The 60,948-nt window shown below is 44.1% G+C and overlaps 1 protein-coding gene and 2 pseudogenes across 2 annotated transcripts; 1 reads left to right on the top strand and 2 right to left on the bottom strand.

The window, feature by feature from the left end:
* Nucleotides 1-9,171: 9,171 nt before the first annotated feature.
* LOC109778934 (receptor kinase-like protein Xa21) lies at nucleotides 9,172-13,406 on the bottom strand. Of its 2 annotated transcripts, none has more exons than XM_073500749.1 (2): nucleotides 10,259-13,406; nucleotides 9,172-9,973 (listed from the first exon to the last, which is right to left on the bottom strand). In XM_073500749.1, the coding sequence occupies exons 1-2, from the start codon at nucleotides 13,299-13,301 to the stop codon at nucleotides 9,969-9,971; spliced, it is 3,048 nt and encodes a 1,015-aa protein (XP_073356850.1). In that variant the 5' UTR covers nucleotides 13,302-13,406; the 3' UTR covers nucleotides 9,172-9,968. The 2 variants fall into 2 exon arrangements, with proteins under 2 accessions (XP_073356850.1, XP_020193103.1); XM_020337514.4 differs by having other exon boundaries at nucleotides 9,172-10,005.
* A 3,634-nt stretch (nucleotides 13,407-17,040) lies between these two features.
* LOC109778930 (wall-associated receptor kinase 2-like) lies at nucleotides 17,041-27,387 on the bottom strand (annotated as a pseudogene).
* Nucleotides 27,388-41,413: 14,026 nt separating this feature from the next.
* Nucleotides 41,414-46,805, top strand: LOC109778933 (wall-associated receptor kinase 1-like; annotated as a pseudogene).
* The last annotated feature ends 14,143 nt before the right edge of the window (nucleotides 46,806-60,948 follow it).

The raw sequence follows: 60,948 nt of genomic DNA on the forward strand, positions 1-60,948 counted from the left end.
AACACACTGCTAGCTTCTCAACCTTGTAGAAATCCCTCCAACAACGCAACACCACCGTGCGTGGGCTCCACGGTGTGCGCCAACTATCGCGGTTTTGTCACGGCAGATGTCCTAGTGTGAGGACTTATTCGTGAGGCCAATGCATCTACGTGGTATCTTGAACGGGGTTGATCGGAATCGAGAGACGGGAGGTTTTTTACCCAGGTTCGGCCCCTCGCGGTGGAGGAAAAAGCCTACGTCCTGCTTGATTGATATTGATGATGATGATCTCGGTAACAAGGGCGGGTTTCTCTACCTCTATCTCGAGAGCATCTACTTTGATCTTGTACAGACTTGGTCATCTGTCTCCGAAAAAACTTCTCTCTCTAGGGGTGCCTTGCCCCTCCTTATATAAGTTGAAGGTGCGGGTTACATGTCCGAGACTAGTCTATCTTTTCTTACAAACCGGATACAAGTCCGGGTCTGCTTCCCTTGCCGGGTATTGCTCCCTTAGGTCCTTCTTCGTGAGCCGACCGTCCTTGCCTCTCCTTGAGTCGGCCTTATCCCAAGCCGCCTTCTGGGTCTTGGGTCTTGTCGTCTGTCCGGCTCACTAACTGGGTCACAATATAAGCCGCCAGTCCGGGCAGGTTTACCGATGAGGCGCCAAGTCTTGGCCGGGTCACCAATGAGTCGCCAATTCTAGGCCGGGTCATAGGTCCGGCCGGGTTATACTGCGGGGTATATCCCCAACATACAGCATGATAGATGATAGACTACATAGTTAGCTCAATAAACATCTATCTATTGTAGCTATCTCTATGCTTTTTTCTCCAAGATTGCAATATCCTTTAATATCTCAACTCTCCCAATTGTATGCGCATCAGGGATCGGCGGCCCTGCGTATAACATGCAACACGTCCCCTTGCACCGAGTTCAACATGCTTTCTGCCATCGCACAAGGAGAACTTTAACTCCCTAGTGTAACTACATCTGAAAGTTATTTTGGTTGACGGATATGTAGGGGCATAGGTATAGGTATTGCTAGACAGTGGCACCAGTGAGCATGTTTAGTGTGGGTATAGGAATGTAAGATTATTAAACCGATTGTATATCTGGCCAATTGACATTGTTGATTGTGATGACCAAAATTGTGACAGCAAATGTGTGCCTTTGCCATTGACATTGACATAATCTGGACGGTCCGTCTCTTTTAGGTAGGTACTTTGGAGGTACGTAAACTTGTATATGACCGATGGAGCCGCATCGAGCTCGGGTGAAGCGGTGGTTCGTCGGCACAGTCGGCTGGTCTTGCTGGTCTTGTTTTACTATTGTCGAAATGTCTTGCCAAGATTACGAGACTGATCGGGTCTTTCCGGGAGAAGTAATATCCTTCGTTGACCGTGAGAGCTTGTGATGGGCTAAGTTGGGACACAAACAAAATCTTTTGGTGGAAGTATGCTTGTGGCTAATAAGATATGTACGTGTGCATATGTTGAAACCAGTTACGACCGGACATGTTCAGCCAAGTAAACGAGCCTTGAATACTCACACGTCCTCCGTCATCTATTGAGCCATTTGATTTGGTTCTAGTATACAAGCATTGAACTGCATACACTAGCTACTAGTCTGAACATTCTTTTGGATCATCTTGGAAATGACAGGTAGGAAACTACATTTGCGTTTTCACTTGTAAAACATGGTAAGGTTAACAAAATTGGATCGACAGATTTCCATCATGGAAATAATCTACTATGTAGCAAAAATACAAAGGTGAACATGGATTCATATGCGCACCCACGTGAAGAGTAATTTGATAAAAAATACTGGTGATCTTTTAAAAAATTGTGAAATTTTGTAGTATGGAACTTAGTCGACCATCCTACTCTGTGAAGTTTCGTGATGTATTGACACTCATGGTATTCTTGGTGAAGAAAATACAATTGTTACCATACTACTCATCAAACAGTGTATTTTTTAGTATAGGTTCGGTTTCGCCGAGATTACCAAGAATGTGATTAGTTTCTGAAACTTCATACACGAGTATACAAGTCGACTATGTATATTACAAAAACAAATTTAGACATTTTTTATTTTTGTAGTTTTTTCAATTTACTTTTCAAAAAGGGTGCACGTGGCACCATGCATGTTCACGAAACCCGCATCCACTATATAGATGAATCTACAATGTTTGTTTCATATCAATTTATAGTAACACAATAATGATATAAAGATAGACAAATAAATGGGTAGATGCATGCATCTGGCTTAGGAATACAAGGACACGGATGAATGTAAATTTGGCTTAGGAATGCAACAGCTTGGAAGTGGTACGGCCGGAGTCCACTGGATGAACCTGTAGGCAATGCACATGACTGTACTGCATGGTACTGCACTCCACTCCACGAGCACAAGTGGCTGCCAAGACAGATCAATGCAAGGAAATTTCCAAGGAGCTCCTTCCTGTGTTCTTTTCGGTGTGAGCCAGCAACCAACTCGTGGTTGGACAAGGCACTTTGTAGACGATTGAGACTGTTAATTGGCAAGACACGGCCACTCGCAGTAATTAACCAACCTGGAATACTATTTTGAGGTTCTCGTCGTCCATGGAAACAAGAGGAGTCGTGTTCGAACACTATTTTCTACATGAGGTAGGTTGTCTGACGTGATGGAGGTCTTTAATTAGTCTCGGAAAGAACCAAAGTGTCGATGGCAGTCATACATGAAGGTGAGGTCATGCCATCGATGTCGGCCAGTACGTACCTGAGCAATCTGGGGCACAAACTGGTACTAGTTGAGAGCAACATCGGAACGACTTGTCCAACTGTGAAGATTTTAGGATACATACTAGTACTAGCTGATGACCGTATCTCAAATGATCTGCCTGCTCGTCACCTAGCTGAGTCACTCTCACAGGTCAAGGTGTAGGTCTTTGCTGATAACGATTACTACGTACATGCTCCGAGATGAAAACATTCTTACTTCTCAATCCAAAGAAGGAAGATCAAAGCTCTACTTACTTGTACCCGCCAGGCTTCACGTACCGCGCTCTCGCCAATTATGCAAGTCCACCGTAGCAGCTGAGAGAGTTCTCTTGCCGCGTGCTCAACATTACACCGGTACGCCAATAAGGAGGAGAGAGGGAGAAATAGTATGGGTTTCTCTGACGCTGTGCAATGGTGGGATGAGTGGCAGCCCTGCGGAGATTGTTCTTCACCAACACCGTCATCACGCCGTCGTGCTGCCGGAACTCATCTACTACATCGCCGTCTTGCTGGATCAAGAAGGCGAGGACGTCATCAAGCTGAACGTGTGCTGAACGCAGAGGTGTCGTACGTTTGGTACTTGATCGGGACGGATCGTGAAGGTGTACGACTACATCAACCGCGTTGTGAAGCGCTTTCGCTTACGGTCTACGATGGTACGTAGATACACTCTCCCCCTCGTTGCAAGGCATCTCCTAGAGAGTTCTTGCGTGAGCGTAGGAATTATTTTGAAATTACATGCTACGTTTCCCAACAGTATATGTACATACAAAAACAATTAATGCATCAATAGTCGGCAGAGGCTTAATTAATATATATATATTCCTCGCCGTACTTTGAAACAGTTAAGGCTCCCTTCTCAATTTGATCACCGGAGCCGTCATGATCTCCTTCCTCCTCCACTCGATCATCGGAGCCGTCATGATCTCCTTCCTTCTCCATTCCATCACCGGAGCGGTCATCCTCTCTTTCCTCACCATCGGTGTCGTTGAGAAACGACAAGGTGATATCACGTCCGTCGCGGATTATATCCCCCAACAACTCTTCTTTTTCTAAGTCCCTGTCCATAGTTTCGGCAAATATTGAAACATGGCAACATACAACCATGAGAGATGGATTATATATATAGTGGCAAACATAGACCTAATCACAACAAGGAATCATATGTATATATATGCGCAATGGATTAGTGGCTAACATCATGCAAAGTTGACAAGTTTTATAACAGTCAGTTTCAGACGATCGTCGAGGATTCGATCCTACCCCCTCGTGTCTGATGAGTCGTCCTATCTTTCGAGAGAGGATAATTTGCGGACCGCCTATCCATGCATGTCGTCGGGGATATGTTGTCAGGGATAATTTGTGGATTCAATCCTCCCCCTCATGTCGAATTTATCGGGGATATGTCGAGTTCCCGACAGAGTTAGGGGTGTTCTTACGCGTCACTACACGATATAGGTGAAGGGGTGTTCCCGTCGATATTGTTCTGTACATCCTATGGGTTAGTGCCTTATATCAATATTGATGACTCTCCTGTGATCTACAAGATAGTATCAATTGCATCTCTGCCAGAGTCCATTAGCTTGCTCAAAACTTTGTTTGAAAAGTGCCACTTGATATTAATTCCAGAAATTGTTATAATTTACAAACTTTGTTGGATGATCGCCATTGATCTATAGTTCTAATGGAGACACTTCAAATAAGTGTTTTACTCTACATATGAACATTTTCTATATACATCAACCAATCAATCCATATACATATATACATACATACATGGACAAAAAATTCTATGAACAAAAAAATTCATCATATCAACATTTTCTATATACATCCATCCATCCATCGATCTTGAGCAGAGTAGAGTATATGCCATAACAATACTAAATTTCATAACTTTGCCACAATTTTTTTTCTTCAATGAACATCAAAATGAACTCTAAATAAACTCTAAAGACAATATGATCACCCATACATCTAAACATATCTATGTACCCATCTAACATCTCATACATATTTGATGCAACAAACCTAGCACGGCATGGCAGAAACATAGCAAAGACAAAATCATCATAAACACGCCTTGAACACAACCAACATCGAATGATGCACCATAAGTAGGATATAACTTTGTTGCATAACTATTGACTTAATGTGCCGGCATAGGGAATCACAAACATTAACGCTAATATTCTTACTAAATAATAATTACGCACTAGCATCACTCACATATTTTTATTTTCATATCGCAAAACTATTACAAAGAATCAAGATTAGCATATCCAATGATCTTTCATGAAAGTTTTTATTGCATATTTTTTGGATATCTATCATATTGAGACAAAATTCATATCTTGTGCAAATTACCATTGACTCTTAAAAAGATATAAGCGAAATATGAGAGTTCATATATTTCTTCAAAATTTTAACATGAACATGCTCAAGAAGATACAAGTGAAACACATAGAGAAATTGCATAACTCTAAAGATATACGTAAAGCACATAGAGCTTTCTAACAAATCATGATATGCATCTGGCTCTCTCAAACAAGTGTGTTCAGCAAGGATGATTGCGACAAACTAAAAAGCAAACTAAACAAAGACTCATATAATACAAGATGCTCCAAGCAAAACTCATATCATACGACGAATGAAAATATAGCACGAAGTAAAATAACCGATGGTCATTAGAAGAAAGAGGGGATGCCACTCGGGGCATCCCCAAGCTTAGCTTCTTGGTAGTCCTTTAGATATTGACTAAGGGTGCCTTCGGCTTCCCCAAGCTTAGGCTATTGCTACTCCTTATTCCTTCATTCATTGTGATCTCACCCAAAACTTGAAAACTTCAATCACACAAAACTCGACAAGACTTTCGTGAGATTCGTTAGTATAACAAAACAAAATATTACTTTACATACTGTTCCAAACACATTCATATTTTATTTTTGCATTATATCTATTGTATTCTAACTTCAGCATGACTTATACCCCCGATACGATCCATAGATTCATCAAAATAAGCAAACAACACAATTAAAACAGAATATGTCAAAGACAGAAAAGTCTAGCAATCTGGATAACTTTGGTACTTCAGTGACTCTAAAAATTCTGAATAAATAGGAAAACGTGCAAAATTTGTATATCAATCCAGTGCAAAAAGAATCAATTAAAAAGCACGCAACGGGACTTCGTCTCTAGATTGGCCAGTGTGGATGATCAAGAAGGCTAGAAATGACCAAACAAAGCATGATGGGATGACCCTCATTGCCATTCCCCTCTTGCCCTCTTTGCTTAGTAGCCAAGTAGCAGCTGCATGTTCCAACAATTTCTACATAACTATTTATGCCCCTTCATTTTCTACCTCATGTTATCGAGTAAACTACATCTATAATACTCAAACTTGACACTAGGGTTCACTTTCATTACTGTATTCAGAAAGTGTCGGAATACGGTCACTAAGACTGTGTAAGTGTGTCACTGGAGGGCGACTCACGAAAGAGAGATTACGATAGAAGGTACGTATTTCCCCTCCTCCTCCTCTGGCGCTCCCGCGGGTGGCAGGGGAGGAACCCTAGCCGCCGGCCGCCTCTCCACCTCTCCCCTCCTCCTCCTCCTCCCGCCGCTGCCAGAGGGCGCGCCCGGGCAAAGCCCGGTCGGCGCCGGCGGCGGCGGGGCCTTCTCACCCCCTCGCGAGGCAGGGGCTGGCGCGGGCCGGTGCTGTCTCGCCGGGGCGCCGCGGGTCGCAGGACGTGGCGGCGCGGCGGAGGCTCTGCGGGCGACCGGGGCCACTCCGGCTGGTTGGGGTGGTGGCGTGGTAGCGGCGGTTCGACCTTCCTTCCCCTGATTCTTGGGGTAGTCGGAGCTGCGGATGGAGGTGCGCTCGGCAGGTGGAGCACGGCGGCTCGACTTCTCTCGTCTGTGGCTGGCCATGGTGGCAGGGGCGCTCAGGGGAGTTGGCAGGGGTGCCTCCGGGTCTTGCTGTTGCCGGAGGTGGCGACGGAGACCTGGCCCCGGTTCGTGAAATGGCGTGGTGGCTGTGGCGTGCAGGCCGGCGGCAGCGAGTTCGTTCCCTTTTTGAAGGCGTCGGCGCGGTCCTCATTGCCCATTGTGTTGCTCCAGTGGAAACCCTGATTCGCGGATTGGGCGGTGGCGGCGCTCTGGTGCCGTGACCCTCTTGAAGGCGCCGCCTTGGAGCTCACAATTCGTCGTATGCGGCTTCGTCTCTTCGCGGTGGTGTTCACGGTTGAGGACCCTGGTAGCTCTTGTAGCGATAGGGGTGGTGTAGCTGCGCTCAGCGCCTATGTATCTAGCCTTGGGTGTATGCGTGTGTTGTGGTGGCGTGTGTTTGTATCCACTTGTTGACGGTTATGGATTTATATATAAAGCGGGGCGAAAGCCTTTTTCGATAAGTGTGTCACTGGACAGTCACCGCCACTGTATTCAACATATTTGGCTGATGTGGTATACGTTGACCGGTCTTAACCATTGACTTACTTACGTGGCAAGTTCATCCTTCTCATCCCTCTCTCCACCCGATGGAATGAAGTGAACCTGAGCATCGCCTGCGGCGTATGCCGACCAACCATGAATAGTGGAGCCCGCGGCAATGTACCACATGGCTGATCAGCTCTCTTTTGTCACCAGCCTCAACTTCCCCACCGCGCCATCTCATGGAAAACCCGGTTCCTTGACGTGTACTTTGTCTGCCTAGTGCGCGAGGGAGAGCACTTTTCCGACCCGGCCGGGAACCTCCGTGAGCGCCCATGCCGCGGCCGATGCCGACGCCGTCGCCGCAATCTACATGCCCTACAGTGTTGCCAAACTCATCTATTGTGTTCAGAATACAGAGCGTTGCCACCGTGCGTTTCCCCGGCTCAATGCGAGGCACGCGACGGTTAGGTTGTAGCCTCGCCGAACCCGTGGAGCTCGACACCGTCACCCCGCGGCGGCAGAAAGAACACGTACACATGATGTTCGGCGGGGGCGAAGCTGTACGCGAGCAGGCCAACATCCTCGCAGCTCTCTGGGTCGAGTCCCCACACATGTACACCATCGCGCCCTGGGATCCCTCTTAACGAAGACCGGCCCATACTGGGATCCGGCGTGCTGACCAGTACACCAACCGCGAGTATGCCTACGAGGTGTGGGAGCGTGGCTGCACGAGAGAGATGGGGAAAGTGCAGGTCGATAGCTACGTCAGACAAGCGACGGAGGCTGAGCATATGCAGAGGAGCATGGTAGGGTGGAAGAAATCGCAAACATGGTGCCGATCAGCCACGCACGCACCCGTGCACATGAAAACATGGCGCCGGCGGTCAGCCAACGACGCTGATGAGCTTCAAGTTGGGCGTGGCGCAGGAGTCCCGGTTTGGTTACCAATAACAACAATTCATGGCCTTAGGTATAGTCTAATCTCGTACGCATGGATGCCTTGTGTTTTTTTGAAACGCCAGTGCAAGAAGTTCAACACGGTCTTCATCGTTTGGTTACTTTCAACAGCTGTCTAATGTCGACTTTTAATCCTCTTTTGGCCTGAACAAATAGCCAACATGCAGGGCTGTTGAATATCTGCCTCAGCGGACTGAAGATACCTGATGTCCCTCTTCGTGTGCATAGAAATGGCCATACCAAAGTCATGATCCCCATTAGTTCTGATGTCCCTCTTGGTCTTTGGTCTTGGTTTGGTTGACAAGTAGAAGTAGCCTGCTCCGCTCCATATTGCATATTTACGTTTGTGGTCTTGCGTGGCTGCCTTGTGCCGGTCGAAAGTGATGTGCTAGTATTCCAAGATCGTCCAAATCACTATTTATGTCCCTTCACTCTCGTTTCCCATACATAATTTAGACTTTGTCCTTTTTGACAACTTGCCATTGAACAAATCTCAATCCACAGACTTCTCCAAATGCATCGGCCATCTGTCAGCAACGGCTGCTAGATAGGAGAACGCTGATGAGCATGGGAAATATGGTTCTAGTCAGTAAGTGTAATCTTGTTTCATATGATAAGTATGGTGAGACGGTGAGTTGGTTAATCTTATATAACTTTGGGGTGTCGCAACAGGGTTGAATTTGAGTTTGTTAAGTAAATCTGAAGCAACTGGGTGCATGTGTGGTATGAGATTCAGTCAATCATTTATTGGGTTGTGATGCTTGATTCGGGGTGGCCGGTGTTGAGATTGTTGCCTTGGAGCCGCGGGCGCAAGGAGGCGTCATGTTAATCTTGGCGCAGTGGTGTCGAGATAGTGGTGCGCAATGCGGTCGATGAATCTGGTACCAAATTGTCATGGGCTCTATGGTTGGAGGCTATGGATTCGAGCAGAGAGATCATATTTGTGGGTGATCAGAAGGCGCAGCTATAGATTGCGCAAAGCTTAAACTAGAGAGAGGGAAGAGAAGGGGGGCGCCGAAGGTCACCAGAAAGGAATAGATAATAGATTGATAAATTGCTGCTTTCTTTATGGATAAAGGAGAGGTAGACTCATATAGTTCAATTACAACTTATTGTCTACCAAAAAACCCTGAATATTTGGAAGTAGCAGGAAAACCTTCTTCGGGACGAACCTTTCCACTTTCCAAAGCCTAACATCAATAATTAAAAGACACCACGCAATTCTTATCTAGGTCTTAGATCCTGTCGCAGCTATAGATATATACTTGTGTTGTGCCTTGTGGATGTGGCGTAGACCTCCTCCTGCGCTGGAGTTTAATTCTTCCTCCACATGACATGTGCACTCACTCTCATAGTTCAGGCATATATTTCAGCCACAAACTTAGCATAGCAAAATATATATATCACACTAGTGCATGACACCATGACCACATGGCATCAGGCAACTGGTTCAATGGATTCATGCATGATGTTCAATTGCTGGGCTCTCCTTCGCCGAGCAACTCCTTGTGAAATTTTTCTCTTATTTTCTGCAGCTCTTTCAGAGCATTTCCAATCTGCAAGCGATCCATTGGCATCTCTGCTGAACAGGATACTCCAATGTGCATAATCGAAGAGATGCAAGCAATGCTCATGTCTCTACTTGTCCAGTCGGACTCTGAAGTGCTTCCTTCACAATCTTCTATCTCTGGTAGTAAGTAACTATCTATGACATTAGCTGCTCTGCCTTCCAATGCCATTTGGACATACTTGCGAAGGCCAATGGCTTCTCCAAATTTGCTTTCTGTTGGCCTTTTCCCAGTGAACATCTCCAGCAATAGTATGCCATAGCTGTACACATCACCCTGGATTGAGACTTCATTGCCCAGCCCATACTCTGAGATTGACAAAAAAGTGTCTGTTAAAAAAAGAAAATCTGCACAAGTATGCACATATCTAGTCATTTTTGTTTTAGTAAAAACCATGCTAGATTATTATATCTATGATTATATCTTCTCTTATATGCTCTCCAAGAATAAAAAAGTTAACGAAAAAATTAAATACTAAGGTATCCTACATATTTCTATTGTGGACAACACAGTGGAGGAAAAATAGAAGGGAGTAAAGAGGTAGAGGAATCAGAAGCTCACCTGGAGCAGCATAGCCAAGTGTGCCTCTCATTGATGCCCAGCCAGTTGATATGTCTGAATCTTGATGCAGAAACCTTGCGAGCCCAAAATCGCCAACATGAGCAACCATTTCACCATCGAGGAGAACATTGCTAGGCTTAAGATCACAGTGAATAATTGGCACTGGCTTATGTTGGTGAAGATACTCGAGTGAATATGCTACATCAATTGCAATTTGCAGTCTCATCCGGAGATCTAGTCCCATATCTTCACCATCTTCCGTTGGTTGTTGGTGCAGCCATTTGTCCAAGTTTCCATTTGGCAGAAACTCGTAGATAAGGGCCTTGAAGTCATGACCTTGATAATCAATACTTGAGCACACTGTTAATATCTTCACAAGATTCCTGTGTCGAACACATCTCAAGGTCTCACATTCCGCAACAAAACTTTGAGATGCACCACGCTGTGCGAGGTTGAGCACCTTCACAGCGGCAACTACTTGCTGGTCATTGATCCTCATTGTTCCCATGTACACTGAGCCGAAGCTTCCTGCTCCGATGAGGTTCTCGGAAGCAAAACCATTTGTTGCGCCGACTAGTTCTGCATAAGAAACCCTCATATATTGTTCATTGATGAGTATTGTTTGCATGTTTGATTTCATTTTTCTTCTCCTATGGTAAAATGCAGATACTGCAAATACTAATGCCATAAATACAACTGCACCGCATATCGAGATTATGATGACAACTTTCTGAGATTGGATCTTGGTGGTGCTGCTGGAGCAAGGTGGCAACTTCAGTTGAGGGATTCCGTTACACAACCCAGCATTTCCCACAACTGAGGCAGAAGTTGCATTGGCAAATACGCCGCTGGTTGGAACTTCACCATCCAAGTTGTTGAATGAGAGATCCAAAGTAGCAAGCCCTTTCATGGTCCCTAAAAACTTAGGGATGCTGCCAGACAAGTTATTGTGAGAAAGATTAAGCATCAGGAGACCTGTCAGCCGGTCTAGTGACTGTGGAATTTTTCCTCCTAGGTAGTTTCCAGATGTATTGAGATACTCCAGGCTCTGGCAGTCACCAATGGAGGATGGGATCTCTCCAAAAATCTTATTATTAGATATGTCAAGGAACGCAAGGTTTTTTAGATTTCCCACTTCAGGTGATATACTGCCAGTTAAAAAGTTGTGTCCTAAATGCAGATAATCAGACAACGTAGAGATGGAAAATATTTCTTTAGGTACTGAACCAGTGAGATGGTTAGAATCGAGATCCAACTTTTCCAAAGGACAATTGCTTAGATTGGGAGGTATTGGTCCACTGAGTGCATTGCCTCCAAGACTAAGTACAGTTAGCATTTGAAGATTGCCGAAACTTAAGGGAATGGTTCCTGAAAGATTGTTGTTTGTGAGGTATAACTGATTCAGCTTCTTGAGTTTACCAAATGAGGCCGGAATTGTGCCCTCAAAAAGGTTGTTGTTCATCTCAATGAATTCCAAGTTAACTAGATTCCCTATTCCTTCAGGTATTTTTCCAGTTATGTAGTTCATATTGGTGACGAAATACTGCAGCTGTGTGGAAAGATTTCCAACAGTATTTGGTAGCTCACCTCTTAGCTTGTTGTCTCCCACATCTAATAACAACAAACTACTGCAATTTGTCAGGCTAGATATGAAGCCCCAATCATAATCATTACTTGTTTCAAGCTGATTCTCTGCAAAAGTCACAACTGTCAAGTCCTTTTGGTGAATTCCTAGACACTCTGGAATAGTTCCTGAAAAGAAGTTATTTACTCCTTGGATCCATTGAAGCATAGAGGCATTGCACAGGGATGGTGGAATTATTCCATGAAATTGATTGACACTTGTTAGAAGTTGTTGTATATTTGGAAGCTTATTGCCGATGCTATGTGGGATAGATCCACTAAGATTATTATATTGCAAGTCTAGAACCGCAAGAGTGGAAATGTTGAGTAGTGAAAGAGGAAAAGGGCCTTCCAGTTCATTGTGATCTAGATGAAGGCCTATTAAGGCACCAAGGTTTCCAAGTGATTGTGGTATGGGACCTGAAAAGTTGTTATTTGAAACGCTAAGGACATGGAGCAACGGAAGGTTACCTAATGAATATGGGATGTGTCCTGTGAGGTGGTTTCCATCAAAATTAATTAATCCAAGAGATGAGAGATTTCCCAACCAAGCCGGGATGCTTCCCTTGAGGTAGTTTTTGCTTAACTCGAGGACCTCGAGAGATGAAAGATTTTGCAGGGGTGGTATGCTTCCTGTTAGCTGAGCTGAATATAAACTAAGGAAATATAGGGATGAAAGGTTTCCAAATGAGGCAGGGATAGAGCCGGTCAGCAGATTCATACCTAGACCAACTTTAACGAGTTTAACAAGACCTCCTATCTCCTGCGGGATTTGTCCAGTAAGGTTGTTGATTTCCAAGTTGAGAAATATTAGGTTCGTGAGACCCCCAATTCCCGACAGGATACTTCCTGTAAGAGTGTTTGTACCAAGATTGAGTACCTTGAGATTACGCAGCAAGCAGAGCTCCTGCGGTATATCACCTTGAAAGCTGTTGTTGAAGAGCATAAGGCGCTCAAGACGGGTGCAGTTCGAAAGTGACGCCGGAATCCTCCCTTGGAAGGAGTTGTCGGAGAGGTTCAGGTGGCTGAGGTCTGGAAGGCGGCCGAGCTCCGGCGGTAGGACGCCGTGCAGGTTGCTTCCGGGGAGATGGAGACGCCTCAAGTAGGTGAGGTTACCAAGTTCGGTAGCGACGGTGCCGTGAAGGCCAAGCTCGGGGAGGTCCAACGCCACAACGCCGCACGTTACGCCGCGCCATCGGCACAACGGAACAGATAGGTTGCCTGTGCCCCAAGACGCCAGGGCCTGTGACGGGTCACTCCTTATGAACGACTTGAATGACATAAGGGCAAGGTGGTCAGTGGTGTTGCTGGTGGAGGTTTCAAAAGTGGACAATGAAACCGGTGCCATGGAAGTGGCCGAACCAGCAGAGCATGCAAGGAAGATGATGGCGAGCAAGAGAGGCTCAATGAGTAGCCCCATTGCTGCCGAGGTTGCTTGGCTGAGGAGTATGGTTGTTTGTCCGTGTGTATTTCAGATTTAGAACAAGGCGAGTAACTAGTGCCTCGTCCGATTTATATAGCCGGAGTCCTTACATTGCCGCTGGGTTCAGTTTCTTTTTATTCCAGTGAACAGTTCGTATTTGACCTGACAAATAGACCACCAGCTTAGTCAGTTGATGCTCATGCTGGCAGGCCGTGAAAACTTTAAATTTGTTCCAAATCTGTTTTTTTAACTTATGTTTGAACATAATTAATGAACTGCTTATTGTCAGAACTTTTCGTAGTACTTTCTTTGATAAAGTGATTTTTACTAACTGAATAATTCCCATCAAGCGATACAACCAAAAAATCCAACCTGTGTTTGGATAGTTAGAGGGACAGTGGTATCCCAAGCCCATTGGGATTCAAGTCTTGATGCTCGCATTATTCCTGGATTTATTTCAGGATTTCGGACGATGCGCTTTCGGTGGGAGGAGACGTTCCCGTCGACGACGAGGCGCCTTCGATGACTTCTTAAATCTCAAGATGATATATCGGCTCTGTCTCTCGAAGGTGTTCATAGATAGGGCATGCGTGTATGTGTTCATAGGGATAAGTGTATGCGCGTATCAATGAGCGTTTACTTCTGTACTATATTCTAAAAAATGTTACACTTGGTGCCGTTGGTAGTACTCTTTTTTCATTAAATAGACATTTTATTAACTCATCTAGTGCAATGACCCGTGTATCTGCACGGCTAGACTTCCTATTCATGATGCCTTTAAGATGCGTCCATGATGAGACGGCGACAAGTAAAATAGATCCCCACCAACGCCCAAGTTGTCCAATAATTCTAGGGAACGAGAGGTACGGTTGTGGTCCTAGAATTAATGCATCCACTATTTCCAAGCGTCTAGTGTTCGCATACGACAAAATAATAAAACGTTCACAATCTTTTTTCCCACATGATGCTGATATTTGATTTGGGGGATATAGGGTGTTGACAGGAGCTGCCCAAGTGCACCTGTGGATGCAACTTGATCAAGTCAAGTTGTACCTGCCCCTAGACCCGTGCATGGCCGCCCAAAAAACCTGGGCCGAGTCGGGCCGGGGTCAGGCCTTGCTTTGCAGCCAAGAAGGTAGTTCGGGCCGGGTTTGGGCTTCTCTTTTCTGTATTTCGGGCCGGGGTTGCACGTGTGTACACTAGAAGACAGCCTTTGGACCACGCTTTCAGGCTTCGGGCTTGAAAATTGAGTGTATTTAGGATTTTGGGCCGGGCTCGGGCTTTAGAAAACAAGAGGGCGGTAGCATTGAATCGATCTACACCCTCGGTTCAATATATAAGTCTTGAATTTTGAACACGGCGCTCAGCGAGATTTTAAGGAACAAAACATATGTTATATGCCACCAATATTGTGTTCAGAGGACTTCTTTTGAATATGAATCAACAGTTTTTTTTTGTCGTAAAATATACTTTATTAATTAAATTTGAAGTTAAATTAGTCATTAACTGGATCGCTGGCTCGGGTCGCCCCCCGCTAGGGCGACTCGGGTGGCTCCCCAACCCTAGCCGCCGCCGGGGCCTAGCCCATCTTCCTCCCTTCCCCCCGCCGCCGCCGGAGGACGCCGCCGGCTTGCGCCCTGAGGCCGACGGCGGTGGCGGGGGCTCTTCCTCCCTCCCACGTCTCAGGGGTGGCGGGACCCCAACATGCGTGGAGGTGCGGCCGATCTAGAAGCGACGGCGTTGGCTTCGACGGCGGCGGCGGTCGGCCCTGCCTCGAGCCACGGGCGGCTACGGCGACGGCTGGCCTGGATCGGGCTGCGGCGCGATGCAGTCTTCGGCGGCATGTCATTTGGCTTTAGATCGGCGCCGGCGTCGTGGGCCTGGTGGACTGCTTGGCGGCACCCATCGCATATCTGTTCTGGCCGGTGTAGCCAGTGGTGGTGGTCATCTTCTTCGTCTGCGCTGGCCGGCCAGAAGCTTGGTGATCAGATCTTGAGATCCATCATCTAGTCCCGGCTGCGAGTTGGGGAGACATGGTTGCCGGTGAAAACCGAGCCAACGGCAGGCGATGGCGGCGTTCTACGCCGCTACCTTGACGAAGGCATCGTCGTGTAACTACTGTCGACGCACTCGTGCTGCTCCGGGGAAAGCCCTAGGATCTAGTGTTCCAGATCGGACGATGGCGGCACTGCGGTGTTGTTACTCTCTGGGGAGCATCGCGGAGCTTCGGTGGAGATGTCAAGTCATGCCTGACCGACAGGTGCTACGCTTGGTCATGCCTGGTCGGCATGTGCTACGCACGACAGATCCTCCAAGGACTTCATGCTGTGTCGGCTGGTGGTACTTGGCAGCATGGCGCTGAGGTGTATCAGTGGCGACCGCGACGTGTTCAGCTGTTTGCGCGTAGGGAGGAGGTGCCGTTGGGCACTGTGGTGGCGTCGACAATAGCTGGACCGAGCAAGGTTAATGCATCAGTACAGTTCTGAAAATGGAGCGGTGGCAGTTGGCGGTGGCGGCCTTTGAGAGCACGCCGGACCAGTGTGTACCCCAGACCCGGCAAGTTGCTAGGTTGGGGTCTCAGGTCTTAGATGATAGGCTTGGCTGCGATGTCTGTTTGGTATTAGGCTCAGGCTATCAGCACCCCTTCATTAATTGGATAGGTGTAGCGACAGTTTGTTGCTTAGACGGCGGCTTTAGTCTTACTGTTGTGTTGATTTTGTAATGTCTCGTGAGAATAATTAATAAAGTGGCCGTATGCATCGCCCAGATGCAAAAGCCGGGGGTCATCCTCCTTTTAAAAAAAAAGTAAAATGTGGCAGCCGCCAGTTTGTGCCTACCACACATATTAGTTGTGGTCTGTCCAAGTTGAACTCAAAACAGTGTCGCCCACCAACCTAAAGTTACAGTGGCGGGTCGTCCAGCATGCCCGTCGCATTTCAAGAAGTCTATTCGCACGTGTGTGGCTCCTCCTCCCCTCCTTCACTTTCACTCACTCGCCTGGTGTGCAGTTCATGCCTATCCGTGGAATTGGGTGAAATGGAGGGCACACCTTGTTTCACTCTTCTCTTGGGAGAACTCCATTTGAGGTCATATATGGGCACTTGCCAAGGAATTTTGGAGTGCCACAGTTCGACGAGTGCACTGTGCAGGATCTGGCAGCTTGGCTACGTGAACGGCAAGTTAAGATTGAGCTTGTGCAGCAACAACTCAACAAGGTGCACGACAGGATGAAAGCACACAGCAATTTCAAATGGAGTTCTTGAAAATATTATGTAGGATTTTTGGTAGGATCTGGCAGCTTGGCAGATGGGAGATGGTATGTAGGATTTTTGCAGCCCGCCTCCGGCCAATCCACCCCCATAATAGACAAACTTGGCATAAAATAAGGTTGAAACGAATAAAAATGTGGTGGGAATCGATCACTTCATCATGACAAACCTCAACCAAAACTAATGCCAAAGTGAGGGCGGAAAAGTGAGGGAGGAAATGAGGTTAGGATTTTTCATACTGCATGTTAAAGTGCTTTCAACACCCGCAAAAAAAGCGCTTTGAAACTCTACGGAGTGCGCATGCAAGTGAAAGAATGTAATATATGTAATAACACATTTATAAATTTGGTAAAAATGTAGCATACAAACATCTTACACCTACACGTGCAAGTGGTTACAAATGGAGCGTACAAACATTCAGCTTCCTTTGAAAGACAATTACAATTATTCTAGGACACCTCCGCCGCTCATATTTCCAAAAATAACTTGGTGACAAACATGCATATTACACCTTTCGAGATCGGCCTAGTATGAGTAGCCTCTCAGCTACCTCCATCATCGTTGGTCTTTCATCCACGTCAAGGCTAAGGCATTCCACAGCCAGACCTGCTAGACTGTCAAGAAGCTCCAAATCTTCTGTCATCGCAATTTCTTTGTCAAAAAACTCAGTCGCTTTCTTTTGTTTCTTATGGGCTTCAAGAAAATTCTTTACCAACTTATTATTGTCAGAATGCATGGCCCTCCTCCTGCTAATAAGCTCCAAGATTACAACCCCGAAACTGTAAACATCACTTTTTTTGGTGAGCAGGCCTTCTTGTAGATACACCGGATCCATATAACTCATGTCGCCAATGATTGATGTAGTGTGTTCCTTGTCTCTTGCAATCAGCCTAGATATGCCAAAGTCTGAAATCTTGGGTACAAAGTTATCATCCAAGAGTATATTTGCTGGTTTAACATCACCATGTAGAATCTTAATATTTGCTTTTGAGTGCATATAAGCTAGACCATCCGCTGACTGTGCAATGATATTTAAACGGGTATCCAAGTTGAGAGGCACCTTGTTATTTTCTTTGTGAAGAATATCATGCAAGCTACCTTGGGAGATAAATTCGTAACCAGCATGGGCGCGTCAACTTCAAGGCAACAACCAATGAGCCTGACAATGTTCTTGTGGATGACTTGAGATTGGATGATAACTTCATTTGCAAACTAATCACTCTCTAGCACGCTCCCATTAATGGGCTTCTTTATCGCAACATTTTTATTATCAAGAAGACCCTTGTAAACTTCACCAAAGCAACCTTTCCCAATTAAGTTGCTACTCTTTAAAATTGGCTTGAGCTCCTCCTTTTTGAAAAGTTTAATGACATTTGCCTTCTCTAGTGTAGGACAACCATTCTTTTTGTAGAACTCTTTGGTCTTCTTTTTTTCTTTGTGAAGGATAACAACAAATAGAACCGCCATGACAAGAATACCAAGTATGGAACCTAGATATACAAGAAACAGGCTTAGTTTATATAAACAAATCTGTAGATACAAAGCAGGGAAAAAAGGTATAAGAAGTAATAGTTCCCTTTGTTCATCTACTCGGAATCTTGACAAATTACTAGTACAACTGAATCTAAGTCCTACAGAAGTGTGCAGAACACAAGGAAAGAACGTAGCTCATACATTACATTCAACAAGATCATTCATATAGAAATTAAGCAGTATAAAAATGACTGATGGAATTCAAACAACTATTTATGCAACCTGTATCCTATCCATCAAGAGATCTATAAGCATGTAGTTCCCATGTTGACTAAATAGATTGGCAACAGGTAGATATATATATTATATATTGAAGCAACTTACTTCTTTTTATTCGACAAATGAGGGAATTGATTGACTCAAAATGAAGCATCAAGGGAGTACAAGCGAAATGAGCAGACATAGGCCTATGCATAACTTGAAAACACACAACCAATGACGCACACACACCAATAAACATGCCGGCAAGGAGAAAATTCATAGAAGACCAATTGCTATGCCTAAGCAAGGAAAAAAAGTCATGAAACAATTAAAAAAGGTGATGGGCACACTAAAGCAACGACCATATTCGCACGAACCATCTCTTGACACCACGAGGACAAAAAGAAAGTCTGTCCAACAACAACACCTTCAGGAAGGGAATGGCACTCAAGCATCGTCACGAGATCCGGCCACCAAAGAACAGATTATAGGTTTTCAACCTGAAGAACAAGTCCAAGAATTTTTAAGCAATGCCTTCAACGAGATAACGAGGCAAAAACATCGTCATTGCCAAGTATCACTGGTAGAAAAAAGGCCTTTAGTCCCGGTTCGCAAAGGCCTTTAGTCCCGACTGTGCAACCGGGACTAAATATGCGCGACTAAAGACCGCCCCCCCCCCCCTAGTCGCGCCTCTTACGAACCGCGACTAAAGGCTTTAGTCCCGGTTCTCGTGGCTAACCGGGACTAAAGGCCTCCTCCGTAGGTTTAGGGTTTTAGCCCCCCTAAACCTGGTTTTTTTTCGAATTTTTTTTATTTTTTTTATTTTCAAATTTCTGAATTATTTTAACCTCTAATCTCTAATCACCACCCCTCATCACTGCTCAATTTAATCTCTAATCTCTAATCACCCCTCATCATTTCAAATCATCTAACTTCCCGGACGGTCACCCATCCTCTCACTACTCCAGCCTGAGCACGCTTAACTTCCGGGTTCTATTCTCCCTCGTTTCCAAGTCTGCACTTGTTGTTTTCCTGACAATAGTAGGATGTCAATTCTATTAACCCTCAGGAATTTAGCTTGAGCATGAAGTGACACATTTCACTGTTTGAGTTTGAAACTATTATTTTAAAAAACAATAATTATTTAGTAACACTAATATTTCTGGAATAATTAGTTTGACCACTGTTTGACCACAGTTTGACCAGATTTGACCAAAATTTAAAAAAAACTGAAATAATTATTTAGTAACACTAATATTCTACAATAATTAGTTTGACCATTGTTTGACCACAGTTTGACCACAATTTGAATTTTTTTGAATTTTTTTGCCTCCAGATCTTAAAAGCCCCGTATCTTTTTTTCTGTTAGGTTTTTGAGGATTTTGAAAATGTTTAACGGGGTTCCCTGAGGACCTTTAGTCCCGGTTGGCCCCCTCCCGTCCGCCAGCTGTCGACCGAGCGCGCTGGGCCCAGATAGTTGGTTGCGGGTCTCCTCCCGAACCGCGACTAAAGACCCCTTTGGTCGCGGTTCGATTATTTTGGGGACTAATGGGGCGTATGGAAGCCTCTTTTTCTACTAGTGTATGACCAACTCAGGTAAGATTCACGCACACATACGTCTTTAAAGTTGGTCGGGAACTGCTTCTAAATGTCGTGTCCACTCCCGTCGGGGTGTTGCCTATCTCCGTCATTTTCATTATGCGGGCTAGGCTTCCCTGGGTGGACGCTTCCAACCTCAGTAAATCTCTTGGAGACCCATCCATTCTCTTTTGTATGGGTGGTAGGCTGCTGTGCTGTTCCAGAGTGTATGGCTAAGGATCGCGTCTAGCTGGCAACTACCATTATTTCTAGCCCCCGAAACCTCCTCCGGTTGTGTTGGCGCTGGCCATCAAATCTGTCTTGGAGCTCCTCGTGCTGGTCGCCCTTAACGATTATGCCATGCCGCTTGCTGGTACGTTGTGAGTATTTGCGTCCATCAGGTACTTCGGGCGGTCGAATGTTAGTGCCCCTTTCCTTGATGTTGGCGAGCCAGGCACTTTCCATGGTCCAATAATGGGACATCATGTCAATGAGCATGGCCATCCTTGGTGGGTGTCGGCAGAGGTCCCAAATAAGCGAATCATCTTTTATGCTATTTCTGAACGCCGTCGGGGCTTCTGCATCGCAATGTCGATGATTTCATTCTGCCTTTCAACGAACTGAACCCAAAATTTGTGTACTAGTTCACCAGATAGGTGTCTGACAAGGGCCATCTCCGTAGTGTCCGGGTGCCTAACACCACCTAGCTGGTGCATACTGTCACAGCCATTTCTCCCCTCATTTTCATATCCAAGCTCGTCATTTGTCGCCCGCAGAGGGGTATGCCATGCATGGGCCATGCTCTGGACCAAACATACCTAGGCTTGGTACCAGGGTTGCCGATAAGGGACTGCTAGCTCATATTCTGTGTTCTTGGACTCGTTAGCGTCACCGTTGTTGGTTAGGTCATTGATGTTAGCAACGATATGTGTGGGTGGGGTGAAAATCCGAGTTGTCCCTGGTATTCCCATTTCCAGTCCTACACCGAGACCGAGTTATCCAAAACCAGGAGCTTCTAAATTCGATTTAACATCTCATTCAAAACAAGTTTCTCGCCCTCATACTGGACCCGATATGACATGAGGGCCAGAGGAAGCCGTCCCAAGATCTGATTTGACATGGACCTCGGTTTCCCACACTCTACCATAGTCTGATATGGCATCTGAAGCATCGGAGCTATCATCGAGTTGTGATCTAAAGTCGGGTCCAATGAAAGATTCTCATGCTCATACTCAACCCGATCTGACATTAGGTTCAAGGCAAGTGGCCCACACTAATCCTCGGCTTGGTCTAGCACCCAACCAATAGGACGGGCTCCCCGCAGGAGTCCACGTCTATGTTGTCGAATCTGACGATCCTACCTGGAGTGAAGGACTTGACCTATCCAAGATGGTCGTCGATGATCCTGACATTGCCGAAGACGAAGATCTAACCTAGCGCGAAGGTTGCGCCCACACCTATCTGCTCGTTGATCTTGACTATCATCGTACCGTGTCGATAGCTTAGTGGTACATGTGTAGGCCACCAATGACGAGACTAAATCCGGCAGATATCGGGGTAGGGTATCCCGAGCTAAGAATCTTGGCACAATAGTAACAAGGAAACAAGGTTTTACCTAGGTTCTGCCTCTTCAATGAGAGAACACCCTAAATCCTACTTGTGTTTCCCGCGTAGGATTGAGTACAAAGCACATATGTTCTAACCTGAGATTGTCGTGTGTCCTCTACGAGCCCACCCCTCGGTTTATATAAATATCGAGGGGTCTAGGGTTATATCATCCTAGTCGGCTACTTACGAGGAAGCCGAAGCTTTGACGATTCCACCATCTTGAAGTACACAATAGGTCTTCTAGAGCGTTACGTCTATGCATCATGGGCCGCATGATGTGGCCCACTCTGAAACTGACAAGTGCGTCCTTAGACCGGCCCACAAGGAACAGAAACGACGTGGTGATAAGCCACCAAGCAGGGACACTATCTGCAACGCCTTTAGGAAGGGAACGGTGCTGAAGAGTCGTCGCCGAATCCAGACACCAAAAGCCGTATTCTAAGTGTTCACCCCCGAAGGACAATTCCAAGCATTTCTAAGCAATGCCTTGAGCAAGATAACACGGAAAACATCGTCGTTGCCAATCATGAGCAACTCGGGTAAGACCTAGGGTTATGACCCTAGGGCACGAGACCGGGCACTTCCACACAATCTTGGTAGCTACATCATAGCAATTCCTGCTACTTGTGATGTCATCATAGAAAGCGGCCGCCAATGTAGGGATGTGGTAGGCACCCGCCTGCCGCCTGTGTAATCATAGATGGGATCACGTCCACAATGTCTCACCACTAGAGACCGTTGGCTGGGGTAAGAATCCTACCGCCAGCATTGCACAACCATACCCTCTATGTCAAGTAGCTGTTCATAGATTGCATCTCACATCCAAAGGAAAACTGGTTGGAGTGAGAGCTGCCAAAACTACAAAAGAAGACTTATGGTGCATCCCACAACCTCGCCAGAACAAGTTGCCGAATCTGGAAATAGGACCCTGACGAAGACACTTTGGTGGCCACCACACTATGCATCTAGAGTGAGTGGGTGGCCACTGACGAAATCATGACATATCAAGCACCCGACGGAAGCTACTACCAAGCCAACTATGCATCGGAGTTGGCTGCATGCCATCGCTATCGATGATAGCCAACTTTGATGAATATTAGGCTAATCGGCGATCATGGTAGGTAACCTGATACGAAGTTGCTTCCTGTAGCACTAAATTTGATTCCTATAGCACCAAAGTTGTTGTCGGAGAAAAAAATCATCGAAACAAACTTATATACGGCCTAGTTTTGAAAATCCTATCACGAGAAATACAACGGCGAAAATGGGTGGTAATTGTGCCTTGTGGTTCAAAATTATATCATTTTGAAAAAAATCAAATCAAAATTAAATGCATGAATTAATCTTAAGGCTCCTAGTTAAAAGATATCTAGTCTAAAATCTACTTTTTCCTCTATTTTAAAATATAAGCCCTTTTAGAGATTTCAATACGGGCTATATACATATGTATATAAACATATTTTAGAGTATAGATTCTCTCATTTTGCCTTTATCAAGTCTATAATAGAATCTCTAAAATGTCTTGTATTAAAGAACATATGGAGTGCATCATATGGGCCACATGTTGCTTCCATAGAGAGGTTGCATCACGAGGGGGCACGCGTGTAGGACAGCATAGAGAGGCATGTTTCATAATGTAAAACGTTTTTTGCCATTTACATTATGAGACAGAGGGAGTAGGAGATAGTGGGATCAACCCAGAAATTCATTGAGGGGTGGTGATAAGGTTGCCCGTAATGAAAGTATAATAGATAGTATCGTCTATGCCAATTGGACAATCTCGATGGGTTGACATAAAATTAAATAAAGAAAAAAGGTAGAGTATCATATAATGATATCGTATCATAATAAATAATGTACTACCATAAGGTCATCTAGTAGCATCTATCGCCGGGCGCCCCAAACCCGCGACATACACCCGGGTGGGCAGCCCGGTCACTGACCGGTCATTAATTTTTTACCCAGGGCGCCTCAAACGGGCCTCAAACGCGCGGGCTGACCAGCACCCGTCATATCCAGCCCAGACATGGAGCGAATACGGGGGCGCCCGGGCGCGTCCACCACGTCGGACCCGGGCCACGCTGGCCCATCCGACCCCACATATATTTCTCCCCATTCGCTTGAGACACAAAACCCTAGCAACTTCACATTCCACTTCCCTTCACTCCCGCCGCCACCCAAGATCACCTCCGGCGATTTTCGGTAGTCTCCTGCATGGCGGGCAGCCGATCTGACTCTGACCAGTCCGGATCCGCCGACTGGGGTGTCATCTCGTGCTTGGAGGAGGCAATGTCGGTCCACATTGCACTCCGCGGCTCCCAGGAGGACAATGCCCAGCCGATGGCAGCATCTGTCCGGCGCGACTCCGTAGCGTCGGCTAAACGGGCAGCCGGAAAATGTCTCCTTCGGCATCACTGGTCAGGCGGACTATGAATCCCACCAGGACAGGTGTGCCCATCATGGGAAGCAGGGATAAGGGCCCTCGAGGCCTGTATCGCGGTAGAAATGGCGGCGACGGCGGCGGCAGATGCGGCGGCGCGGGCGCCACAGAGGAGGAAGCCATATGTGCCCGCATTTTAAAGAAACGGTAGTAGGGGAACACGCGCGCCCTTGCCCGAGAGCAGAATCGGGCGGTCCGTGCCATGGACGAACTGCCACGGAAGGAGGAGACGGAGGACAGTGACGGCGAGGACATCTCCGGTGATGAACAGATCCGGCTCGATCCCTACTGCATGTTCGACCGGTACTTCTGTGAGAAGGGCGGCAAGTGCGACGGGATGGGCAAGGGCAGCCGTGGATTATCTCCACTACAGCCAAACATGCCAAATTTTGGTAGTCCGATGGCATGTTAGTAGTTATGGAGTAGGCGAACGATGTGTGCAACGTATCAGTGTAGTTGCATGAGTTTGTAAGGATTTGAGATATGATAATTGACTTTTTCTGTTGTGAGAAGGCAAATTTGAGGCTTGATCGATCAGTTTCCGCGGAAATGCCCGGACGTATCAGCGTGCGTTTGAGGGGCCGGATTTGCAAAGTCCGGTTGTAGATGCATAAAGATACTAATCGATAAAACTATGCATTACAGAGAGAGTATAATACACTAGTATCATATGGATGATACTAACTTACTATACTACCCACTATGTGCAGCCTTAGTGAGGGGGAAGGGTCGATCCGTTAACTCTGTAAAACTCCGTAAGTTTAGTAGTATTTTTTTTTCTGGAACAAATGCAATTTTGTGCACTCTACATGGCTAGTTATTCAAATAGTGTCTAATTTGTATCCTCTCACAAAGTGACGCCAACGTTTATGGTTACTAGATGTTGTATCCTCCCACAAGCGTCGCAGCTTTTGTAGTCACTAAATGGATGGAATTCCAAAAAGGTTTAAAATGCTAATAAGGGCGGGAGTGTGTGCCTAATTAGGGTCATTTTAGATATGTATAGTTGTTTTAATAACAGAAATGCTTCTCCGTTGTAGGATATTTTCCGTTGTACACAATGGCCTCATACGCGGTCTATTCTTCACCGTACGGAATACCGACCTCTATTCACGATGGTGTATGTGGGGTTGAAGAGGGTGGCTAGCTAGGTGGTATTGTACCCAACATGGATGGTGGCATAACCTCTCGATCAGTCCACTGTCTCCAGCATCTTTTGCATAGTCATAGTGTTGGTTTTTTAAGGCTTTACTGTTACCATTATGTTGACTGATGGTGTGTGGTTATGTGTATCTTAGCTATGCAGAAGCCGTGTATTGCTCATTATACTTTGTATCCGCTTGATGATACATTTTAAGTTAATAAAAGAGCTCTTCGTATGATGTATCCATCCTTTTATATAAAATACACACAGTTCTGGTTTAGTAGTACCTCAGTTCTGGTTTATTAGTCTCCCTCGTATTTCGGGTCATATTTTGACCATGATTTTAACTAATAAAATATAAGTTATACATAGCAAAAATAACATTGTCAGCAACTATGTTCAAACACGAATCCAAATATATACTTTCTGATGACATGCATTAACATTTTGGTAGTTAAACCTATGACCAAAATTTAGCACAAAATACAAAGGCGTCCAATAAATCAAGATGGAGGTATTAGCTTAGTACTTACCCATGGTCGCCTTTGCTGCTGTAGTGAGTAGTACATGTGTGCAGGTTCCCGCTTTGCCGTCGCTCTTCATTCCGAATTTGCATGGACAGTCATAGCCTCCTATCCTGTTTTTGCAGATCCGACCATTTTGGCAGGGATACAATTGGGGTTGCTTGCACTCATCAATATCTGAAGAATCAACAACACTTCGGTGAGTCAACGAATCGATAGGAATGACAAGTTCTTGTATGAATGCAGGAGTGTATATGTACCTTGGCATCCATTGGGGAGGTAAGGGTTGCCAGTGTACTTGTCCCAGCACTTGCATACATAGGCAGGAGTATCCGCAGCGTCTGCGTTGGCACAAGAGCTGTTGCCGCTGACGCAGGCGTAGTCCGGAGGCGATGGCTGTCCTTCCGCCGGACACGAAGTGTTCCCGATGGCGAAATCGAGCGCAAGATGGACACCGCGGGAGAACCTTTTGAGTAGCGTCCAGTTGCCCTGCATGTCCAGAGTAGAGAAGTTGTACCTTGATCTCTCCACCAGCATGCCGTAGTTGCACGGGTTGGTTCTCCACCGTGGGTTGTAGCCGTCGTCCTTGACAGATAATCTGAAAGTCTTGCCTGTTGGAACTAATCTTGTTATTAGTGCTGAGTGTAGAGATGATTAATTAGATCATGTTTAATTTTGAGTCAGTCTTAGAAGAAAGTGGATGCATGTGTGGGCGTCCGTTAGATGAGTAGCATGCACGTACTGCATGGATAAGATTAATTGTTAGAATGGCTTAGTTGTGGATTGCGTCTCCAAATGCGTGGAGATCGGCCGAAACTGAGCGGCCAGAGAGGTGGTTATCAGTTGCCGTTTCTACCGGCTAGTGGAGCCAGTCATGGTTCAGCCGATGTATGTGGCTTGACCGTGGCTGGATGCAAAAGTGTGCTTAGTGGGTGCGTGCGTGTGTGTTGTGGTTAGTCCGGGTACTTAAGGACTTGTAATCACCTGAGTTTGTTGCTAAGTTGAACAAGAGAAAAGGGCACAAGTGTGCGGTGCCAGAAAACCTCTGCGTGTTCTTCTTCTCCACTATATATGTGTGTGTTGATCCTTGGGCAAAGCCAACATTGCCGAGGCCGCCGAGAGGCGGGAAGGGGATCTCGCAGCAGCCCCACCCTGTGCACGACCCGTTGGTCGCGTCCAGGCTGGACCAGACTTCTTGTGCACGACAAGATAAGTCAGTATAGGATCCGCGGTTCAGCGGCCTGTATGTCAGTTCAGGCTCGACTGCCAAGCCGACACCGATGAGAACATTACGGGTCGCGGACACCCCGAACGGCGTGCCGGAGAAATCCATATGCTGGACCATGTACAAGTTATCGCCGGTGATATTTCTGCTGCAGAGGGACGAGACGAGGGCGTACGCTCTGGCCTCTCCCGTTGCGACTGATATGCTCATCAGCTCCAGCGGTGGCGACCAAGTCTCAAGGAAAGAAGACGAGAAGTACTCCTGCCTCACGTATTTAAGTGATTTTCTCTTGTCAAGGAGGAAGGCGCGAGGGGGATGAAAAGAGTGGTTGCACAAAACCTTGAAGCCATGGCGGAAGCAGCCGGGGCCGATGCCGAACGGGAAGGGGACGCTCATGTTGCCGCACTTGTCGCGGCAACCCCGACGAGCCGCCGGCAGCTGCCCCTCAGCCGCCGCGGCAAGGATGAGTACTAGAATGACTGGAAGTAGCAGCTGCTGTGAATGAAATTGCGAAACTGGGCTTCTCATGGTGCTTTCTGGGGTATATGATAGATGGAACTACAACTAAGGATGAAATGAAAGTAGCAGCTGCTGGGAATGAAATTGCGAAATGGGCAGAAGTAACTAGTGAATGCGCAAATGTATCCGACTTATACTCCCCCGTGAGCGGCCTCACTTTGGTTGCAACTTACCTCTTGTGGAAAAATATTTTTTTCCAATTCTCTGGAATGCAACTAGGCCAACTAGCAGCTGCTGCATTAATTGTTGCCTACGACTAGTTAATTGTATGAGCACAACTTGTCACGTTCAGATTAAACATATATACAGTATCTAACAACTGTTCAATGTCTGACCAACCGACGGGAACAGTTTTGATCGTCAAAGTCTGCCTCTCCTTCTCTTTTGATTTTCTTTTCTTTTTTCATGAAATATTCTCCTTTGACTCTCTCACATCAGATAACTATTACACCGTACCAATTATTGGTGATGTTCAGAGTTGTGCAACTCAAGCCCCATACGCCAAGACATACAAACGGGCATCAACACATGACCCAAGATGGCAATGGGGCCCCGAAACCCGCGTCCTGTAGGTTTTTCCCCTATTAGGGGACGGGGATGGACGTCTTTCTAACCCCGTGGGGCTGCTGTTGTGTTAATTATAAAACCCGGGGCCCCGAAACCCGCGTCCCGTAGGTTTTTCCCCTATTAGGGGATGGGGATGGACGTCTTTCTAACCCCGTGGGGCTGCTGTTGTGTTAATTATAAAACCCGAAACGTTTCACGGATTCAAACCCGTTTTAGCAGTACCCGAACCCAAAATCCACCATACACATGAAAATGCGTAGCATCCGCTAATCTATCGAAATGCTAGAGGCCTTGATGTGTTCACAAGACTGGATAAGAAACAAATATAAAGGTGTGCCTTTCTTTACATATCATTATATAGTTCACCCTTAACTATTTTTGTGGCTACTATTTATCTCATATTTTCCTGCTGAAATATGTTGATTTTTGTTGCTGCTATTGCTGTAATATGCTTCTGTTTTTCTTTGAAAAGTTGTTGTTTCCACTGATTGCTCACGCGGACAGGTTCCCCGCACGTTCAAAAAACCCGACGGGTTTAGGGTATGGGTAAAAAACTAGCCCCACACACAGGCATGGGGATGGGATGGGTTTGCAGTTTTCTCATGGGGTTTGGGCAAGCAAAACCCGACGGGTTCCGTCCCCGTTGCCATCTTGACACACAGCTGTTCTGATCCCGATAAACAGTAAAATTGAAAACAAATGAAAAAATTATGACTTTTTTGTGTGACATTTTGACAGATGTTTTGATTTCTTGCAAAATTTCATCACCATATGACATTCTCGGAAATGTGGCAAGAAAAATATTAATGCTCAAAAACATTATTTTCAAAAGCATTTTGGAGCATTGATTTTGTTACAAAAAATTGCCACATTTTTCACACATGTCATCTGGTGATAAAATTTTGCAAGCTAGCAAAACATCAGTCATTTGTTTTTTTGATTTTGCTATTCACTTGAGCTAACATGAGCTCGGAATTAGAACGACACTTTCAATAGACATTAGAGTTAAGTTGGCAGCTGCTTTTCAGCCAAGCCCGCAAGGACGAGTACAAGGATTAATGGCGGCAATAGCAGCTGGGAGTGCAAATGCGAGCTGAGCATGGTGGTCATGGTGCTCTACTAAACGGGTATGATGGAACTAGCTATGGATGAATGAAAGCCAAAGGAATCCAGTTACTTGAACTAGCTATGGTGCACCTGCTCCCTCATCAGATACACGCTCGGCCATATGCTCCCCGTCAACAACAAAAAAAGGATTATTCCATGGAAAATTGCCAAAAAAAGGATCATGGAAAATTGTGAAGAAAAATCATGGAAAATCCACTCTTTTTTGCAAGGACAACTTCCAATATATTCATTATCTGTCAAGGTAATAAAGGTAATACAAAGAACACCAGAAATACATCTATGTCCATATATAGACCACCTAGCGACGACTACAAACAGCGGAGCAAGCCGAAGGCGCACCGCGGTCTTATCCCCTCCCTCATCAGAGCCAGGCAAACCTTGTTGTAGTAGATAAGCAAAAAGTCATCGTGCTAAGGCCCTATAGGACCAATGCACGAGAACAACAACCGCCGCTGATTAAGATAAGCGTTGACCGGAAGGATCCAACATGTAGATACACGGACACAGACGAATGAAGAAAGGATCCACGTGGATCCACCGAATACAAACACCGACTGAATCTCGTGAGATCCACCGGAGACAAACCTCCACACGCCCTCCGACGACGCTAGAAACACCACCGGGGCGAGGACTAGGTTGGGAGAACCTTACTGCATCTTTAGAAAGCCGCCGCTGCCTCGCATCTCTATGCAGGACACAAAACCTAACATAACACAAAAGAACATGAAAAAACGGAGCCCACCCGCCGGCAAGGGCCGGGATCGACCAAGCTTCCATGGCCCCAAGAACACAAGCGACGAGGTAGACCGGCAATGACACCGGCGAGAGGCACAAGAAACCCTAGCCAAAGGGTTATCTTTCTTCCACGGGAAGAAAGAAAACGATCGCCAACATGGAAATTCCACTTACTTGTGCACTTGCAGGTTATTAGTTTTTTCGTTCTCTTTTTGCATGTCAATTTGTGACTCAATTGTTAATTCACATATTTAGTAGTACACTAACCGTTTGTGTAACAACCCTTCGTTAGCGAATTATTTTCCTTCTTAGCTCCCATATGTTTTTCCATGGCACTAATTGCTTGCTCGTGGGTCAGATTACTAGCTAATATGTATTGTTCGTGTAGAGATAATTGTAAAAAACAATCACAATTGCGGTCTGAATTTTCAAAAAATCCCCGATTTTGGTTTTCACAAAAAATAATTGTTATTCCATAATATTTTATCAACTAACACAAATCGCTCCCTAAAAGTGCGTTGGCCCCATTCGGTCCAATGGGCCCATGCAAGCGCCCCTCTTTGTGTCATTCCGTTCATGATTGCATGTACATTTCCATATCCATTTGCCAATATACTTGCATGCAATTTATTTGTAGGCATTCCAAGCTTTGGAGGCATTCAAGGTGCAACACGAAGGCTAGTTCTTCAACCTCTCCCATTGTTGGAGGGTCATCAAAGACGAGGAGAAGTTCAAGGCGCAATTTGTCGCCCTCATAGCGCGTGGGGAAAAGAAAGCCGATGAGGAGGTTGGGACGGGCGAGAAGGCACAACCGTGGGGGAGGACCAACTCCAGGAAAGAGGACAAGCGGGATGCGGCGTCGATCGCCTTGAGCGCAACCATGGAGGGCATGATGACCAAGAAGGACTCAAGGGAGGAGAAGCGCCGGCAAAACAAGGAAGATTAAATGAATGCCTTCATGGAGATCCAAAGGAGAAAACTTGATATGGAGGCGGAGAAACAAACAAGGATGCCTGAGATGGAGGCGGAGAAGCAAGCCAAGATACTAGATATCGAGGCGGAGAAGCAAGCCAAGATGCTAGAGATCGAGGCCGCCAATGCAAAGACCATGGCGAAAGAGGTGGCTCTCGCTAGCATGATGACGGCGGTGGAGATCATGAAGGTGAATCTCAACACCGTGTCACCAAGGAAGAGGCCGTGGTTCGAGAAGATGCAGGACGACATGCTCAAGTTCGACGACGACTGATCTATGGCGGCGAGCGCCATCCCTTTTTGTATGTCGGCAAATGTGGGCTGCGCTTCTGATTGCTGCCCCCAAGTACTTCTCTGCGATCCTTCACAATTTTGTTCCAGTCTTTGACTATTAAGACTTGCTCGTTTCTAGATATCATGAATGCATTCATGTGCAATGTAGGAAGTCTTCGCCGTATGCTAACCATGGACATGCGACCTTTAGTTTCGATCCACTGAGGCACAACTATCATCGGGAGTCCTTGTTGAAGAACATCGTAGTAACATACTTAGCAATGAAGTTTAGCTTAAAAAATAATGTATGCAAAAGATGCACCGAGGACAAATAGTAAAAATCTTATCATCTTTCCTAAATAGATGTGACCGTAGTTCGGTACGAACACTATTGGTCGCATGTTTTGAGTACTATGATTTCTAAGTCCAGGAAAATAATTTGTCCTGACAGTACAAAGATCCTCAAGCCATGAAACATAATGACTTGTCTCCTCGCGGTTTAGTTCAGCCCCGGGACAGTAGTAGGTCATGTCTACCAAGCGCTGGACATGTTTCCTTGAATGGAAATAAGCTATCAACAGAAATTGGTTGTCAAATATTTTTGAATAAACAATATCCAAGACATAAATATGGTTGAGAAACTTACATAATGGTAGAACTGGAGGCGTATACACATTGACCCAGATGTCGATATTATCTCCAATATCATCTTTCGGATGAATATCAAAGGTGATAAGCATATCAGGCTCAAATGCATAAGCCTTGCATAGTGCTCTCCATTGTTTGCATTCAAAATGGGTGTAGGTGTCTGTATTGTATAATTTTGCGGGAAAACTATAACCATGCTCGGCCCTCAAGTTAACTCTTTTTACCTCCATAGTTTCCATCGTACTGAAACCAACCTTATCCAAGACATATATTCTTGCATGGCAGGGGATACACTAGTAGAATAGTAAAAAAATTAAATTATAAGTTGAAGCAAAAGAAGCAGAAGTCATGCTTAATTATGAAAAAAGACTTGTCGTTGTGACTTACTGTATGCACTTCGAAGGTGTCATCCAGCTTGAAGGCTGTCGCACCAACTAGGTGAGGCCTGTCGCACAGGCCGCGCTCGTCTTCACAATATTCGCACAAACCGAATTTCTTTTCGTCGTCAGACATTTCCTATGTTCATAGTTGACACATTAATTAAAAATCGACCGAAGGCAACTACCAGGAAACTCAACACATAGATCACTATTACTCATTGAATTGAAATTGAATTGAAATATCGAGTTAATACAATCACATCGTAGAACGCCCGGCCTCTGCATAACTAGATGCACGCAGGCAACAAGTCCGAAAACCGAAAAGGAAAAAAGAAAAGGCTCAAACAGCCAGTACGACAAAAACAAGAAAAAGCCAGCCTAAGATGTGGCCGATCCTATCCGAAGATCACACTGCCATCCATGGGGTAGAAAACCTCCCTGGCTGAACGCTCCAGCCGAGTAGACGCCATCATAAAAATGTCTCTATCCTCCGGCCTCTGCAGGATAGACCACATATGGAGCCATCACGAACATATATGAATAACCTGCATAGGAGATGAAACACATTTATGGTTAAAAACTATGTCATTCCCGGTGAGCCACAGAGCCCAACATAAGGCAGCCGCCCCCACTAGAATGTGTGCGGAAAATTGTTTATCTATTCCCCTCAACCAATTGTCGAACATGTTCCGTGCATTACGTGGGGGATAAATATTCGAAGCGATTTGAACAATGGCCCATACAGACCGAGCAAACTTGCACTCAAAAAATAAGTGTTTAATGGACTCGTCATGATGGCAGAAAACACATTTTTTGCACCCTTACCAGTTGTGTCGTGCCAAATTATCCCTAGTTAATATCACCCCTTCATTGAGAAACCAGAGGAATATCTTCACTTTTAGAAGGATTTTGAGCTTCCACAGTTTCCTGTTATCAATCGGAACCTTGCTATGGACCAGTGCATCATACATGGACTTGACTTAAAACTTGTCATTCTGATGCAATTTTCATCTAAAGATATCCGGTTCCTCCGACAGCAGGATGGCCCCCGGACGGCTAAGCAATTCATTCCAGGCTTCCAGAGAAGGCCCTAGAAGATCCCTACGAAAAGAAATATCATGATTTTCCTGACCCAAAGCTTGTTTGATGGTGACAAACTTATGTCTAACAATTCGGTACAAGCTTGGGTATTGCACACTAAACTTATGTTCGTATCTTCCCAGAAACGGACTTGCACTACTAGGGAAAACCTTATACACAGAATCTTAGCAGCAGCGCGGTTCAAGAGGAGGCGCTACTTCTAATTAGCAGTAGCGAGGAAAAAAACAGGCGCTACTGCTACTGACTTAGCAGTAGCGCGGTTTGGCGGAACCACGCTGCTACTAAAGTCGACCGATAGTTCCCGCCAACCTAGATTTAGCAGTAGCGCGGTCTATATAAGTGCGTTGTTGATAAAGTAATAGCAATAGTGCACTTTTTCCTATATGCACTACTGCTAATTGTCGCTTTTTTTAAAACTGGCCACATGGCGGGCCCACTTAGCAGTAGCGCGTGTGTCATAAGCGCGTTGCTGCTATGTTTATAGCAGTAGCGCAGTTTATGACCAGCGCTACTGCTAAGCCGCAACATATGCCACCTTTTACCCTCCCCCTCCCCCATCCTCTCTTCCTCACTTTCCCCTACCTCCCACCTCCTCTCTCCCTCACTTTGCTTCTTCCTCACTACTTCTCCCCCCATTACTCTCCTTCTTCTACCTACCTTTCTCTCTCTTTATTGCTCCTAGCTAACTTACACCACCTCCATTAATGCATCTCCTTTCTCTTTTTCCTCTCCCTCCACTAGATAGTCATCTTCTTCCCCAACTAGCTTGGTAGATCTACCCATTTAATGAAGTGATCTATGTACCTCCCTAACTAGATCTAGCCATCTCAAGAAGTAAGCTTTGTCCACTTTTCATCATTCCCTAGGTGTGTGGTGACACCGACCGACATCATCATCACCGTGCTCGATCTCGAGACAGGTGATTAAAAATTTGTGCTTTTGCAAGAATGGAAACATGTGTATGTGTGTGATATGACATAATCGCGTGATATGATGGAAATTGTGTGTGTGGCTTGAGTTGCCGCCGAATTGTGCTTGAGTTGCCTATGTTTTGCCGAAATGTCGATTTATTTCCGTTTCGGTGAATTTCGGGCAAACTCTATATGTCCTATTTTTAGGGAAGGTCATGCCGAATTTTTGTATGACTTTGATGCATGCACACATTTTTATAATCAATTTGTTTATTATTACCGTGCAGGCGTTCAAGATGGTCAGTGGAACGATGGTGGACAGGTGGTTGCGGTCGGCAGTGCAGGACATGAAAGAAAATAACCTGACAGAGGTTTTATGTCCGTGTCGAAGATGCAAAGGAATAGTTTGGCTCGACCCCTATGACGATGGTCATGTCGAAGCGCACCTGCTCATGACTGGTTTCATGGATGGCTATACTCGGCGGATAATTGAAGATGAGGATGATGATGTTGAGGACGCCGACGGGCAGGTAATGACGACACGGGGCAAGACGAAGAGATGATCGACAATGACGACAGGGAAGATGCCGGACATGGCGGCGAAGAAGGGGACGGACATGGTGGAGGAGAAGGGGCCGGGCATGGCGGCGGATAAGGGGCCGGACATGGTGGCAGAGAGAAAGTGGACTCCACGTCGGAGAGTTCGTCGGTACTAAGATCAATCGTGCGGGACCCTCAGCACTGCTTCGCAAGGAGACAAGTACTGAGAGAGCTGCTTCTAGAGAGGAGGCTAAGCTGCAACAACTGGTGGTCGACTCAAACACTCCATTGTATGATGGTTGCAATCCTGAGGTGACTCGCTTGAGTTTCACGCTCCAACTCCTGAAGACGAAGGCTAAAAAGAAATGGACCGACACTAGCCTCGATGAGCATCTCAAGTATCTAAAGGACGTCCTTCCCGCGGGGAATCTATGTCCTACTAGTGTGGATGAGGCCAAGAAGATTGTGTGGCCTCTTGATCTGCCGCACGTTAGATACCATGCATACATCAACAATTGCATAATTTATCGGAAGGAGCACGCGGAAAAAACAAGCTTTACGGTGTGCAATGCTTCTCGATACAAGAAGGCCGGGAAGAAATCCCCAGAAAGTTGTATGGTACTTACCGATCACTCCCCGTCTCCAGCGGTACTTCGTAGATCGCAAGAAAGCAAAGCTCATGCGCTGGCACGAGGAGAGGAAGAAGCCCGACGATGGAGATGATCCGAAGCTGAGACACGTCAAGGATGGAAGCCAGTGGAGAGCGTTGAACGGCTTCTATCGGTATTTCGAATGTGATGCAAGGAACATTGTGCTTGGCGCGTGTACCGATGGCATGAATCCATTTGGCAACCAGAACACCAACCATAGCACATGGCCCGTGTTTGTATGGATGTACAACCTCTCCCCCTAGTAGTGCATGAAGTCGAAGTACATTCACATGAGCATGCTGATTCAAGGGCCGAAACAACCGGGAAATAATATTATTCTGTATTTGGGGCTACTTCAAAAGGAGTTAGTCACGTTATGGAAAACATCGGCCAAGACATGGGACGCCAGCAAAGGCGAGTATTTCTACATAAGAGCCACGCTGATCACGACGGTGCAGGACTATCTCGGTTACGGATATGTCGCGGGCCAGGTTTGCCATGGATATTGCGGATGCACGCGGTGCATGGATGATACGACATCTCAGAAGCTAACGTCAAGGAAAGAGGGCGGGTCTGGGAAAATCGTGTACATGGGGCATCGAAGATGGCTCGACAAGGACGACCCATGAAGAAACTGTGGTGATCTATTCAATGGTCAAGCTGAGCATCGAGGACCTCCACGTAAGCGGAGCGGCGCGAAATTGATGATCTCACTACGGGAAACAGGTAATTTGCCGTCAGGGGGCGTCTTTGCCGTCAGCTTTTCGTCGGGCAGACGGCAAAGAAACGGTTTGCCATCATCAACAGACGGCAAAGAAAAACTAACGGCAAAATATACTTTGCCGTCAACAAAAAACAAACACAGACGGCAAAATGCTTACTTTGCCGTCTGCAACGAGTAAACAGACAACAAAGTATGCTCTTTGCCGTCTGTAATATAAAATGTAGACGACGAAGATCTTTGCCGTCCGTATTTTTTAATACAGACGACAAATTTTTTATTTATTCAGGCCGTGGTGGCCCAGTAGGCCGTGGTTTCTAGTCGTATTCAGGCCGTGGTGGCCCAGTAGGTGGCATAATTTTTATTTTTTTTCCCTTTTTTTGTTTTCTTTTTTGCTTTATTTATTTTGTTTTGTTTCTACTTACAACAAAAAACTTATTTATTTTATTCCATTTTGTTTCTAATTACTTATGTATTTTACTTTATTTATTTTATTTTTATTTATTTTACTGCTGCTATTTTTATTTATTTATTAAGGTTCATTTATTTTATTTATTATAGTTTATTTTATTTTATTTTTTTGTTTCGACTTATTTATTTTATAAATGTTTATTTTATTTTGTTTCTAGTTATTTATTTTATTTTGTTTCTACTTATTTATAAAAGTTTGTTTTGTTTATACTTATTTATTTTATTTTCTTTTTTGCTTTTTGTATTTATTTTATGAAAATTATTTTTGCTTTTAATGTTCTGAACAGAAAATACTTTGATAATTTTAGTTGCATAAATTCTATATAATTTTAGTTTCAATAATACTAGAGGTTTATAAAAGCTTTTTAGTTGACTCCTTTAGTACCGGTTCTAAGGCTGTTACAAAGGCACTTTATTTGGTGTTCTAAGGCTGGGGCCCCACGAGCACCTTTAGTACCGGTTCGTGGCATGAACCGGTAAAAGAGTTTTTTAGTTGATTCTTTCTGCAACTGTTTTTTAGTCCCACCTCGCCAAGCGAGAGGCACTCGCAGCGGTTTATAAGGCCTGAGTGCAGAGATGATGAAGGAGAGGCGCAGTGCTCACCTGCAAAAACTGGATGCATTTCGTGTACAAAACGGACAATCTGTTTCGAGATATCAGGATTTCATACGGAAACTCGTCTGTTACAACAGGCATTTCGAATGAACTACGAAAAGGTTGAAAGTTTGCATGTTATCATCATAATAGTTGTGGAGAGAAAGTCTTCACTTTTTCTTCGCTTGTGTACTTTGCTTATTGCGCCGTAACATGGATAATCTTTATCGTTTATCAGGATGCTTGGGTCAGCCTTGACTTTGAAGGGAGGAATTTCATGAAACTTTTTATAATCTTCAGACATGTCTGTCTTGCCCTCCACTCCCACGATGTCCCTTTTTCCTGAAAGAACTATGTGGCTCTTTGGCTCATCGTATGATGTATTCGCTTCCTTATCTTTTCTTTTTCTCGGTTTCGTAGACATGTCATTCACATAGATAACATGTGCCACATCATTGGCTAGGACGAACGGTTCGTCAGTGTACCCAAGATTGTTCAGATCCACTGTTGTCATTCCGTACTGTGGGTCTACCTGTATCCCGCCTTCTGATAGATTGACCCATTTGCACTTAAACAAAGGGACCTTAAAATCATGTCCATACTCAAGTTCCCATATGTCCAATATGTAACCATAATATGTGTCCTTTTCCCTCTCGGTTGCTGCATCAAAGCAGATACCGCTGTTTTGGTTGGTGTTCTTTTCCCTCTTGTGTAAAATGTATTCCCATTTATCTCGTATCCTTTGTAAGTCAATACAGTCGAAGATGGTCCCCTGGACAACGAGTACAACTCATCACAAACAGTGTTGTCACCTCTGAGACGTGTTTCCAACCAACTGCTGAAAGTCCTGATGTGTTCACATGTAACCCAGTCGTCGGGCTACTCCGGGTGTTTGGAGCGCAGACTGTTCTTGTGTTCATCGACATACGGGGTCACCAAGGTAGAGTTCCGTAGAACTATGTAGTGTGCTTGAGACCAAGAATATCCGTCCCTGCATATTATTGAGTCCCCTCCAAGCGTGCCTTTTCCAATTAGTCTCCCCTCATACCGCGATTTAGGGAGACCTATCTTCTTAAAGCCAGGAATGAAGTCAACACAAAACCCAATGACATCCTCTGTTTGATGGCCCATGGAGATGCTTCCTTCTGGCCTAGCGCGGTTACAAACATATTTCTTTAGGACTCCCATGAACCTCTCAAAGGGGTACATATTGTGTAGAAATACGGGGCCCAGAATGACAATCTCGTCAACTAAATGAACTGGGACGTGCGTCATGATATTGAAGAAAGGATGGTGGAAACACCAGCTCGAAACTGACAAGACATTGCACCACATCACTCCTTAGCCTTGTATGATTTCTGGATCGATCACCTTCTGAGAGATTGCATTGAGGAATGAACATAGCTTCACAATGGCTAATCGGACATTTTCCGGTAGAAGCCCCCTCAATGCAACCGGAAGCAGTTGCGTCATAATCACGTGGCAGTCATGAGACTTTAGGTTCTGAAACTTTTTCTCTGGCCTACTTATTATTACCTTTATATTCGACGAGAAGCCAGTTGGGACCTTCATACTAAGAAGGTATTCAAAGAAGATTTCCTTCTCTTCTTTGGTAAGAGCGTAGCTGGCAGGACCTTCATACTGTTTTGGAGGCATGCTGTCTTTTTCATGCAAACGTTGCAGGTCCTCCCGTGCCTCAGCTGTATCTTTTGTCTTCCCATACACGCCCAAGAAGCCTAGCAGGTTCAGGCAAAGATTCTTCGTCACGTGCATCACGTCGATCGAAGAGAGGACCTCTAGGTCTTTCCAGTAGGGTAGGTCGCAAAATATAGATTTTTTCTTCCACATGTGTGCGTGTCCCTTATCGTCACTCGGAACAGCTAGTCCGCCGGGACCCTTTCCAAAGATTACATGTAAATCATTGACCATAGCAAGTACGTGATCACCGGTACGCATGGCGGGCTTCTTCCGGTGATCTGCCTCGCCTTTGAAATGCTTGCCTTTCTTTCGACATTGATGGTTGGTCGGAAGAAATCGACGATGGCCCAGGTACACATTCTTCCTGCATTTGTCCAGGTATATACTTTCGGTGTCAACTAAACAGTGCGTGCATGCGTGGTATCCCTTGTTTGTCTGTCCTGAAAGGTTACTGAGAGCGGGCCAATCGTTGATGGTTACAAACAGCAACTCGTGCAGGTTAAATTCCTCCTGTCTGTGCTCATCCCACGCACGTACACCGTTTCCATTCCAGAGCAGAAAAGTTCTTCAACTAATGGCCTTAGGTACACATCAATGTCGTTGCCGGGTTGCTTAGGGCCTTGGATGAGAATTGGCATCATAATGAACTTCCGCTTCATGCACATCCAAGGAGGAAGGTTATACATACATAGAGTCACGGGCCAGGTGCTGTGATTGCTGCTCTGCTCCCGAAAGGATTAATGCCATCCGTGCTTAAAGCAAACCATACGTTTCTTGGGTCACCTGCAAAATCAGCCCAGTACTTTCTCTCGATTTATCTCCACTGCGACCCGTCAACGGGTGCTCTCAACTTTCCGTTTTTCTTACGGTCCTCACTGTGCCATCGCATCAACTTGGCATGCTCTTTGTTTCTGAACAGTCGTTTCAACCGTGGTATTATAGGAGCATACCACATCACCTTCGCAGGAACCCTCTTCCTCGGGGCTCACCGTCAACATCACCATGGTCATCTCGTCTGATCTTATGCCGCAATGCACCGCATACCGGGCATGCGTTCAAATCCTTGTAGGCACCGCGGTAGAGGATGCAGTCATTAGGGCATGCATGTATCTTCTACACCTCCAATGCTAGAGGGCATACAACCTTCTTTGCTGCGTACGTACTGTCGGGCAATTCGTTATCCTTTGGAAGCTTCTTCTTCAATATTTTCAGTAGCTTCTCAAATCATTTGTCAGGCACAGCATTCTCTGCCTTTCACTGCAGCAATTCCAGTACGGTACCGAGCTTTGTGTTGCTATCTTCGCAATTGGGGTACAACCCTTTTTTGTGATCCTCTAACATGCGATCGAACTTGAGCTTCTCCTTTTGACTTTCGCATTGCGTCCTTGCATCGACAATGACCCGACGGAGATCATCATCATCGGGCACATCGTCTGGTTCCTCTTGATCTTCAGCAGCTTCCCCCGTTGCAGCATCATCGTGCACATCGTCTGGTTCCTCTTGATCTTCAGCAGCATCACCGTATTCAGGGGGCACATAGTTGTCATCATCCTCTTCTTCTTCGTCGTCTTTCATCATAACCCCTATTTCTCTGTGCCTCGTCCAAACATTATAGTGTGGCATTAAACCCTTGTAAAGCAGGTGGGTGTGAAGGATTTTCCGGTCAGAGTAAGACTTCGTATTCCCACATTTAGGGCATGGACAACACATAAAACCATTCTGCTTGTTTGCCTCAGCCACTTCGAGAAAATCATGCACGCCCTTAATGTACTCGGAGGTGTGTCTGTCACCGTACATCCATTGCCGGTTCATCTGCGTCCATTATATATGATTATGTATGTCAAAAGTAAGAAAATTAGACAAGTATCTATGTAAAGTAAGAATTTTTTTCTTTCAGAAAAAAGATAAGACCAAGAGGCTCACCACGGTGGTGCCGGCGACGAGATCGGCACGGGCGATCGACGGCGGTGAAGACGGGGACGGGGCGTGCCGGACCGCTAATCTAAACCTAGACAAATCTTGGGAAAAATGGAGGTCGAGAGGAGAAATCTTAACTAGCGTGGCTCGGGCATTTTATCGAACACCTCATGTGCATAGGAGGTGAGCTAGAGCACCCAATGCCCTCCCCCTCGCCGGCCAGCAAAAAACAGAGCACTGTGGAGTGCTCTGCTGCGGCGATGGGGTATATATAGGCAACTTATTTGTCCCGGTTCGTGGTATAAACCGGGACTAAAGCCCAGCATTCTGTCCCGGTTCGAGCCAAGAATCGGGACCAATGGTTGTGGCCCAGGAGCGAGGACCATTAGTCCCGGTTCGTGCCTAGAACCGGGACAAATGGGTCGAAACGAACCGGAACCAATATCCACGAGGCCCCGGCCGGCCCCCTGGGCTCACAAATCGGGACGAATTAGCCCAGGCCCGAAGGGAAGCCATGTTTTCTACTAGTGCATATACTAGGCTTTCTGCTTGCTAGCTTGTCTATTTTTTGAATGATCCCGACCCATCCCTGCCCACTCTTGCAACCAAACGCACCCTCAGAAGCGGTAATCGGACAGGTCTTACACGCGTATTGTGGGAAGGTACTCGGCAGCTTCGTGGTCTGGGACAACATTGCGAGCGGGGGTGCGCGTCTTCCTCCTCGTTTCGTTTATTTGGCCGGTATAGTCGCTGGTCACATGCAGCAGTCCATCCAAGGAGCGTGGGTAATAACTAATAAGAGAGGCCTCTCCCTTGGCATGTTGATTCCTTTGGCATCCAATCATTCCTCCATCGGGTAGCTTGCTCCATATTAAGTAGCCCATCGAGGTAGTAATTACGTAGAGAGCACCATGGCGACCAAGCCCAGCTACCAGTACCAGTACCAAGCACGGCCGTTGCTGCTGCGAGCAACCCTATTAGTCATCCTTGCCGCCGCCGCTGAAGCTCAAGGGGGTTGCCGCCACAAGTGCGGCCACATCGACATCCCTTTCCCGTTCGGCATCGGCGTCAGCCCCGGCTGCTTCCGCGATGGATTCGAGGTATTGTGCGACGACGCCTACAATCCCCCTCGCGCCTTCCTTCCTGGCGAAAAAATCAAACGCGTGGCCAACTACTCCACGGCTCTGGACATGTATCAGAATTCGTGGTCGCTGGTCGAGCTCAAGAGCATATCAGTCGCCACGGGCGAGGTGCAAGCACACGTCCCCCGTCTCGTTCCGGTGCAGCACAGATTCCAACGGGAGCTACTTCTCGGAGCAGCAGACGATGGATTTCTCCTACTCGGTGTTCGCCGTGTCTGCGACGCGTAACATCCTCATCGGTGTGGGCGTCAACGTCGAGACTGTGCTGCTTCATGAGCCACGGGGCGGCTCAACCTTTACTGAATTGTCTTGCAGTGCAAGAGTTCTTGTCCAAAGCCCGACCGCGAGGAATGGGTCGTGCAGGGGCCGGGCCGGGGGTGCTGCGAGGAGCCACTCCCGCCCGACGACTTCCTCGGCAGGCAGTACAGCTTGGACGTCGGGGGCAAGCGCTACAAAACCGAGTTGCAAGCCTACCCATGCTCTTACGGCATGCTTGTGGAGAAGTCATGGTACAACTTCTCCACGCTGGACATGCGCGGCGACAGGGAGCTGCTAAAAATGAACCCTCGGGGCGTCCCCCTTGTGCTCGATTTCACCGCCGGGAACACTTTGTCTTCGGCGGCAGGACATGCCCTTCAGCCGACGCGGGATTACGCCTGTGTTAGCTACAACAGCTCTTGTGCCAACACATCATTTTCCGGTACCAACTACATCTGCAAGTGCTCGGAGCATTACACTGGCAACCCTTACATCCCTGACGGATGCCAAGGTACATACTCCCACAGACAATTATTTTCATCATACATACTCCTACATACATACACAAGAAATTGGCATCAATTGCCAATTCGTTAAGCCCCCCAAGTGTTCATTCTTCAGACATTGATGAGTGCAAACTCCCCGAACTCTACAACTGCACAAGTGGCGGGGTCTGCAAAAACAGGCTGGGAGGCTATGACTGTCCATGTGCATTCGGAATGAAAGGTGATGGCAAACTGGGAACCTGCACAGATATATTCCCCCTACCAGCAAAGGCGGCTGTGGGTAAGTGCTACTCTTGATGTATCCTCGACTTACATAGATTATAATGTATGATTGCTACATAGGCCAAAATTAAGTTGACCCTCGACAACACAAGCCATACAACTACGCATGCATAGAACAAAAATTCGTCGTATTGTCGGTGAAATATAATTATCCAAATTAGCATCCAAATATCCTACAAGCACTACTGGAATTTCCCTCTTTGTCGAGTGCATTATGACAGACACTCGGCAATAGTAACTTTGTCGGGTGCTACACTCGGCAAAAAAGTGAAATTCGGCAAACAGATACTTTGCCGAGTGTCCTCGACAAAACGCTCGGTAAACAACAAAACTCAGCAAACAGGGTTTTGCCGAGTGCTACACTCGGTAAAAGGGGGTCTTTACCATGTGTCACACTCGGCAAAAAGGGGTCTTCGCTTTGCTGCATAGTTTTTGCTGTGGAGGTTGCATACGACCTTAGATGATGATGTTCCAAAAATAAGAGTTGTTCATTTTGATGAGACGGATAATTTTCATGTTGACAACTTTTTCATTTGAGGCCATATTAATTACATTTTTACCATGTACAAAAATTGACCTCAAATGACTAAGGTGAGTATCATATTCATTGCATAGATTATAATGTGCCAAAATTAGACACATATGTGCATCTTGCCATTAAAACAATGTTACCAAATAGAGTTTCCCACTTTTTTGTACAAAAAAAATCATTTTTCATTTTCTAATTGTAAAAAATGGGTATTTTTGTGAAGCAAGTAAAATAAATAGGGTGCAAAATGGCACCACTTCAATTTTCACAGTAAGTAGACCATATTTTATGCACAATGCCCAAGTATCAAGTATTTCCTAGATTTCTAGCTACTTTCGCATATTTAAATGACTTTATGTTGTTTTCCCGAAAGTAATTCAAATTTGAACTGAAAGTGTATGATACCTCTGTCCTAAAATTTAGAAAAATATATTTTTAGGTACACAAGTAGTCATTATATGGGAGAACCACTTATAGTTTTGAGAGATTCAATCCCTTCCCATGAATAGCCATGCCGACCATTTTGACCCCGTTTTGGAGAAAATGAAAGAAAATGAATACAAGTTCAAAAAATGCAATCCTTTCGCACAGAGTCCTTCTATGTCTACTAGTTGGAAGGAAAAATAAAAAACTTTCAATATGACAAATGTGAAAAAAAATTCCTTCACAAAACGGGCTATCGTGTGTGAACATTCTTGGCTTTCAAGTCAAACGAGCAAGTTGATGGTCATATTCATTATGTAATTTATTATAATGTTCCAAAATGAGACACATGGTTGCAACTTAACATTACAAACAATGTTGCCAAATAAAGTTTTCAAGTTTGTTGTACAAAAAAACTATTTTCATTTTCTAAGTGTAGAAAATTGGTATTTTTTGTTAAGCAAGTAAATAAAATAGGGTGCAAAATGCCACCACTTCAATTTTCACAATAAGTAGACCTTATCTTGTGCACAATGCCGAAGTTTCAAGGATTTTGTCGATTTCTAGCTACTTTCGCACATTTAATTGACTTTTTATGTTGATTTCCCGAAAGTAATTCAAATTTGTACCGCAAGTGTGTCATAGCTATATCCTAAAATTTAGTAAAAAATATTTTTAGGTACACAAGTATTCATTATATGGGAGAACCACATAGATTTTTGAGAAATTCAATCCTTTGCCTTGAATAATCATGCCGGTCATTTTGACATTGTTTTTGAAAAATGAAAGAAAATGAATACAAGTTCAAAAAAATGCAATTATTTTGCATGGAGTTCTTTTATGTGTACTATAGTTAAGGGAAAATAGCAAACTTGAATTTTAGGGACAAATTAATTTATAAAATATAGAAGCAAGATGAAGAAGAAAGCACACAAAGAAGCACACATGCATTGCTTCCTTCCTATTGGCTGAACACCCAAGCACATGGATCGGTGAGGTGGCAGGCTGGTGTCCACTTATATTTCTCTCTCTCGTTTCTCTCCTCCTCTCTCTTGTCACTCATTCCTTTCTCTCTTCTGTTGGTTGGGAAGGACCGAAGGAGCCGGCGTGGTCGAGATCTAGAAGCGTGGTCGAGATCTCTCGTTCCCAGGCTAGCTTATATTGTACTCCCTCCGTCCCATAATATAAAAATATTTTTTTATACTAGTGTAGTGCTAAAAACGTTCTTATATTATGGGACAGAGGAAGTACTACAACTCTTGATGGATACATGCTGCATCTATAATTGTCTTAAAGGGCTTAATTTTTATAAATGACTTGAATTAATGTAAAATACCGCATATTCCTTCCGTTTCCAGATATAAGCCTTTTTAGAGATATTAATACGAACTACATACGGATATACATAGACATTTTAGAGTGTAGATTCACTCATTTTGCTCCGTATGTAGTCCGTATTGGAATATCAAAAAAGCATTATATTTAGGAATGGGGAGAGTACATGATTTCCATATCTTTTTTTGTCCACTGATTTACTTGCCTTGTGCGCATTTAATTTCAATGGAGTATCAACGTGTTGAACGTCCTGATTTGTATACTTTTCCTTCTCATGAAGATCTAGTGGTAGTTTATTTTAGATTCCGAGTTCAAGGACAAACGATTTTTCTTACATCTTATACTAACCATTACTACTATATCTGCAATTATGAATCTAGTGACACAGACTAAGTTTGACTCTTGTCCGTCTAGGTGTAATATGTGGTATTCTTCTCGTGGCACTTCTATCGTTTCTTGTTATTCTTCACCATGAGAAAAAAAAGACAAAGGAATTCTACAAGAAAAATGGCGGCCCTATACTAGAGCAGGCAAATACCATTCAACTTTTCAAAAAGGGGGAACTAAGGCCACTTTTGAAGAATAGCAATTTAATTGGAAAAGGTTGCTTCGGTGAAGTTTACAAGGGCCTTCTTGACGATAAGGAAGTTGCAATAAAAAAACCAATCAATGGTAGTGTTCTAGAGAGTGAACAATTTGCAAACGAAGTCATCATCCAATCTCGAGTCATCCACAAAAACATTGTTAGACTTATTGGTTGTTGCCTTGAAGTTGATGCCCCCATGCTGGTTTATGAATTTATCTCCCAAGGTAGCCTTGATGATATTCTTCACAACAACAATAATAACAAGGTGGCTCTCAACTTGGATGCACGTCTAAATATTGCTGCTCAATCAGCGGATGGTCTAGCTTATATGCACTCACAAGCAAACACTAGAATTCTACACGGTGATGTCAAACCAGTAAATATACTCTTGGATGATAACTTTGCACCTAAAATATCAGACTTTGGCATATCTAGGTTGCTGGGAAGAGACAAGGAACACACCGCATCTGTCATCGGAGACAAGAATTATATGGATCCGGTATATCTACAAGAGGGCCTGCTCACCGAAAAAAGTGATGTCTACAGTTTTGGAGTTGTGATCCTGGAGCTTATTAGCAGCAGGAGGGCCATACATTCTGAGAGTAATGGATTGGTAAAGAGCTTTCTTGAAGCCCATAAGAAACAAGAGAAAGCGACTGAGCTTTTTGACAAGGAAATTGCAATAGCAGAAGATTTAGAGCTTCTTGACAGTCTAGCAGGTATGGCCATGGAGTGCCTTAGCCTTGATGTAGATAAAAGACCGACGATGATGGAGGTAGCTCAGCGACTACACATACTGAGTCGATCTCATAAGGTGCAAGATGTTTGTCACTAAGTAATTTTTTGACAAAATTAATTCTAAAAACATGAGCAATGCATGTCTCCTTTGGTTAGGAGAATATTTGTTCCTGTGTTCTTAGGTGGCTGAATGTTTCTGATCTGCATTTGAAACCATGTTTTTAAGGTGGCAGTACGTTTGTATGCCGCATTTCTAACCGTGTGTCATAGTACTACATTTGTTTTTACCAAATAGGTAACCGTGTTACAGATAATATGTCATGTTTGCTTGCTTCTGCAGCGCTTCAATGTGTTTTCTATAAAAAACCATTATTGACTGGTACTCCCACTGTTCGAAAATAGATGACTCAACTTTTATACTAAATTTAGTACAAAGTTGGGTCATCTATTTTGGAACGGAGGGAGTATATATTAGTACTCCTTCATGGGTATTAAGCCATCGATTCATCTTGTACAGGCAGAGCAACCAAATCAATTTCATATCTTGTACAGGGTAACCCTTGATGTTAATATGCGCCCCAGCATTACACTTGTTCCATCAGATTAAGATCAGTAATTAACTAACCCCTCTAACAACAGAAGGACTAATTGATTGATCAAGGGAGTAGTGAGCTGTGAGCGTCGCCATCCCCTCACGCATCCACTACACGCACGCAGTTAACCAAGCAAACAGAGCAACCCATTCATTCATCACAAGAGGCATGTTAATGGCAAGGATGTAGACTTCATCATTACCTCAATCCGCTTCATAAGTTCATATAAATTGATGGAACATGCAGATAGTTCATTTCAGAAAATTAATTTTCAGCAGGTTTTTTCTTGGTAAATTTTAACATGCTCCTGGGCCTCTACATCAGTTGATACATTCATCCAACTATTATAATATTGATTATGGAACAATGCGTGTCCGGCAACCTGCTCTTCACCTCCATTTGTATATCAAGTGCAACATGCCAATCAGGGTCCGCTGGCCGGCCATTATTATTACTTTTTAATCCTAGACGGCAGCACGGCAACGGTGCCAGCTTCCGTGTGTACGTTGCAGCATGCCATTATTTGTAACGGATTTGCTAAACCATGTCTAGATGAAATTTAAGTATGCTCATCTAGGTTTTATACCATACGATTTGTAGCTTCAAGATTTCGTAATGAGTTGTCGCGCGTGAATCAGTTTTAGGATGTCGCTGCCAGGCTTACGTTTTTTGCCTGGGCTATTTGTTTCAATGGGCTCTTTTTAGTGGCATGGTGTGGGAGAATCGCGTAAATGGGCCACTGCATCTTTTGGGTTGCATTACGTGTGCATTTTTTTGGTTTTTTTTCCTGGGAAACGTTCTTTTGGCTGCGTGTGCATAATTTTGTTTGTTTTTGTTTTTTCCTGGGAAATATCAGAGGGATTAAAAGACCGGATTATAGGACACCATAGCTTATCTGCCTTGATTTCCGCAGCTTGATTCAAAACCGGATTCAATAGCAGCAACATATTGACGATGGTGCCTGAACTACCTATTCAATAGCAGCATCTTTGTATTATTCCATATTCATTTTTATTTGCCAATAAAAACTCTCAGACCACGACGATTGCTTGCTAACTGCTGATATAGCTTTTGCCCTCGAACCCCTAAAGCCAGCTCTCTCTCCGGGAGCGAGGCTCGCCCTGGTTGTAAAGCAAAGCGAGCCGTCCTTCTTCATATCTATGAAAGAATCAACCAACTCCTAATTAGGTCCCCCAAGGCGCCTCCCGACCGAAACTAACGGAGTCATCCCAACTCTCGGATCGGAGATGCTAATGGGGTCCGAGAGGATGGGGCCGTAATCTTCTATTACGCACGCTACACAGACGATATGGTCTTCAGCTTATCGAGAGGGGATAAGTCCACACGAGTCACCCATGGTCTCAAAAAGGCAAAAATGGAGGTAGACCTTCGGTGTCACCTTTGGGAAAGCTCACGAAAGCAGGATTTCGGTCAGTAGTAGGGGTGGTGAAACTTTAGATGTCACAACACGAGATAGGCCGATATGTGACATAGAAAAATTGCTTTCATTTTAGTCTCACCAAAATGTGCAGTCGGTCCCACCGAGTTTGCTTGACCAAGTCTCTGCTTGCTTATTGGTGAAACCGGTCTCACCGAGTTCACGCAATCGGTCTCACCGAGATGAGGTTTTGCCCTAACCCTAGCACATCAGTCTCACCGAGTTGACCTTGTCGGTCCCACCGAAAACTCTAACGTTCATATTTTCAACCATATCGGTCTGACCGAGTTCACTATTTGGTCCCACCGAGTTTGGAAGATTGTGTGTAACGGCTAGATTTTGTGTGGAGGCTATATATACCCCTCCACCCCCTTCTCCATTTGAGAGAGATCCATCAGAACGTGCCTACACTTCCACTACTCATTTTCTGAGAGAGAACCACCTACTCATGTGTTGAGACCAAGACATTCCAATCCAACCACAAGAATCTTGATCTCTAGCCTTCCCCAAGGTGCTTTCCACTCAAATCATCTTTCCACCATAGCCAAATCTGTGAGAGAGAGTTGAGTGTTGGGGAGACAATCATTTGAAGCACAAGAGCAAGGTGTTCATCATCAACACACTGATGTCTACTATGCAACCTTCTCCTTGTAGACGTTGTTGGGCCTGCAAGTGCACAGGTTTGTAGGACAGTAGCAAATTTCCCTCAAGTGGATGACCTACGGTTTATCAATCCGTAGGAGGCGTAGGATGAAGATGGTCTCTCTCAAACAACCCTGCAACCAAATAACACGAAGTCTCTTGTGTCCCCAACACACCCAATACAATGGTAAATTGTATAGGTGCACTAGTTCTGCGAAGAGATGGTGATACAAGTGCAATATGGATGGTAGATATAGGTATTTGTAATCTGAAAATATAAAACAGCAAGGTAACTAATGACAAAAGTGAGCGTAAACGGTATTGCAATGCTAGGAAACAAGGCCTAGGTTTCATACTTTCACTAGTGCAAGTTCTCTCAACAATAACAACATAGTTGGATCATATAACTATCCCTCAACATGCAACAAAGAGTCACTCCAAAGTCACTAATAGCGGAGAACAAACGAAGAGATTATGGTAGGGTACGAAACCACCTCAAAGTTATTCTTTCCAATCAATCCGTTGGGCTATTCCTATAAGTGTCACAAACAGCCCTAGAGTTCGTACTAGAATAACACCTTAAGACACACATCAACCAAAACCCTAATGTCACCTAGATACTCCAATGTCACCTCAAGTATCCGTGGGTATGATTATACGATATGCATCACACAATCTCAGATTCATCTATTCAATCCAACACAAAGTACTTCAAAGAGTGCCCCAAAGTTTCTACCGGAGAATCACGACGAAAACGTGTGCCAACCCCTATGCATAGGTTCATGGGCGGAACCCGCAAGTTGGTCACCAAAACATACATCAAGTTGCACGTGATATCCCATTGTCACCACAGATACGCATGGCAAGACATACATCAAGTGTTCTCAAATCTTTAAAGACTCAATCCGATAAGATTACTTCAAGGGGAAAACTCAATCCATTACAAGAGAGTAGAGGGGGAGAAGAAACATAAGATCCAACTATAATAGCAAAGCTCGCGATACATCAAGATCGTGCCAAATCAAGAACACGAGAGAGAGAGAGAACAAACACATAGCTACTGGTACATACCCTCAGCCCCGAGGGTGAACTACTCCCTCCTCGTCATGGAGAGTGCCGGGATGATGGAGATGGCCACAGGTGAGGGTCCCCCCCCCCCCTCCGGCAGGGTGCCGGAACGGGCTCCCGAGAAGTTTTTGGTGGCTACAGAGGCTTGCGGCTGCGGAACTCCAGATCTATTCTCCGTTTTGGAAGTTTTAGGATACGTGGGTATACATGGGTGAAAGAAGTATGTCGGTGGACCTCCGGGCTGTCCACGAGGCAGGGGGCGCGCCCTATGAGGGTGGGCGCGCCCCCCACCCTCGTGGGCAGCTCGGGACCCCCCTTCCGTGCACTCCAAGCTTTTCCAGTAGCTTTCCTTCCAAAAATAACTTCTCCAGTTGATTTCATTCCGTTTTGACTCCGTTTGATATTCCTTTTCTTTGAAACACTGAAATAGGCAAAAAACCAGCAATTCTGGGCTGGGCCTCCGGTTAATAGGTTAGTCACAAAAATAATATAAAAGTGGATAATAAAGCCCAATATAGTCCAAAACAGTAGATAATATAGCATGGAGCAATCAAAAATTATAGATACGTTGGAGACGTATCAAGCATCCCCAAGCTTAATTCCTGCTCGTCCTCGAGTAGGTGAATGATAAAAAAGAGAATTTTTGATGCGGAGTGCTACTTGGCATAATTTCAATGTAACTCTTCTTAATTGTGGTATGAACATTCAGATTCGAAAGATTCAAGACAAAAGTTCATATTGACATAAAAATAATAATACTTCAAGCATACTAATAAAAGCATTCATGTCTTCTTAAAGTAACATGGCTAAAGAAAGTTTATCCCTACAAAATCATATAGTTAGGCTATGCTTCATCTTCGTCACACAAAAATGTTCCCAAATTCTACATCCCCGATGACAAGCCAAGCAATTGTTTCGTACTTAAATAATCTCAAACTTTTTCAACTTTCACGCAATACATGAGCGTGAGCCATGGATATAGCACTATGGGTGGAATAGAATATGATGATGGGGATTGTGAGGAGAAGACAAAAAAGGAGAAAGTCTCACATTGACGAGGATAATCAACGGGCTATGGAGATGCCCATCAATTGATGTCAACATGAGGAGTAGGGATTGCCATGCAACGGATGAACTAGAGCTATAAATGAATGAAAGCTCAACAAAAGAAACTAAGTGGGTGTGCATCCAACTTGCTTGCTCACGAAGACCTAGGGCATTTTGAGGAAGCCCATCGTAGGAATATACAAGCCAAGTTCTATAATGAAAAATTCCCACTAGTATGAAAAAGACAACCTATGAGACTCACTATATGAAAAACATGGTGCTACTTTGAAGCACAATATATGAGACTCACTACATGAAAAACAAGGTGCTACTTTGAAGCACAAGTGTGGAAAAAGAGATAGTAACATAGCCCTTTTTTTGGGCCTTCCTTTTTTTTTCTTTGGGCCTTTCTTCTTTTTTTCTTTTTTTTCTTTCTTTTTGGGCAATGCTCTAATAATGATGATCATCACACTTTCATTGATTACAACATATGAATTACAACTCGAAACTAGAACAAGATATGACTCTATATGAATGCCTCCGGCGGTGTACCGGGATGGTGCAATGAATCAAGAGTGACATGTATGAAAAATTATGCGTGGTGGCTTTGCCACAAATACGATGTCAACTACATGATCATGCAATGGCAATATGACAAAAGTAATGCGTGTCATGATGATAAACGGAACGGTGGAAAGTTGCATGGCAATATATCTCGGAATGGCTATGGAAATGCCATAATAGGTAGGTATGGTGGCTGTTTTGAGGAAGATATAAGGAGGTTTATGTGTGATAGAGCGTATCATATCACGGGGTTTGGATGCACCGGCGAAGTTTGCACCAACTCTCAAGGTGAGAAAGGGCAATGCACGGTACCGAAGAGGCTAGCAATGGTGGAAAGGTAAAAGTGCGTATAATCCATGGACTCAACATTAGTCAAAAGAACTCATATACTTATTACAAAAATTTAGAAGTCATCAAAAACCAAGCACTACGCGCATGCTCCTAGGGGGATAGATTGGTAGGAAAAGACCATCGCTCGTCCCCGACCGCCACTCATAAGGATGCACAATCCAAGGACACTTCATGTTTCAAATTTGTCACACAACTTTAACCATACGTGCATGCTACGGGACTTGCCAACTTCAACACAAGCATTTTTAAATTCATAATCACCCTACTAGCATGACTTTAATATCAGTACCTCCATATCTCAAAACAATTATCAAGCATCAAACTTTTCTTAGTATTCAACGCACTCAAAAGAAAGTTTTACAAATCTTGAATACCAAGCATATTATTATTATTTAAGCAAATTACCATGCTATTTAAGACTCTCAAAATAATCTAAGTGAAGCATGAGAGATCAATAGTTTCTATGAAACAAGTCCACCACCGTGCTCTTAAAATATACAAGTGAAGCACTAGAGCAAACTATATAACTCAAAAGATATAAGTGAAGCACAAAGAGTATATGACAAACTACTCCGAAAGATATAAGTGAAGATCAATGAGTAGTTTAATAATTATGCAACCATGTGAAGACTCTGTAACATTTAAGAATTTCAGATCTTGGTATCTTATTCAAACAGCAAGCAAAGCTAAAGAAAATAAAAATGGCGCTCCAAGCAAAACACATATCATGTGGTGAATAAAAATATAGCTCCAAGTAAAGTTACCGATGAACGAAGACGAAAGAGGGGATGCCTTCCGGGGCATCCCCAAGCTTAGACGCTTGGTTATCCTTGAATATTACCTTGGGGTGCCTTGGGCATCCCCAAGCTTAGGCTCTTGCCACTCCTTATTCCATAGTCCATCGAATCTTTACCCAAAACTTGAAAACTTCACAACACAAAACTTAACAGAAAACTCGTGAGCTCCGTTAGTGAAAGAAAACAAAACACCACATCATGGTACCCGTAATGAACTTATTCTTTATTTATATTGGTGTTAAACCTACTGTATTACAAATTATCTATGATTTATAAACTATTTTACTAGCCATAGATTCATCAAAATAAGCAAACAACACACGAAAAACAGAAGCTGTCAAAAACAGAACAGTCTGTAGTGATCTGTAACTAACGCAAACTTATGGAACTCCAAAAATTCTAAAATAAACTGGTGGACCTGAGGAATTTTTCTAGTAATCATCTTCAAAAATAATCAACTAAATAGCAATCTCCAGTAAAAAGTTGAAGCTAATCTCGTGAGCGCTAAAGTTTCTGTTTTTTACAGCATGATCATAAAGACTTCACCCAAGTCTTCCCAAAGGTTCTACTTGGCACAAACACTAATTAAAACACAAAACCACATCTAACCAGAGGCTAGATGAATTATTTATTCCTAAACAGAACCAAAAATCAAGAAACTAAAATAAAATTGGGTTGCCTCCCAACAAGCGCTATCGTTTAACGCCCCTAGCTAGGCATGATGATTTCAATGATGCTCACAAAAAGATAAGAATTGAAACACAAAGAGAGCATCATGAAGAATATGACTAGAACATTTAAGTATAACCCACTTCCTATGCATAGGGATTTTGTAAGCAAATAACTTATGTAAACAAGAATCAACTTGCATAGGAAGGTAAAACAAGCATAACTTCAAGATTTTAGGCACATAGAGAGGAAACTTGATATTATTGCAATTCCTACAAGCATATGTTCCTCCCTCATAATAATTTTCAGTAGCATCATGAATGAATTCAACAATATAACCAGCACCTAAAGCATTCTTTTCGTGATCTACTAGCATAGGAATTTTATTACTCTCCACATAAGCAAAATTCTTCTCTTTCAGAATAGTGGGAGTAAACTCAACAAAACAACTATCATGTGATTGAAAATTAAGATCAAGATGACAAGTTTCATGGTTATCATTGTTTTTAAAGCATACGTGTCATCACAATAATCATCATAGATAGGAGGCATGCTTTCATCATAGTAAATTTGCTCATCATAGCTTGGGGGACTAAAAATATCATCTTCATCAAACATAGCATCCGCAAGCTTGTGGCTTTGCATATCATTAGCATCATGGATATTCATAGAATTCATACTAACAACATTGCAATCATGCTCATCATTCACATATTTTATGCCAAGCATTCTATGTAATTCTTCTTCTAACACGTTGGCACAATTTTCCTTCCCATCATACTCACGAAAGATATTAAAAAGATGAAGCGTATGAGGTAAACTCAATTCCATTTTTGTAGTTTTCTTTTATAGACTAAACTAGTGCTAAAACAAGAAACAAAAATATTCTATTGCAAGATCTAAATATATACCTTCAAGCACTCACCTGCCCGGCAACGGCGCCAGAAACTTCTTGATGTCTACTACGCAACCTTCTCCTTGTAGACGTTGTTGGGCCTGCAAGTGCACAGGTTTGTAGGACAGTAGCAAATTTCCCTCAAGTGGATGACCTAAGGTTTATCAATCCGTAGGAGGCGTAGGATGAAGATGGTCTCTCTCAAACAACCCTGCAACCAAATAACAGGAAGTCTCTTGTGTCCCCAACACACCCAATACAATGGTAAATTGTATAGGTGCACTAGTTCGGCGAAGAGATGGTGATACAAGTGCAATATGGATGGTAGATATAGGTATTTGTAATCTGAAAATATAAAAAAAGCAAGGTAACTAATGATAAAAGTGAGCATAAACGGTATTGAATGCTAGGAAACAAGGCCTAGGGTTCATACTTTCACTAGTGCAAGTTCTCGCAACAATAATAACATAGTTGGATCATATAACTATCCCTCAACATGCAACAAAGAGTCACTCCAAAGTCACTAATAGCGGAGAACAAACAAAGAGATTATGGTAGGGGTACGAAACCACCTCAAAGTTATTCTTTCCAATCAATCCGTTGGGCTATTCCTATAAGTGTCACAAACAGCCTAGAGTTCATACTAGAATAACACCTTAAGACACACATCAACCAAAACCCTAATGTTGTAGGGGAACGCAGCAGAAAACAAAAATTTTCCGACCTACGCACCAGTGCAGGACCACTATGGAGACTGCATACATGGTTTGATCTTTTTCGTTACCGACTCGTAGCGCAGCGGGAAGTAGAGTCGATGACGATCGGCAGTGCAGATCCCCGCAGCTAGGATTTACAACCTCCCAACCGCGAGGATGTATACCCCCATCTGCTCCTCAGACAGCCCTCCAGGAGGCGGTCGGACAGCCCCCCGGACGCTGTCGCGGACAGCCCTTCGGGAGGACCTTCGAAACTCGAACGGTCACTCGGACAGCCCTTCAGGAGGACCTTCGAAACTCGGACGGTCACACGGACAGCCCTTCGGGAGGCACTCACGACCGAAACTACTCTCTCTACAGAGTTGCACACATACGGTGTCATCTATCCGGCAGGGCTTCGCCGTCCAGAACTAGTTCCTGCCGGAACCCAGACAGCCTTACGGCTCTACGAAACTCTTTTCGTGGGAGGGAGAGAAGAAGCCAGATAATGCATGGCATGTGTATGAGAGCAAGGGATGAGTGTGGAGGGCTTCCCCTCCACCTCTATTTATAGGAAATCCCAAGGGGGTAGGGTAGTTTCACAAAAAACCCAAAATGCACATGAATGAAGTCCTTCCACAAGGACCTAGGAGTGAAACCAAGGAACAAGAGGGTCCCCAAGGGGGGATACCCCATGTGGCCGGCCACACCCCCATGAGAGGCCCAAAAAATGGCTCCTATCCATCCATGTCATCCCCAAGATCTTTTGGAGCAAAGCCCCAAAAGGTGGCTTTCCATAAAGTAACCATAAAGCTGATTTTCACTATTCACGACGACATTTTTCAGCGTCTGATCGAACTGAAAATATTTATGTGGGCTAAGAACATTTCCAGTACCCACTAAAATGATTTTCAACGCGTTCTGAAACAATTCCGGTTTTAGTGATTTTCATCTGCGAAACGCATCTGAAGTGGCTCCGGCAGCTCCGGAACATTTCCGGTTTTTATCTCAGAAAATTCCAAAAAGCTTCCAGAATGATTCTGGCATCCTCCAAGAATTATCAGGCATGTGCCGAAACCAATTTGACTTAATGGTGTATCCCGAAACAACTTTTCGGTATCATCGAAACTTATCCGATGACCTCTCTCTGCGGTACGATTCCGCTGTCCGAAACTTTTCGGTGTCCGAAACTTTTTCGATGATTTTCTCTCAGACTCCCTGTCTAGTATTCAGCAGATAGATGACCCTTAAGCGTGTGACCCTATAGGTTCGGTGAAGTATAGACATGACCCGGAACCCCTTCCGATCAATGATCAACATCGGAGCCGTGGACACCCATATTGACCCCTATACCCACACGAATAAATATTTGAGTGAACCTCCAGTTGCCGTGTGCTATTCCTGTTGCTTCGCGATATGTTACAAATACCCGAGGTGAGACATGTTGGCATTCCCGTGGATCAACAACTTGTCCACTATGCTAGTTACCTCGTTACCGGTATTGTTCTCTTTTCTCGTTATCGTGTTCCGGCATCCCCGTGATCAAATCACAAAGTGTCTGGCCAGACGATGATGGATACCGTAACACCGAGAGGGCCCAGAGATATCTCTCCATCGTCGGAGGAGCAAATCCCAATCTTGAGCTATCAAGTTACTTGACACACTTTTCCATGAACCCGTAAGCCGCCGTAATAGCCACCCATTTACGGATGACGTTTAACAAACCCCAAAGTTCATGAAGCAAGCATGAAGAAACTCGATACTCTCATGGTCTAAGGAATCATGCAAACGTTAACCATCTCTGTGTTATGTACCAATAAACTTGTGACGAATGAATCTCATAGCATAACATCATGCCGGGTCGATTCAACACAAATGTTCTCTTAACATTATGCCCTCAAGGTTGGTAACATAGACATGCCCATGATCAGGAAAACATAACCATCATGCAACACTTGAGCTAGTCTTAGAGGCCAGACTAGGAATACATTTTACCGTTTATTATTCCACACGTGCATATGAGTCTTCCTCCGAGCCTCGTGGTTATTGCAGACTCGAGAACCATAGCAGTTATAGCATGGAACATAAACATAATTATGAACTCGGAGATAAATAATATCATTTATTATTGCCTCTAGGGCATATCTCCTAAAGACTCCCACTTGCACTAGAGTCAATAATCTAGTTAATGCTAATGCACTTTACACCTGTGGCACACCGGTATAAATATGCTTCGCTTGTGGTATAGCCTGATGTCCAACGGATCTGACGACTTCAGTTCCGTGTGTATCTTTGCATGTCCTCGCGTTTTCACGTTTTCACAAAATTCATATTTTGTGTGGACTTGGCTTTGTATGTATGTGAATCACAGGTCGAACCTGGATTCCTCAGACTGAGTTATGGAGCAACTACCTGCAGTAGTGTCCCATTGTCAAAAGCCATCTTGGAACTATACTAAGTTCATGAATGAACTATATGATTCAACATCTTCTTTGTCGCTTCTAAAGCGTCAACATACTTAGCCCTTGTTATAGAATTCGCCACAATAACTAGTCTGAACAAATTCCAACTAACTGTGCCACCACATTGTGTGTTACACAAAACCCTTAACTTAAATCGAAAATCGCACGGTGAAAAGATGAAGACTATCGATGTAACATTTTACAACGAACTCTTCATGATCTCCGCTTGCAAGAAAACATATCATCAGTACTTACTCTAGTACTCAATGACATCTTTCACTGTTGTCCCATGATCAGTACTTTGATCACTTTAGTATCCATACTCGCAACACCTTGGGAGTATCGGACATATCTGGTTGTTTTACATAACATGGAATACATGATTAATCCAAACACAAAAGTGTGTGGAATCTGCATTATGTATTTTACTCATCAGTGTTTTGGGACACCGAGTCTTGCAAAAACTCTTTCCATGTGACTTTGGCAAGAATCACTCCTTGGCGTTTTAAATGCTAAAAGGTTTTAGCATCTTGTCAATATGTATTCATTGCTTAGCCCCATTAGGTAAATCTATCTCCATAGATTATCATGCCTAATATTGAGGCTATTTAGCCTAAGCACTTCATCGAAAAACTATTTTCAAATGAAGTCCTAATTCGTGTCAAGAAATTTATTTCCAATTACCAATGTGCCAAGCACATAAGGTTTTTAGAAATATTATTACGCTCCCACTTACTTTCTTGAATTACAAGCATCTTCGTTACCCATTGATGAAGTCAAAACCCCTTTGACCATTTCATCAAAACACGAAGATTCCAACTCCATTTTGCTCTCTTCTGTCCATTGCTAGAACTCTGAAGTTTGCATACCTACTAGCATCCTCTGGATCAACAAATTACTTTGGACTGTATCATATACAAGTCCTAGCTTTCATTTCCATCAGATGGAAATCCTTTTATCATCCATGTTTCATATCTCATGATTGAAATATGTATTAATTGCTAGTTCAACCCGAACCGACTTTAAGCATCGCTACGATGAAAACAACCTCATCACAGTCAACTCTTGAACTTGTTATTTCAACAAGTCGAGCTTTATGGATAAAACATTTTTATCCGTATCAGTTTTAAGTTCCATAAATATTCGTTAGACTCTAAGTCTTCCGAAAGGTGTATCAAGGTTTAAATCTTGAATCACTTATATGGAAACTAATTCGGGTTGTATTGGCATTTAGCCAATTCCGGAGTCAGGGCCCATCAACGCTTCCTTGTGTATCGTAGGTATAATGTTGTCTAACAACAATATCTCGTTTGCGCACCTGAGAGGTTTGCACAAGCCTTGCCTACGTGGTTCAGCTGCAAGTTCGACCGAAGTTCATACATTTTATTGTAGAGACTTCCGTATCAGTCGCAGTAGGAAACTCTGGAATTACATCCAAGGTCTCTTTCCTTTGATCTGATGACGTAGATACTGTTTATCTCGTCGAGTTGCACTATTCTCCCACTCACCTTTTTGAAAGAACCATTCTCTTTAAAAGCACACCGTTTCGCGGCAAAACTATTTGCCTCGGTATAGTGAGGGAGGAATACCCAACATGGTATAACCTACAAAGTAGCACTTGTCTGATTTGGAATAGGTTTGTAACCTTTTACACAAGCCCCATATTCCAAATGTTAAGAAAAGATATAACATGGTTGGGCGTACCATACCATGGCTTCATTTCAACAGACCCGATGTAGCTCTTTTCAGTGTAAAAGCCGCAGTCTTTAAAGCATCACTTTAAAAGGGATAATGGCAAATTTATTTATGTCATCTTTGACCTTACCATGTCATAAATGGTTTGATTATATCTCCACAGACTTTCCACTTGCAGTGGTGTTCCGGGAGGTGCAAGTTATGAAACCCCTTTCACAACTCATCAGACATCCGCTAAACATGTAACTCAAATATTCCTTTGTGCAATCAAATTGCAGAAACATAATTTTGTTGTTACAATAACTTCTACTTCATTTTTGAAAACCTTTTGAATGATTTCAAAAGATCCAGACTTACGTCTCATCAAGTAAATATCCATATATCTACTTGAGTCATTTCTGAAGATAAATAAATCCACTACTAACAACACTTATCGGACTACACACATCAAATGTATGATCACTAATATGTTTTTTGTTTGTTCCTTATGGCCTGTGAACGGTATTTTAGTCACTTCACTTTTCGGAGGAAAGTTGCAAGTGTCAGATGATTCAAAATCAAAAAGACTTCAAAATCCATCATAATGGAATTTTCCATGCGGGTTTCTCCAATGTGACCAAATGTAGTGCCACACTTGTGTGGTATTCTTTTAGTCTTGCGACATTTAGCGTCAGTGTTATGGATGTATCATATTTCCATCAATATTCATAACATACATGCCATCTTGGATGGAAGCATGGCCCTTCATGTTATTCATAATACTTAACAACAATTGTTGTTTTTATGAACAACTCTTTTGCAACAAACATTGTGCAATGGGCTAGCGTGTATGAAACTCTAAAATGAATTATGAAAGTAAACCCAGAGGTATTGTATTATTATCAATATTCATAACATACATCTCATTCATAATGAAAGTATGGCCCTTGTGTTATTCATAACATCGAACATAAAAAGTTCTCTTATGAACAACCTTCTTGCAAGATACCTTATGCAATGGGATAGAGTTTGTAAAATTCTAAATGAATTATGAAAATAAATACAGACGGCAATACACCGATGGAAGGTATAGTAACATTTACTATGTTCCCTGTGTATACCTTAACCTCATTTCTAGCTAGTCTTACAGGCCATAGTAGTTCTTACATCGAGTTGCAACAGAATGCAATCGAGCGGGCAATTTTGTGATGAACTCACAATACCCAAGAATTAGTGATTAACATGTTTAACCATAATTCGCAAGAACTATATCTTTGACCAGCCTTCTATATATCAAAAACTTGTATGACATTCATACATGAGCTGGATATTCCAGTCTTCTTTCCTTTTGCCTCTATACTTCTAACAGTTTAACTTTTAGTATTTCTCCTACTCTCAGAAGAAGCACCCAACTTAAGAGTGGCATTAGCCCCGGACTTCCTAGGCGTGTAAGTCATACTAACACCCTTTGGACACTTCCTTTCTCTTTAAGTTGTTGTTTTATTCACCTTTCATTATATGACAGGCGTTCTTCTGGATCCCTTTCCCAACAGTCAAATGCATAGTAATCACTTTTACTAATACTTGCAAACAAACATTGCTT

The sequence above is a fragment of the Aegilops tauschii genome, chromosome 6 (assembly GCF_002575655.3).
Source record: "Aegilops tauschii subsp. strangulata cultivar AL8/78 chromosome 6, Aet v6.0, whole genome shotgun sequence".
NCBI lineage: Eukaryota > Viridiplantae > Streptophyta > Magnoliopsida > Poales > Poaceae > Aegilops > Aegilops tauschii.

What these genes read in the sequence shown, in the direction of transcription:
- LOC109778934 (XM_020337514.4), bottom strand. Translation starts at nt 13,301, where the DNA reads ATGGGGCTACTCATTGAGCCTCTCTTGCTCGCCATCATCTTCCTTGCA. An exon ending in ACTTGGCTATGCTGCTCCAG is followed by an intron (nt 10,006 to 10,258) that starts GTGAGCTTCTGA and finishes TGTCAATCTCAG; the next exon opens with AGTATGGGCTGGGCAATGAA.